The sequence below is a fragment of the Argentina silus genome, assembly GCF_951799395.1.
Source record: "Argentina silus genome assembly, chromosome: 4".
Classification (NCBI taxonomy): domain Eukaryota; kingdom Metazoa; phylum Chordata; class Actinopteri; order Argentiniformes; family Argentinidae; genus Argentina; species Argentina silus.
The window spans coordinates 18,534,172-18,596,748 of NC_139658.1; the positions used below are offsets into that span (position 1 = coordinate 18,534,172).

At 42.7% G+C, this 62,577-nt stretch overlaps 8 protein-coding genes across 11 annotated transcripts in view; 5 read left to right on the forward strand and 3 right to left on the reverse strand.

The window, feature by feature from the left end:
* Positions 1-1,773, forward strand: part of LOC310803098 (growth/differentiation factor 11-like) — a gene marked incomplete at both ends in the record, with an annotated part of 16,297 nt that extends 14,524 nt beyond the window's left edge. Inside the window, one exon of the mRNA XM_083667736.1 lies at positions 1,393-1,773. Coding sequence (XP_083523862.1) covers positions 1,393-1,773 — 381 coding nt within the window. The remainder of the gene's footprint in view (positions 1-1,392) is intronic.
* A 7,166-nt stretch (positions 1,774-8,939) lies between these two features.
* On the reverse strand, positions 8,940-22,398 carry sarnp (SAP domain containing ribonucleoprotein). Its single transcript, XM_083667912.1, has 11 exons — positions 22,341-22,398; positions 21,154-21,253; positions 20,583-20,623; positions 20,387-20,451; positions 19,812-19,863; positions 19,568-19,641; positions 19,142-19,179; positions 18,986-19,011; positions 18,726-18,794; positions 10,109-10,195; positions 8,940-9,168 (listed from the first exon to the last, which is right to left on the reverse strand). Exons 1-11 carry the CDS (start codon positions 22,371-22,373, stop codon positions 9,127-9,129), a joined length of 627 nt encoding a protein of 208 aa, XP_083524038.1. The 5' UTR covers positions 22,374-22,398; the 3' UTR covers positions 8,940-9,126.
* A 368-nt stretch (positions 22,399-22,766) lies between these two features.
* cdk2 (cyclin dependent kinase 2) lies at positions 22,767-27,041 on the reverse strand. Of its 2 annotated transcripts, XM_083667569.1 has the most exons (8): positions 26,926-27,041; positions 26,653-26,829; positions 25,029-25,106; positions 24,803-24,923; positions 24,434-24,604; positions 24,142-24,243; positions 23,842-24,045; positions 22,767-23,503 (listed from the first exon to the last, which is right to left on the reverse strand). In XM_083667569.1, exons 2-8 carry the CDS (start codon positions 26,775-26,777, stop codon positions 23,399-23,401), a joined length of 906 nt encoding a protein of 301 aa, XP_083523695.1. In that variant the 5' UTR covers positions 26,778-26,829; positions 26,926-27,041; the 3' UTR covers positions 22,767-23,398. The 2 variants fall into 2 exon arrangements, with proteins under 2 accessions (XP_083523695.1, XP_083523696.1); XM_083667570.1 differs by having other exon boundaries at positions 26,653-27,011.
* A 3,056-nt stretch (positions 27,042-30,097) lies between these two features.
* On the forward strand, positions 30,098-37,383 carry pmela (premelanosome protein a; the record flags this gene model as incomplete). The annotated part of the gene is made up of 12 exons (XM_083668502.1): positions 30,098-30,152; positions 32,520-32,615; positions 32,773-32,919; positions 33,014-33,154; positions 33,621-33,782; positions 34,240-34,536; positions 34,773-35,648; positions 35,850-36,041; positions 36,204-36,306; positions 36,652-36,857; positions 37,001-37,091; positions 37,230-37,383. 12 exons carry the CDS (start codon positions 30,098-30,100, stop codon positions 37,381-37,383), a joined length of 2,520 nt encoding a protein of 839 aa, XP_083524628.1.
* A 1,620-nt stretch (positions 37,384-39,003) lies between these two features.
* LOC310803119 (tubulin alpha chain-like) lies at positions 39,004-40,514 on the reverse strand. Of its 3 annotated transcripts, none has more exons than XM_083667779.1 (3): positions 40,346-40,514; positions 40,103-40,251; positions 39,004-39,992 (listed from the first exon to the last, which is right to left on the reverse strand). In XM_083667779.1, the coding sequence occupies exons 1-3, from the start codon at positions 40,464-40,466 to the stop codon at positions 39,012-39,014; spliced, it is 1,251 nt and encodes a 416-aa protein (XP_083523905.1). In that variant the 5' UTR covers positions 40,467-40,514; the 3' UTR covers positions 39,004-39,011. The 3 variants fall into 3 exon arrangements, with proteins under 3 accessions (XP_083523905.1, XP_083523904.1, XP_083523903.1); XM_083667778.1 differs by having other exon boundaries at positions 39,004-40,058; XM_083667777.1 differs by having other exon boundaries at positions 39,004-40,058; positions 40,097-40,251.
* A 4,512-nt stretch (positions 40,515-45,026) lies between these two features.
* Positions 45,027-46,705, forward strand: LOC310803997 (tubulin alpha chain-like). Its single transcript, XM_083669038.1, has 3 exons — positions 45,027-45,219; positions 45,314-45,462; positions 45,573-46,705. The coding sequence occupies exons 1-3, from the start codon at positions 45,099-45,101 to the stop codon at positions 46,551-46,553; spliced, it is 1,251 nt and encodes a 416-aa protein (XP_083525164.1). The 5' UTR covers positions 45,027-45,098; the 3' UTR covers positions 46,554-46,705.
* Positions 46,706-48,223: 1,518 nt separating this feature from the next.
* Positions 48,224-51,822, forward strand: LOC310803512 (tubulin alpha-1C chain). Its single transcript, XM_083668320.1, has 4 exons — positions 48,224-48,335; positions 50,125-50,347; positions 50,458-50,606; positions 50,717-51,822. The coding sequence occupies exons 1-4, from the start codon at positions 48,333-48,335 to the stop codon at positions 51,689-51,691; spliced, it is 1,350 nt and encodes a 449-aa protein (XP_083524446.1). The 5' UTR covers positions 48,224-48,332; the 3' UTR covers positions 51,692-51,822.
* A 4,480-nt stretch (positions 51,823-56,302) lies between these two features.
* Positions 56,303-60,711, forward strand: prph (peripherin; the record flags this gene model as incomplete). The annotated part of the gene is made up of 6 exons (XM_083668112.1): positions 56,303-56,853; positions 59,103-59,163; positions 59,548-59,643; positions 59,831-59,995; positions 60,201-60,326; positions 60,487-60,711. The coding sequence occupies 6 exons, from the start codon at positions 56,303-56,305 to the stop codon at positions 60,709-60,711; spliced, it is 1,224 nt and encodes a 407-aa protein (XP_083524238.1).
* Positions 60,712-62,577: the final 1,866 nt, after the last annotated feature.

Here is a 62,577-nt window from a genome sequence, read left to right on the forward strand (position 1 = left end):
AATCCACATTTCCATAAATGTTATGGTTAACTTGAAAACAATAAGGTTAGTCTTGACTACAGCCACGTGAATGAAGGAAAAATACACTACTGTTCTTCCAGAGACTACGTAATGTGCTATCTATCCCGTGAAGTTCAGAACATCTCTCATGCTGACAGTTCACAAGTTATTTTCCGCAAGTTAAAATTGTTTTATGGTTTACTCTTATGAATCCAGCCTGAAAAAAATGCTCTCATAGGGCTTAATACTGATTTCAGTGCATGTTTTATGCAAAATGTGGAATAATTTGCATAGATTATATCTGAAGTCAGGATTTCAGCCATTTCAGTCTGTTTGGCTTTTCACTGTGATAGAACAGCCAGTGCTGTGGTACAGCACACACTCTACTTTAACCATGTAATCTACCACAGTAAACCTGTAAATCAGTAAATCCACTAGCCCATCTCAAACATCCCCCCAAAAAAATGCATGCGTCAGGTTACTTGCATGATGAAATATAAAAACATTTACTTTCATGAATGGGTCTGAAGTCTCAGGAGGTTGTATAACAGATTATGTAGGCCACCGATGCAAGTATTACCAAATGGTAACCCAGTGTCCATTTGGGTCAGTTCCTCACAACACTGCATAGGGGTCGACTCCGGTCTCTCAGCCAACGAATCCCTGCACTGTGCGCACACAGCAGCAAGCTCTGTTTTTCTTAAGGAGAAGATAGAAAAGATCAGAGACACAGAGGCCCGTGTACAAAAATAAAACAAAACACAGAAAGCAAAGAAAGAGGCAAACTCCCCCCTGATCCTCTGGGTCTTTTAGCTTTTTTTTCCCTCAACAAAAGCCCCAAAGCCCAAGCTGACATGGTTTGACCCTTTTGGCCTCTCGGCTTATTTCTTCTCTTGAAAGCGTCACAAAAAACAGTGCTCAAGTCCAGCTGGGTTCTCTGTGGAGAGATGAGGGCTTTGTAAAATAAACACACTGGAGTAAAATATTCGCTGCTCTCGCTCTGCCTAAGGGTCAAGGTTATGGTAACCTGCAGATGACCTCAGAGGTCATAGATCAAGCTAAGCATATAGAATGTTGGCCGTTCCCTTGATGTTTACAGGGCCAGCTTTGCATGAACTAATACTCACATCTTGTCCTCTTTTTTCACTCTGTTTTGAAAAAAAGTAATCATTTGCTGAATTTGGACGGATGGATCAATTAATTAAAAAAAAATGTTTAACCAATGATGTTAATCAGTACAAATGTTGTTTTATTTTTAGTTGCTTTTCTCCTCTCACTTTATGGGTTCTCTCCTAACCACCTCCTCTCTTTCTTCCGCCTCTTCCTCCCCTCCCCTCCCCTCCCCCTCCCCCTGACTCCCCTCCCCTTCCCTCCCCCTCCCCCTGACTCCAGCAGCCGTTCCTGGAGGTGAAGGTTCTGGAGACGAACAAGCGCTCCCGGCGTAATCTGGGCCTGGACTGTGATGAGCACTCAACCGAGTCCCGCTGCTGCCGCTACCCGCTGACTGTGGACTTTGAGGCCTTCGGCTGGGACTGGATCATCGCCCCCAAGCGCTACAAGGCCAACTACTGCTCGGGTCAGTGCGAGTACATGTTCATGCAGAAGTACCCACACACCCACCTGGTGCAGCATGCCAATCCCCGAGGCTCAGCAGGGCCCTGCTGTACCCCCACCAAGATGTCTCCTATCAACATGCTCTACTTCAACGACAAGCAGCAGATCATCCATGGCAAGATCCCGGGCATGGTGGTGGACAGGTGTGGTTGCTCTTAGGCTGTAGGGGATTCATGTGTACTTGTGCACACCCAACACCACTTAATACCACCCAAAACCCTGACGGAGCTCTCCCCTGGCACCAGACTCTATCCCCCCCCCCCTCTTACTCCGCAACAAAACATCCCACTGGACCTCCATTCTCTTAGTTATTCATTTTAGTCAAAATGTAAAAAGGTAAAATTGAAATATGAAATGAAGATTGGACTGAGGCTGAGTGGTAGAAATATATATTGAAGATTTTAAAGGGGGCGTGTCTGTGGAGCAGCTTGAGAAACTGGTAAATAAGACAAAACTCTGTTTTAGGTGTTTGATAGTTTTGTGGTTGTTTTTCTTCAAAAGGTTTTTAAGAAAATGTCTATCAGGTTTTTTTGAAATGATGGTGTCTTTGTGAGATGTCCTGGATAGCGGATCCGGACAGTGGGAGACATGTTCCTAAGCATTTACAGTATATCGTTTTTCACATCTTTACTTTGAAGCAAATTCAGTTCTGAGGTGAGGGGTAAACAGTTTTATATGTTCAAAATGCTTAATTCAGCATGTACTCTTCTTAATGGGATTTGAACCACAACCAAGATGTTCCTAGACAGTGCCAATAGCTCCCAAAAATGATCAGTTAATTTGCAATTAATCTCTTAGCAAATACTTTAATTGTACACAAACAACCTTACTTACTTGACATCTACTTTTAGAATTAAATGAACCCAGAATCTTGTCTGAAGGTTCGATCATGTTCTAGAACGTTGTGTTGAGGAGATCCAAAGCCAAACTCTTGTGGCCTCTCTAGATGTAGCTAGCACCCCAGTGTGAAATTCTTGAGAATCCAAGAACCCTTTCACAGTTACTTTGATCTTCTTTTACCCGTGATCTTGTAAAACACAAAAAGAAAAAGAAGAAAAGAAAGACAAAAAGGAGTTATTTCAATACCTTTAAACGTGAACAGGAAAGGGGTTCGCTAATACACTTTCTCCCTATATTTTACTGCAGTGGCTCATATAACAGATGACCTTAATATCAACTTGCACACTAAATGTTTAGACGAAAAAGTCAAAGCTACACTCTGTAGACATTCAGTGTGAACTAGAATGAGAGCATGACATTCTAGAATTCTTGTTTTGGCTGACAGTTTGAAGCACTCCTAAATGTTATGATGACATTCAGTTTGTTTTAAGGTCATCTCGTGCTTAAACAAGTTCAATATTCTTTTTTAGTCTCTATAACAGACACAAAGTTATCCATTAAAACCCCAGAAACCACCAGCCCTTCACTCAAAGTAGTCCAAATGAAGATCTGTATGTACTGTGTTTCATACAAGAGTCCTAAGTGCACTTTGTATGGAAATTGGTGGGATGACGAAAAATTAAAGGATGACGTAAACTATCCAAAGTTTTCATGAGGTCCTCACCTTCACAATATAGAAGAGTTGTAAATTTGACCTTTGTATAATCACATACATATATGAACTAAATCAAGAGGAAAATCGAAGTACATTACAAAATGAAGAATATCGTAACCATCGTAACCAGCTTACAACAATGTTCAAGAAAAGTCCATTTTCATGAGGGTGCCAGACTGTTGTGTGTTGAGTTCAACGTGGTGATGAACACAAGCACATTGAGAGAAATGTATCTACATGAGTTATAAAGACATTTCTTCAAAAAATGAAATGGCATTCCATTGCTCCCATCCTCCAAGCCCCTTCATTGCTGTATTTGACAGTCTGACCATAGGTAGCCATCATTTCCCCTCTGCACACATACTGTCTATTACAGTAACAACAGTACAATTCCCTCCAGCTCCCCTACATTCACTCATGCAAGGAAAACCAGTGAGTTGAGGACCAAATGTATTTTGCCATGTCGCTTTGGTGAAAATTGTATGTTATGAAAGTTATGGCAAGGACAGGAGGTATGTTGGAAGAAAAAAACTAAAGCTTGATTGACAAAGGCCTTTTTACTAGCAAATAAAGATAAAGAAAGATCCATTATAGATCATATGGAAACACTATGATGGATATAAATAAAAGAATACAGCTGAAATGCCATTTCTAGTTATAGAACATATATTTTGATTGAATTTCCCGTGACCCCACCCCCAACCCCACCTCAACTGCACCCGTAAGATGCAGTATTGAAAGTGCTTGAACATAGAGTAAACACTCACTGAGCACTTTATTAGGAACACTATACTAATACTGGGTAGGGCCTCCCTCTGCTCTCAAAACAGCCTCAATTCTTTCGTGGCATTGATTCCACAAGATGTTGGAAACATTCCTTTGAGATTCTGGTCCACGATGACACGATTGCATCACGCAATTCCTACAGATTTTTCAGGTGCACTTTCAAGCTGTGAATCTCCCGTTCTACCACATCCCAAAGGTGTTCTATTGGATTCAGATCCGGTGACTGGGAAGGCCACTGAAGAACACTGAACTCATTGTCATGTTCATGAAACCAGTTTGAGACGACTTTTGCTTTGTGACATGGTGCATTATCATGCTGGAAGTAGCCATTAGAAGATGGGTAAATTGTGGCCATGAAGGGATACACATGGTCAGCAACAATACTCAAAAAGGCTGTGGCATTCAAGCGATGATTGATTGGTATTAACGGGCCCAAAGTGTGCCAAGAAAACATTCCCCACACCATTACACCGCCTCCACCATGAGAAGGTGCACAGGTGTTCCTAATAAAGTGTTCAGTGAGTGTAGATTAGAAAGCTTGAAGTCTGTCTTGTCTCCTGGATGTCAAAGTGAAGATATCCCTTTGTTGTAAACGAAAGCACTATGCTGTTGGATAAAGGAAGAGCCTTCTGACATTATATATAAATAATATATGTATATAATAAAAAGGGTGAAAAAAATCCTTTCTGGGCACTCTACCTTACCAACAATAAATTTTGCACTATGGGACGTTCATGGCGAGAGGAGTCGTGTTGTTGTTTGTGTTTGTATTTTACCTTATCGAGCACAAGAGAGCTTTTACAATTGAGGAAAAAGAACTATCCAAGCTTCTGGCGAACACCATGTGGATAAACTAGTGAGGCTATCACTTCTTTTGTTACCATCATGCTTTCCTGACTTCCTTTTTGGTCTGAAGCGGAGGCCTGTCCATACACTCACGCTCCTCCTCTACCCATCCTGGAACCTGGACAGACCAGCGGCCTAAAGGCCTCCTCACCCTCCCTGGGTGATATGTCATGTGTATAACAAGTGTCTGGATCAATGAACATAGAACGCTTTAACTGGAAATGCCCCTCCACCAACTTCAATCAATCTGTCATCAACTCTGAGAGACTTTGTCCTTTTGAATTTGAGCGACTTGTTGACTGTCTTACACAGACATGTTTTGCCTTTCTGTGTGTTTTGAGTGAAAGTGCCCATATTAGAATGGGAGGCGTATCCAGGGATCGTTAGCCAAAGTAGAGGATGACATGTGTGCTGTAACTTTTGTAGCTGCAAGAATATGCTAAAACATTTCAAAGGGAGAAAAAATGTGATATGGGCAGTGGTTGGAAACAATTCAACTGGTCAAGTGTTTCTATTTATTAAGATCAAATACAATGAATTTAAAGTATGTCTACCTCACTTTAGCATTCTGAAACCTTGCTTATAAATTTGACATTTAGGTTTTGTCATGAGTTAATCTGTGCAAACATGTAACCCGGAAGAAAACCCAAAAACGTAGACAAAAGCCACAGGGTCGCCTTGCTCTCAGGTTCAGATTGAGTAATTGACAGCTGAGTTCAAAAGAGTGACTGAAGCAAACAGCTAAACGTAATGTATGTTGACAAAAGGAAAAAAATAGCTGTGCCCAGGACCATGGTTTAATGCTGTGGATAAAGTTGCATCTTGAATTTTTGTGTATGTATACAGGTATGTGTGAGAAAGTGTTTTCATATATATAAATATATGAGAGGAAGAAATCTCTATGTAAATAAATACCCAAATGTTGACATTTTATGATGTTTTGGACAGGTTCTCCGCTTCTCATGTTTTGCCCACTTCTTTCCTTTTCACTCCTTGGTTCATCATGTTGTGTAGATAAAATTCACCCCAACTTTGTAGTTTGATGGTTGTGCATATGAGTAACTGTTCCATTGTTATTTTTTCTTTTTTTGTCGTTTGCTCTGTCTTTTTTCTTTTGTACAATAAATCATTTATTTAGCTTACAAAATTAAGCTCCAACTGACTTTATTTACTCTACCTCTCAACCCGCTGTCACACCTTCCGTGAAAAACAATAGTCCAGCGCTACTTCATCCAAATCCAGGCAATGAGTCACATAAAATGAGCTCAGGAGGCCGGTGACTAGTGGCATCCTGATTCTTAGAATGGAGGGGGGACAGGAAACAGATTAATTCGAAGGCTAATTGGTGGAAGAGGGAGACAGGCCCGAAGAGAAAGGTTTAGTGTTGGGCAGCCATTGTTTGGATTTCGTATGGGATGCAGCATGACCCAATTAATATGTCACCTGATAGGAGGGCCTCTCATCAACCTAATTTAGGGAATCAATGGGGGACAAATGAGAGTGAAGATGGAGCTCTTTACTGATGCAAATGCACACAGACCACCCACAACAGAGCAGAGAACACTGACGCCAGCAATGACGTAAACCTTACGACACGCTCGTACAAAAACCTCACTCAGTATCAAACAAGATTCACACACTGCTCTGCCTTTCTCACACGCACACACACACACACACACACACACACACACACACACACACACACCCACACACACCCACACACACACACAGCCTCACCGACAGTACCATCACACACATAAATATTTAGCACTTGTCTTTGGCCCATTAACCACTAAATGCCACAAAGGAACTGACCTGTGTCACTGTCATTTATGTATGAGAAACAGTCAAACTGGCAGTGAACTGACAATTTTAAAAAGGGTGGCAGAGCACTCAACACTTTGTTGTCAAAGGACAATCAGATCTGTTCGATGACAAGCACTGGCAAAATAACACTTCATGTCCAGCTTTCACAACTACCCCTAATGCACCATAACTGGCATCTTCATTGGCGTCCTTCACAGTCCAGCTAAATCTTAAAGGTGTAATTTGTCACTATGCCTATAATTATGGCAAAAAAAACAACATGAAATCAATGACAACACCTGCAAAATTGTTACAGAGACCTGTCAAAACAACAATCAAAATGTTGCAAAAGTCCCAAGGAAGAGAGGTGGGGCTTGGGAGGTATATGATTGCAGCAATAGCCATAAAGTGAAGAAAGGTTCAGAGAAGGTGAATTGGGGGCAGCACTCAAAAGCTTTGATTGCTGGACACAGTAATCAGTAACACCTTTGTGCCCGGCTCAATGCCTGGCCAATGTGCAGAGAGTAGTTAAAAAAAAAGAGAAGGAAAACCACACTTGTCCTTGTGTAAAGTATGAAAGGGTCCAGTTCTGCCTATGCTAGAAGGGATGTGTAAACATGGCGGTAAAAAAATTATGCTGAAATATTGTGATAGTACAGTGGAGCAGAAAGATGCCATCTCCGACAATATACTTAACAATGTGAAACATAAATGTAACCCTAATTGCCTTCAGGGGTGTTTTCAGTGGAACTTCCGCAATTCAAATGATACCTTGTGCTGTGAGGAGATCTGGAGATGACTGAGATCAGAAGTCCAAGCCAAAAACCTTTACCTTAGGGAAAGAATGAACGATGGTGTATAGTATGTGATAAAGACTAATGTTTATTTGCATATTAAAGCCACAGTCTGTAAGACATTTACTATTAAAGAGTGGCCACCAACAAAAAAGCGTAAAATACATAAATTCTGTATATCACTTGATGTCTTTGAAACGTCTGTGGTCATTGGTCAAGGAACATTATAGATGTGACATCAGGATGTCTATTTATTAATTTCATCACTCTCTACTCATTGATGAAACTTTCTATCTGTATGTATTATTTGTTGTGACTTTTTTAGTCATACACCTAATCTAATTGAGTTGTCACTGGGGTCAGCCCTATCAGATGTACAGTATATATATATATATACCTGTGGGTCATGTGGGGTTCACGATTACCTGTTGAAGACCATGTAGGTTGGAACGTTGTTTGATTGTTGATTATTGATTAAATCACTGGAGCAGCGTAACAGTGGGCGGACATTCCTCTTTTTTTCTCAGTTATCTCTTTTTGTCCTGCTCCTGTGACTATTTTGGATGTGTGTACAACCTCTCTTTTCATTGGTCAAGGAATGACATTCCATGAGTGTAGCATTACTTAAATAAAAAAAACAAAAAACATAATTAGAAGCTACACATCATGTCTTTACAAAGTCTCCTGGAGACTCAATGGAGACATACTGTATCTTCCTAGAGTTATGATCAGGTAAGACAGTTGTACTAATCTTACTACGGTATTAATCAGTCATATTCTTCCAAATCAATGGGTGTATTTCATGAGTTGAAATTCCTGTAAATCTTAAGTCTATGGCTTTAATAAGGAGTTGGTGCCCCCACACTTGCCACAGCATGTCTATTGAGGGACAGATGTTGCTAAAATGTTTGGCATTGCTACCACACCACCTGGCAATATTGACAGGTAGCCATAGAAGTTGCTCAGCCATTGTCCGGTGGGGTCGGGTCACATCCAGATCCTTGCCAGGGCATGTTGTCCCTTTGTCTCCCAGAGAAGAACGCATACCTGGGGATACAAGATGACCATCCATCCCCTGGAGGAGTTCCTTTCAACAGGTCCAAGACTCCATCCCTATGGGCAACTGACAAGTCAAGAATTCCTTGTCATGGCCATTGGGATTTTATGAATGAAAAAGCTTGCATAATGACCTGAAATTCTGCGGAACATCAGGACGAATCTTAATTTATGAGGTTTTCAATTGATCAACCGCTTATTGCTGTTTTACTGCCACAGTCTCAATAGGGCCACCTTGGTATTTCACCTCATAGAAACCCACATATCCTGTTAGTCCTGCCCTCCATCTCTGATGCTGTGTCCTACATTCAAATCAAAAAGTTTAAGACAACAGTTCCTATATACTGCTCCTCAACAGATTCATGTGCAGCAAGCTCTTTCTTTCTTTAAGTGGTACTGTACCTCTTCAAGTAGATCATGGATTATCAACACCTTTATTAGTAAAACCACATGACTTGTTTTGATGCACATTTACTCAAGGAACATTATGACATTATTATGAATTTGGAGAAGACCTTTAATATACAAACTGTTACAAACTGAAAATATTCTTCAATGAACAGCGCAGAGTGGTGTTCTAACACTGTGAAACCAGAGTAACAAGTTTACAAAAATGTACAAAAGAAATCCTTCAAAAAAAAGTCCAAAAAAAAGAATTGTCCAAATGAATCAAACATTTCCAAAACGTTCGGCTCGTTTTCGCTTCTTTGCCTGAAATTACAAAATATCAACATGTGAAAAATCCCAATTAGAACCCATTCACTTGGTCACATAACAAAAAAACACAACACATTATATACGTAGGTTATTAAGGAGTATATAGGAGTTATTAGGCCAATGCAGAATTCATGACTCAAGTAGCTGGCATATTCCCTTCTTGCAATTTTTAAAGGCAACCAGGCCTCAAAGTAAACATCATGACATATATCATGTTTATTAATGTGATACTGTTGATCTGTTATACCACTTTCAGACAGGGGGGGACTGCAGTAGCGCATTAGTTGCACAGTTTCAAGGTAGTTGGATCACTCAGCCTAATGCCAGAAAACGTTTGTTGTTGTTTCTGTGAGGGAAATTTGGCGAGTGAGCAAGATCATTTCAGTTACATAATTTTCTACAGTTGTGATCAGAAGTGTCGCTGTATTTTATCACAACGTTCTAAAACGGGGCAGTCTCTCGGCTGTATCACAAACATATTCATTCAAATAATATGGAATTTGTCTCTGTGGTAATAAGTTATTATTTACACATGTGGTAAATGAGTCACTATATAGCTTAACTATATATCTACTCAATATGTTTGGTACTGAAATATCGTATTACACTACTACTGTACTCGTACTACTGTATTCACTAGAATACGTCTCAACAATAACATATGTTCAGCATGAGTCTTTTGGGGAATGACTAATCACTCTTTCTTCAAAACTAGGCTACTCCCTTCTGTTCTTCTTACAAGTTGAAAATTCTAAAAGCGACTTCCAAAACATTGTAATGGCCCCCCAGCCCCAAGCCACCAACATACAACAATCTGAACATTCCATTCACTTATTTTGAATGTTTCTCACAGCAGTGTTTGATTAGTCCGAACATCTCTCTTTTGGCAACAACAGGTCGTAGCCCAGGAACATGAAAACAAAACCTTTTGTACCTCACTATCTTCAGCCCCTGCCGATGCAGCACTGGTGAGAATTCCAAATCTCTCTTTCCTCTTTTTCAGCTTCTCATCATCTTCAACCTGTAACACAACAACAAACACAGATAATCTAGGAAAAGCACAACAAAAGGTAACAGAAATATCAAGATAAGTACAGTAAGGGAAAAAAAACACTGTTTCAAAATGTTGGTGCACATTTTAAGACAAAATGCTGAAAATCAGGTGGCCTGGTGAATAATTTTAAGGTTATACGAGGACACAACAAGCTTTTCCACACACACACTGTGCTCTGGCAAGAGATTGCCAACAAGAACAAACTGACAGATTCCAGGTCACTGGTCAAACCTCCAACAACACAACCCCTGAGGTCAGCTCAATCTCAGTCCACATCCCAGAACCAACCTTAGAAGCGGGAGGGGCACGGAGAGGGAGGGACAGCTGCAACAGCCATGGTCCAGATTTGCCTTTCAATGAAATTAAAGAGCCATTGAGAATGGAAAGTTGAAGGTGAGTGTTTCTCTAAGACATTGATGGAATAGGACCATAGTGTTTCCCAATCCAGTTCTTGGGGACGCCAAGTCTATGGACACTTTTGTTCTTGCCTAATACTGACACACCTGATTCAACTAATCAAGGGCTTGATGAGGACATGAACTGCAAATGAAACACATTAGCTCAAAGCAACTATCGTAGCAACTTGGTGAACACGAGACAGCAGACTATAGGAATTTCAGACATTAAAGCGTCACAATCAAACCGCAAGGTCATACCTCAGCAATAAGCCTACTACTTAATTCAGGTCAAATGCATGCCATTGAAATGTAAACTTACAAAGACAAACATATCAAGTGGTTCTTCTAGCTGAGCAACATCCCCACTGACCTCAAAGCAGTTACTTCCTCTTTTCTGATTAATTAGAAAGACACTTATGGGCATACATGCTATAGCCCTCATACAAGTTTAATAGGTATAAGAATTCACTTTACAGTTGCTTGTTGCACATAGGCTACTATTTTCATAGCTCAGGTTTCATGACATTTTGCAGCTATGACCTGATTGGATATGATAGTCACACAATATACAGAGCTTGGGAAGGGATGCCGTTGGTTAAAGCGTTGGTCTATGAAAAAGGGTTGTGCATTTCTTTAAGGCCTGCACAGTCAGTGAAAGGCACTGTGGGGTCTCCATAGTTCACATGGCAAACTCTCAGAAAAAACACAGGGGGTTGTCCCCCCTGCCCCTGTCATGCCTTAAGCTAAGGCCAGTGTTGACACAGTGCTGGCCAATCTAATTTTGATTGTCAGGAGCAGTGAACGGCGACCCCCCCTCCCCCCCCAACCCCCCCGAGATCATCAAGTTCATTTCTCTGGCTGCAGTGGGGGCATTGTGCCCGCCTCCATCTCCCCATTTCCCCACCCCTAGAACAATATTCAGCCATTCCTGGGCCTCACTGAGTGAGATCACTGGAGTTAATCTCTCAGGCCTCTCTATCCTCCCTCTCTTGCTCCCTCTCTCTCTTTCTTTCTCTATTCACAAAGCCTATTCTAGAACAGCTTGAATTAGTGACAGTTACTATTCAGACTAATGAGTAAAAACTCAGAGGCAACAACGGTGGGCCATGGCATGTGACAGCATTCATAAATCTATCATTCTTGGCTAAACGCAAAGATGAGAAAAAGGAATTAGTAAGATGGAGGTAAGATGACTAGCACTAGATGTATAACACTATTAGCAGAAAGTCACCTTTTCCCATTGGTCACAAAGCTCGTCACAAAAAGAAACACTGTCAAATACTGGATCTTTCATAGGCTACTTATTTTTGATGCAGAGATAAGTTTAATCTCCAAGGGTCCCTTTGTGAGCGATGGGGCTTGACACCAAATATTCTAAGGGACATGTAATCATGTGACATGTCAAGAAGCCTTCATTGTTTTTCCAGATCTGTATGGCCAGAGAGGACAGATGGCCCTCTTCTTTTATACAAAAGTGTGTGTGTGTGTGTGTGTGTGTGTGTGTGTGTGTGTGTGTGTGTTTCCATGCACTCTGCGGGGGAAAAGGCCTACTGCTATCAGTATTTTGGATTCAAATGCACATAGAACAAAGTCAACCAAGCATAATTTTCCCTTAAAAATCACACATGTAAATGATGGTCCTTCAAATGAGTAGACAAATGCCTTGTCTATATGTGGAGAATGATAAATGACCAGCGCTGAGCATTCAGTTATTCACTCATTCATTCTCAGGACCAATAAATTAATTTGGCTCAATGCTTTCCTTCAATTCAAATTTATGTATGCATGATGGGGTAGTGCAAAAAGGGCTCCTTAATTGTCTTTTGTGGAGTGAAGGCTGAGGGGAGCGTAGTGATCAGCCGTCACATTTAAAGTCATCAGTGTCAACCCCCTCAGATTCAAACCGTAGCAGAAAAGAAAATATTCCTCAGTGATTTAGGTGGTGGCGTGAGCCTGTGAGAACACTGAGCAGTGACAGTGAGGTGTAATAAAGGGAAAGGGCTTTATGTGAACTAGATTCACCCGGGCGGCTGGACAGACGGGTCCAGGTGGCTGGACAGACGGCTCACGCGTACCCCAGGAGGCTCACGCGTACCTCAGTAAATGGGTACACAGAGGAGAAATGGAGAGCAGAGGATAAGGGGGTGGGAGGGCAAGACTCAATATCTATGCAAAGTCACAGTTTTGAACTTAAAAAGCTCTGTTGGGTCGGCAAATCCTCAGATTGACCCCATTTCCATAAAATGGAAATAAAATTATTTTAAGTAAGAATTGAATTTCACAATGTTCCATATTTCAATAGGACTAGAAAAGTAACAAAAGCCATGTTCAATGTGTTTGGTAACGTTTAATATTTCAGCCTGTAACTACGAGCTATAAAGGGATACTTTCTGGTACTTAATTAATTTGGCACAATGGTAACTACTACGTACCTAATCAATTATATCAAGGTATCTCAAGTAACCACAAATGTAATTAATATGTAATTATTAGGTAACAGCAGTTTTAGGTAAATACTTGCTGAAATACCAGGTTGTAAAAGCATTAATCATGCTGTGTTACCATGTGTTTTATCCAGCTAAATGTTGTCTTATGGAATCAAATGTATAAATGATAATAATTTGGATATCTGAAGAGCAAATCGTAGGATAAACGCAATGTTGGAAACATTAGCCTTGACACTGCCACTCCCATCCCCATTCCTAAAAGGAGTTACTACAGGCTCCATTGCAAAGGACAGTTTTCACTTGACCTGAAAAAACAACTGCAGATTGTCAAAACTAATCCTGACATTACGGAAAACAAATCAACCCCAAAGATCAAAGGTGAAAGGTCGGGGATATTCTGACAGGGAGGGAGGACTTAAAATCCAGGGGAAAAAAGAACAGAACACATTGCTTCAAAATTGACATTGAAACCGTTATTGTGAAGAACTGCAAATAACTTAAATACATAGACATAAACTATAAACTAACCTAATGATATTAATAAAAATCTGAGGGTGCAAATTGAGAGAGGCGACAGGGTGTCTTGGTGGGTGGAGGTGCATGATTTGCAAGCTGTCAGCCGATTGCCCTACCAATGAAGAGCAGTGGGCCCCATTCTCTGTCCAGTGCCTCCTGCCCCCACCCGCACCCCCACGCCACCCCAATGCCCCCCAGAACCCCATGGGAGGAGGTCTGTTGCGTTGTGGCCTCACTAAATCAACATTGTTCTAATGAGGTGTCACACTTGACCCCCAGCAGCCTCTGCCGCTCACGTGGGTGTCAGCGCCACAATGTGCGGCCCTCCATCTCCAACGCCTGGCTGACACATTTTGATTCATGGGAGTGCCTGGGCCCTGTCAGGCCAAAATTACCCCTATCAAAACGCCAGCATCGACACATTCATCAACTCTATCTCTGCATCCCCCCTTCCTCCCCCAAAACACCCTTCCAGCCTCTCTCCAACACCAACAACTCTCATTCCCTCATTGGTCACATGGCCATCTTAAAAAGTCAAACATCATCCACCCTAACCCTAACCCTAACCCCCCCCCCCCCCCCCCAAATCTATCGAAGGGGATGTATCTGTAAATCTGTGAGAATGAGTCTGACACCAAACCTCTGATGGCTTTCTCCTGACTGGTGTGCTCTGTGTACCTCAAGTGTAAGGGGCCTAGCCTCTGACCTAATTGTCAAACAGGAATGATGTTGGTTTAAAACACTGTTGGGGCTTCTTATTGGCCATTTGCAAATTAGAATGCTATTACTATTCTCGCCATAAGCAGGAGATCGGATAATGTGCTCTAAGCACAATGAGTGGGCTGGGCACTCTTTCTTGATAATCAATAATTCAATGAATGCTGTTAGTTGTAAGAGAGCAAAATGACAAACACATCTTCAGGGAAAAAATAAAATAATAATAACAATAGTAATAATAATAATAATAATAACAACTTTCCTTCACCTCCACAATCCCTCCATCACTTTAAAGCTCCTCAACCTCCACCTTCTCACTTCCCTGCCACCAGCTGCCAGCAGCACTGAACCAATAATGCTTTCTTAATTAGTCATTTAAACAATCACGTCAGCCCATGCAGGCCTCCCCAGACGCTGCCAGGTCCACGGGCGGGTCAGTGGCCCTCGGGTCCCGGGCCCAATCCCCGGGGGCCCCCTCATTAAGCCGGCCCACCTTTCAGGGTTGGACTGAGCCATCCTGCACGGCACCAGACTCTAGGTGGAGTAACGTTAATGAGTTGGACTGCGGCCACAAGGAAATGACATTTGAACATGAAGAAGTAGAAGGGGTGAGAGATCAGTCGTAAAGCCATCCCCCTCCCCACGCATTCCTAACTCAGTGTATTATCTTCTCTGAGCTCTAATTACATAATGCTGGAGCATATCCTACTGTACCAGAGGGAGGGGGGAGTGGTGGGAAGGGTAGTGGGTTCATTTATGGAGCAGAAGTGATTTTTCATGTTGAGACTGAAGTGACAGACCTGGTTGAGGAGTATAATTAGAACTAGGATCAATATTACAAAAACATGAGAAGATAACAGGCAATTTCCTGAAGGCTACCACCCTTCTCCATCTCACATCACACGATTAAAACAGCTTTCAAACAGGTACAAGTGATATTTCAGACGTCAACTTTTCCACGCATTAGTAAATGTGAGATAAAGTAACAAAGAGATGGGGCATACTGGTAGTATAAGACTTATCTAACTGCAGCAAAACAAATCTGACAACTGGCAGAGGTTTCTCAATAGATTATTCAATGCCAACAGCAAATGAACGGCCATTGAGTAATTAAGTATGGCAGCCGTACCAAACAAGCATACTTAAAGGGTTACCCAATTAAAACAAGAATAAACAAACTCTGCAAGGAAAGGCTTCTCTCACATCCATGCATAACTGCAAAGTGGGTTAGCTGGCAGAGGCCTCTACAATGACATCATACAGAGAGGGAGGGAAGAGAAGTGTAAAGAGATAGAAAGGAAAGAGGAGGGGTCGAGAGAGAGAGAGAGAGAGAGAGAGAAAGAGCATAGATGGATAGGTGGGTGAAGGGTGAGAGATGGAGTGTGTGAAAAAATGCGGAGTTGCATCCATGTTGTTAGCACAAGAGGTTTCCCTCCCAGCAGGACTGAGTGAAACCCCAAAGTTTAGGGCAGTTAGGATCCCATCGCTACTCTAAACGTTGTAAACCTTTGTGCAGCCCGTCCATTCCCTTTGAACCCCCAAGTCCACTTCTATGAAAGGACTCTATGACTTGTTTGCTACTTTTCATTTAAGAAACTCATCAACATTGATGCAAAAGCCTACAAGGAAGCATTCACCCAGTCAATAATGAGCCAGTCCAAAAGCCTACAGTATGCTGGGGCCTGATTCACAGCTCTGGTATGATCACCACTGTGAATATACGAGAAAAGGCCTAGACTGGCAAAACACAAAGTGAACGGGAGAAGACTCTGATCATTTGGTTCATTAACTTGACTCTTTTTCTGGAATAGAATTTAAATGATGTCCAACCTTCACTACTGTCTTTCTAGAAGGATTGATTTGGAAACCTTGAGGGGAGGGGGGCAGATCACGGGAGGAATCAGGAGTGGGAGCTAGTGGTTTAAGGTTGTGGGGGTGCTCTCCTAACAATGGGGGAACACAGTTAATACCCCGGCCACTCGAACGGACACAATCTGGAGAAGTGAGGCTGTGCAGGCTTCTTTGTGTAGAAGGAGCTCTTGATTTAGTTACACAGCTGAAACAAGAGCCTTTCACTTCCAAACAATGGACTGCTTTTCTGAGAGCTAGCACTGGACAAGTGAGGAGCAAATTGTGTGTGTGTGTGTGTGTGTGTGTGTGTGTGTGTGTGTGTGTGTGTCTGTGTGTGTGTGTGTGTGTGTGTGTGTGAGAGGGAGTGAGTCTTTGACCCCACGTCCAACCCCTCCCCTCCTCAAATAAAAACGGTGTTAAAAGAAAAGAGAAATCATCTACTGCTGAAGTACTTTACGAGATCCTCCTTTAAACAGAGAGAGGCCTAAGTGCGTAAGTCTCCATGGGAATCTTAGCACGTTAGAGGGGCCTTACTCCCTCCCTCTCGCTCGCTCTCCCCCGCTGTACTCCTGGACCAATTGTTTATTTTCTACTATTGAGGTTGCTCCATTCACTGGCTTTCACATTTAACCAGCTCAATTGGAGTGAGACAGCACTTATTCGGAGGAAAGGAATGTGGCGTTCCATTGACAGAGCGGCAAGGCCACAGCAGCAATAATTAAAATTATTTTAAAAGAGAAAAAAAGACCAACTGAACGTGAGGGAGCACAATCAATCAGAACATTGGGGTTAGCAGCATCGAAACATAAGTAGACCAGAGGACTGACAAGACTCAGCACATCGCCCTGACACACCAGAGCAAAAGCTGTTTAAATAAAGCACAAAGGTCTGGGAAAGTAGAGCAGGGCCCCTCTAAGGAGGTCGTTCATTTTCCCTGCTTTCCCTGAAACTCCTGACAGAACAATGAGGTGTTCTGCTGCCTCTAGAGCCTGCTCCTGTAAAACGTGGCCTACTCTCCAGCCATGCTCTGGCTTGCCTTGCCTGGCCTTGCCTAGCCGCCCAAGCACAATAGCTACGAGGTAGATGAGCGAGCTCATCCCTCCCAGGGGCCGGGGTCTATTCTCTCCACGAGAGGGTGACCAGAGTGACAGTCCCCTTCTCTGTAACAATTACCATGGCTGCCAGAGCCTTTCTCTGTTCTGTCACCAGCCATTATGCCTGACCAGCGAGAGCCTCACAAGGACAATCCACCCGGACGGTGGGTTTGAGCAGGGGACGAGTGGGTATTGACCAAAATCTGATGTACGCCCCTCCCCTCATAGTGTCTGAATGCGTCGGAGAGGTGAGGTAAGGGTTAAGTCAGGTTCATTGATTACCTCACGTCAAGGTCAAAGCGGATGATTCCTCATATGCTCTTGGCAAATTGACAGATTGACTGCCTCACTGAGATGCTGTTTTCCAGAGTATGATACACAACCTAATACTACCAACAACAGCCATAACTTCACCCCCACATTAAGATTAACTGAAAAATCGGTCAAGACTCACTCATTAATAAACTGTCTTTTCAGACTAAAAACTAGGCAGCAAACATCATAGGGACGGGCCTATCTGCTTGGAGCACTAACTTGACAGGCCATGACTCAATAAGAAAGATATATGGCACAGATGTGAAGAGGATTTGAGTACAGTAGTTTGACAGGTAGAAGAAGAGGAGGAGGCACAGTTCCTCAACAGATTCCCTCCTCCTCCTGTCTTGGAAAGAGAGAGGGCACATGCCAAGGACTGGGAGAGATAGAGGAGAGATACGAGAGATAGAGAGATAGAGAAAGATGGAGAGAGAGAGAAAGAGAGAGAGAGAGAGAGAGAGAGAGAAGGGAAGTAGACTTCTGCTAACATTACACAACAGGCATTGTTGCCCATCTCCCCTGGAGCTTTGTGCTGGGCACTTCCGCCTGCACACAAAGGGCTTCCAGTGAAAAGGTCCTGCCGCGATAATTGAATTTGCTCCTCACTCGCTGCACACTCGTAACGCTATTTACCCCCCAACCAGGGGCTATTATATCTGCCCCCCGTGGACAGCCATTTCCGTTGTGTAAAAAAATGAAGTCAAAGAGAGAGAGAGCAAGAGTGAGAGAGCAAGAGAGAAGAGGGGGTTGGAGGAAAGGTGAGGGGTGCAGTAGAGGGTTGAGCAGTATATAATACATTAACCGTTTCTCTGAGCGCAGTACTACCAGGGAGAAAGTTTAAGTGAACTGCTGACTGATCTGGAGGACATGGGCAACACCTGATACAACTTAAGTACAGATGAAACTGCCGTACATGGTAAAAATGTGCAGTCCTACATTCAGGAAAAATTTCAAAGGCACATATGGTTTGAGTTTAATCACGCTCTAAAATGGCAAAAACCTTGTAGTAATAAATTAGGCTCATATGCCTGAGGCTTTTAGTGTAGCAATTAGGTTACACATTTCCGTAACCTAAACACATGAAGAATACGACAAACATATTCATGTTTGATACTGTGCCTACTCTATGTAGGGTTCATGTACTCGCGAGTAGGCTCACCTTTTTGGAGATAGAGGACACATTCCCCCCGAAGCGCTCAGCCCGCTTCTTCAGGACCTCGACATCGACCTGACAACGCAGAGGCGTGTAGTTATGGTCTCCATAAATACTAATTAGGTATTCATAGTCAGACATTAAATAAACCAAAGACCCATGTACAACAAATGTACCATGACAACGTTGTCAAGCTGCCAGCAGTAATTGCATCTGGCTTATTATGTGAGGACATATATTAATCAAATAATGTATTTGATACTCACAGGTGGATTCCTATTTCCAGATGCACCTTGAAGATAAAGAGAGAAAAACCCCCAAAACAAAAACAAAACAAAAACAACAGAAAGAAAGTATTAAAACAAGTACTTCTGACTGGTCATGTAAAGTTGAGGGGCTCAGGGGCTGTAAATCCATCTCACCTTGCGTGGAATCAGGCGTTGTCGTTAGTAACCCAAACCTGCCAATCGACAGATGGATCTGAATTTCCTTTCATATGCAACATATCTTCTATCTAAGTCCTAGATACTAGAGCATGGGGGAAATTCTAGCCACACATACACTGTATCGCTGATGTACTTCCTGATATTGTATTCCATTGTATAATATATAAAGCTGGATTATTATGCATCCAAGTGTATTACAGTTTAAATGAGGAAGTCACAGGAGATATCTTCAAAACACATCTCTGAACTCCTGCTTTGATTATACTGTATGAACGTGGAAAACCTACTCCATCAAAAGGCAATACACGATCTACTGTAATCTGTTCCATAACTACCAGAGGGTCGGAGAGAGGAGTCAAATCTATTTTCTTGTCTAGTTCTGCGTCATCTCCAGGGGCTCACCTGGCCACGCGGGCTTCCTTCTTGCTCTTAGCCGTCGCCGGCAGGTTGAACCGCTCAACCCTCTTCTGCAGTCTCTATGACAGAGGCCAGGTTCAGATTAACACCATCAATGTAGCGCCATAGAGCAGATTCACATTCATGACATACCAAGGCTTCCAACACTGACAAGTGCAGAACAGTAGAGAATACAAAACACTGTAGTTATGTAATTCAGTGCATCCACATAATCTGAATACATACATACCTCATCAACAGATGCAGGGGCAGTGATTTTCACAACTTTCTTCTCTACAACCCTACAAGACAAAATATGAAATTATTTAATAGAATTATAAGGATGCTGAATGTGACTACCAGAAGTAAACCTGACCTGCCCTGCCCTCTACTGGTCAAAACAACCAATTGCATGGCCAGGAAGCAATTAGCCAAGAGTGTTGTTAAAAATGTTTCCAACAGTTCTTAAATGCAAAAAGGAGCATGTCTTTTTTTAAATAAGTACAGTCATCAAGCATTGTGCTTAGCATAAAAAATCTTCAATATGAGAACCAGGCCATACCCTGTGTGACTGGCGAGGTCTGAACCCGAGTCTCCTGCACGCCACAACACCAACTGAACCAGCTAAAATCTAGGTATTACTTCATGGTGCTAACTTTAGTGTTCAGGTCTCAGACAAGGTTTCTCATCACACAATCGTGGTATCTGAAGCACCTCTGTTACACTTGCAAATAAAATATCATGATAATTAAACCAAATAACATCACTGTCATTATGACATGAAGCATCGTAGGTGGAGATGTGATGCACAGTGTGAACACTGACTTTTCAGGTACAGCTGCGTCTTCTCCTTTTGGTGTCTGATTGAGTTCATCTTTAGGAAAAGCCTCCTGTAAATGCAGACAAACCATACACAACATTCTTACCCAATGAATCAAAGAGACACATCTCCTTATGAACATTACGTTTTGCAAAGGCTTATTTTCATTTTGACTAAGGCACAAATGTTTAACATGTTTACCTCTGTAAACTCGGCCAGAACCTCCTCCTCATTCACCTCATCTGCAACATTAAATTCCAAAATAACACACATTACAAGCAATCAAATTTGTCTGCGAAAACAAAGTTTCCCCGCAGCATACTATTCAACACAACACACTCAAATCTTAAATCTGTCACAGTGAATAATGTAACATCCCATTATTGGATAAACATCTCAGAATGACATCAATTATGAGGCTTATGTTGCCATGGCGTTGTTATGGAAAGCTCCAAACAGAGCATGAGAGATGGGTCCGATGGGAAGTTGCTGCGTAATAAAAGGGGTTGACAAGTATAGAGTACAGGCGCCTAAACAAAACAAGCCTTCACGGCGGCTCCTCCTCATGAAGTGGTTTGACCGAAATTAACTCCCCTTCTCAACAGTCTTATACACCACTGTCTTCTTCACACAACAAGAAGGCACCTGCAGATCACACATTGCTCACACTATATTCTCTATGCAGAGAAGAACAGTAGCAGACATATGGGGCTTCTTGTTGGAGGTAAGGATAACAGATGCATTACAGTTTGTTGAAAACAAAAACCCATACCATGCTCATCAAGGTGTGCCTGCAACCGACCAATCAGGTCACCTTTGTTTCCTTTCACGGCCAATCCCCTCACAGCACACTCCTGCTTGAGCTCAGCCAACTGAGAACAGAATTTAAGAAAATAAATCGTTTCGCAACACAGACAAAACAAGGCGATTTTGGTATAACTCGGACTGTTGTCATGACATTGAAATGATAAAATGTAAAAAAAACAAAAAAAAAACACAATGTGACATATGACAAGCACGTAGAGTAATAGTTAAGGATTCTGTGTTTTCATATGCAAAAGTGTTTACTATTGATGAAAACATACAACCATTGACAGATCGCTATGTGCCTTCCACAAGAAAACTAGTGGGGAAATTCTAACATCAATTGTATGGAAAGAACATAATGGATGTTATCATGCTGTTTTTGTTCACGATGTGACCCGCCGGCGTCGATTAACCTTCGATTTGGGCGTGCCGCCCCCGCCCTTCCTGGTTCAGTCCAATCGAGTTAGCCCGCCCGGGTACATTATATTATAAACACCGTTAATATCTCTCGCTGCTCTCCGGCGTGAACCGGGGTGAACCGGGGTGAACCGGGGTGGCCCACCGACTCAAAACAATGTGACGTATAGCAAGCACGTGGAGGTTTGGGTTAGGATTGTTTTCAAATAGTGGATTGTGTATGCCGAAAACCTACGTCTATTGACATATCGCTTTATGTACCTTGAGCTTCAAAACGAAAAATTGCGTGTAGATTCTTACATCCGTTTATGGAAGGATGTTGCTGCATGTTTCTGAACAATACATCATGATTTGTTTAGATAATTGGGACCCGCCGGCGCAGATTTCTCTCGATTTAAGCGGGCTGCACCGCCCTTCCCTGTTTAGCCTAGTCATGACCGACTCAAGTACCGGTTCAAAGTACCGGTTCAGTCTATCAAAGGTCTTGTGGTCTTATCGGACCCACTTGGTGCTGTAACCAGGGGCAACTGGCTGTCTAAAGTTTATTCGCACATACATTCGTTGCGTTGAGGGCCAGTTGCTGCGTGGCTAGCTACCTACCATGACAAAAAGCTACATCTGACATGCTGTAAACCACAATATTCATTGTTTGACTAATTTACTGATTTGCTAGCAATTCCGCATATATACTCTTGTACGGATAATATTTCAGTAATTTTGACACAATTTTCTCACCTTCAGTTTCTTGAGTTCGACAACCTCAGCCATCTTATATGATTCATACGAAGGCGGAAGAATTTTATCCAATGACAAGGTACTTTACTGAAACACATTAATGAAAGTACAAATGATTCGCTGTACAAAACGAAACACGGCCGTTTTCCCCAGACTGTATGAATTGTAGAAAATGATGGGCAGTGCTGCCATCTATCGGAGAAATGTGTCCATTGACTAAGCGAAACCCCAGCGAAACCCCAGCCCTTTAGCGAATACACTTGTGCAGATCTACGGATTGGATATGTAGATTAGAGGCATATTAAATAAACACTATTTTTTTGTAGGGGCCCCCTCCTATGAAGTAGCATCAGCTACCCCAAAGATAGCATTGCCAAAAGGAGACGCATAATTAATTGAAAACATGACATGACATGAGTGAGTGAGTTTATGCTTTTATGTATAATCATACAACATTTATAAAAAATTGGTTTAACAAGTTTTTGATAAAATCTAGAATTAGAAAAAGTATTAATGAAAACACATTCCTCCCCAAAAAACTTGCATTAAAACAAAACCAAAAAAATAAATACTATTTAATCATGTTAACTGTTCTGACCCAGAAGAATAACATACCTGAACAATGGCCCAATACCTCAGGTGAGCAACCCCAGAGAGAGGTGGAAATCCAGATTCTGAATGTTTAGGTGTCATCACATTGATATTAATTCTGGAACACTCTCCTCTCCCCAGTAACAGAATACCAGTCAGACAGAACATGCACATCTCGAGATGAACAACCCACCCGTCCCCATCAACCCCTTCAATACAAATACAATGCTGAAACAATTCTGGAGTGTTCCAATCCAGTCTCTACAAAAAAAAACTGATGTAACATCTATATGCTGGTTTAGGCAGTTGGAATGATACATGGAAAGGCACCTATATTGTCTTGTAATCTCCCCCATCTTCTGGCCAGTTTTATTCATAACAAAAGTGTGGCGCTCGCAAGGTCCTTAAGCTCAGGGGTCTCCCATGGAAACCCTGGGTGATTTATTGTCCCTGTTATTCTGAGAGTCTCAGAGTCGTAGGTGTGGCATTGGCATGGTGACGTCACGAAAGAATCGATGAACAAGGGCATTCTTGGCAGATATCCTCTTGTTTGGGTCATAGTTCAGCATTTGCTGGAGGAATAAGTAAACACAAAAGGCATTAAAATGACAACTAAAAGGATTGATTACACATACACTACCATCAGCCTATGCGAAAGGGAAAGGAAAAATGTGTAAAGCCTCAATTTATCACATTTCATTAACTTTTACTTTAATTAGTTTTTTGGATTTGTATAAAAAGGGAGGTAGTGAGCTACATTGCTGGTCTGTATGTTTGAAAGGGTGCACAGTACGAACAGGCCAGGGATGTAGCAAGGAGTACTTTCATTGAGTGTTGTCTCCACCAACAATATAATCTTTTGTAGGGGTGCTGGGGGCAGTACTAGCTCAATCACAAAACAGGTTCTCACCCCGAGCAGCTCTCTCCCATCCTCATCAAGGGGTGGCACCACTTTAGACAGCTCCTGTCTGGCCCACTTGGGGAAGGAGGGCTTGTAGTCAGGCATGGAGGTGACCCCTGGCCAGGCCGCTTCGTCTGGTGTGCCCAAGGTACGGAAGATGCGGAACAACTGATCAATCTCTGAGTCGCCAGGAAACAATGCCCTCCTGGTGATCTAAAGGCAAAAGGAGGGTGAGGGGATTTCAGTTAGTGTGACATTATTTCATTAACATCACAGCTACTATTGAGTAAAGATGGAAAATAAAAATACCATTTCGGCAAAGATGCATCCCAAACTCCAGATGTCCACAGCTGTGGAGTAGTATTTGCAGCCCAGGAGAATCTCTGGAGCTCGATACCATAGAGTTACCACCTGACAAAATGTTTAGCCATCAGTTTCCCAATAATTGACGATCCAAATAATCGGAGCATAAATATACAGAGTACATTTAAAACATGGAACTATCATTCATCATCAAATGTGTGCATTGCTTAAATGGGCTTCACTAGAGACCATTTAGAACAAACGGTGTACTAGCTGGTGTATAGCTGCTGTACCTCACCTCATGGGTGTAGGTGCGGACAGGCACTCCAAATGCCCTCGCTAGCCCAAAGTCAGCCAGCTTGATCTCACCCTGGGCATTGATGAGGAGGTTCTGGGGCTTCAGGTCCCTGTGGAGAACCCTGTGAGAGTGACAGAAGGCCAGGCCTTGCAGCAGCTGGAACAAGTAACTCTACACATAGATATAAACACAGACACAAAATAAGATACATATATATATATATAGACACACAAAATCACAACATCTGTGTAGACAAACATACACAAAGCACTGGTACACAACAAAAGCAGTTTGTTATGAAAATCTATAGTACTTTCAACTTCATAACAGAGCAACGTAGTAGGACGTAATTCTGTTTATGCCTAGTACCTTGACAAGTGGTAGAGCAATACCAGAGACAGAGCAGGAGTCCATAAACTTCTTGAGGTCCTGATGAAGGAACTCAAAAACCAAGTAGAGCTTGTTCTCTGTGTGGATGACATCACGCAGCCTAAGGGATTATATAAAAGAGAATACAGCATCTAAACCATGTGATCATTATCAAACAGAGAAAAGTGATACCGCTATCTTTCATAAGCTCATTTACTGAACATACTTGACGATATTTGGGTGACTGAGTTCCTTCAGGAGCGAGATTTCTCGGATGGCAGTGCTGGGTACTCCCTCCGTTTCCCTGAGAGAGAGAGAGAGAGAGAAGCATATATAATCCATGGCAAAGAAATTGACCAAAATATCATCAATTTCTCAGAACAAGACAGAAACACAAGTTCATACTGCCTCCTACAAGGATATATATGTATATATATATATATTATATGTATACTAACCATACTATTTAGGCCATACTGTTTAGTAAAACTGTATGCAGTAAGCGACACATTTCAACATACTACTTTCATTCATACTGAGAATTCATCATCTGTGACTCAACCATGTTGTTCATGGTAATTGGTTAAATTTCGTTACTGCCTGCCTCCCTTACCCGCTCCAGAACCGTGGGACCAAAATTGGAAAGGACTTCCTGAATAGTGTGCAGTGAATTCATACTTCAAGGACCGTTGCTCATACTGTCCGATTGCTCATACTGCGACCTATTGAGTAGGCAAGATTAGACAGTTTTGCAGAATGCAAACTGAGTATGTATAAAATGCCAGGATGCCATACTAGATTTGCCTTTCCATGTAGTATGAATTCACAATTCAGTGGAGCCGGTAGGGAGGCGGGCAGTAGCGAAATTGAACCAATGACTATGAACAACAGGTTGAGCTACAGATGATTGTTTCTCAGTATGAATGAGGTGTAGTATGCTGAAATGTGTCGCTTAATGCATACATTTCACTAAACAGTAGACTCTAAATAGTATGCAGTATGGTTAGTATGTAGTAGACACTTTTAGTAAACAGTAGGCAGTATGAGCTTTCGGTCATGGCCATGGAAAGGCAAATCTAGTACGACATCCTGGCATTTTATACATACTAAATTTCGGTAAATTCCGTTTAATGCAAAACTTTCTAATCTTGCATCCTGAACACACCTACTAAATAAATCGCAGTATCAGCATTCAGACACGGCCACAAAGACAAATATAGCAATGTAATCCATCTGAATATCCTGAGTAGGTGTACTATGTAGGTGTACTTTACGATGAATACGGACACCGTTGATTGACTGGGGATGAGTGTATGAGCCATGAGGTAAACCCGTGGTGTGAGCCACAGGTGAGGTGGTACACAAGTAAAACACCTCATTGCTTGTCTTGACAGATCAGGACTTCTGTAGCTAGCTAGTTTTGGGTCAGTCTAACTGCTGGAATATAATTACACGTTACTGTTAAATGGGGTAGTTATCCAAACAGCTACAAAATAAAGTTTGACGTGAATGAATGATTATTGTTTTCTTTCTATTGAGAGCAAAGTTGTTTCGTCGTAGAACGTTTCATTTTCGTTCCAGGTACTAGACATACCCTTGCTAACCTAGCTAGTTTCAGCTAAGAACTGTCATATTAGCTAGCTAGCTTAAAAGCTATCATAACATGACCTATTTTGAAGACTTGACTGTGTAACTAGCAAGTACACATTTATTTTGACTGTACATCTGTGGAGTCTGTAATATTGAGTTAGTACGAGTTGATGTTGTATCATATAGTATGCATCCTGAATGACAACTCGCCAAATCAGTTATAGCTAGCTTAGCTGTCAGATACCGGGAGGCTCACTTACGTGTCTAATCTGATTTTCTTGAGGGCAACAGTTTCTCCCGTGACTTTATTCTTTGCCTTGTACACCACCCCGTACGTCCCTTCTCCAATCTTTTCCACTTTCTGAAACGATTCCATGTCACACATATGTTCTGCCACCCTGGTTGGGCTAGTGTTTTAGCACCCTACAAAAAGCCCGCTGTATATTTGAAAACAAAGAAGAATGTTAGCAACTGAACTTTCAAGCTAACGTTAGCGTGCGAACTAACTGAACATTTCTGTATAAAATCGCAACCTTGTAACGTTGCCTCTAACGTGTCCCGCCAGAAACAACTTGGGGCGGGAGTACATCAGGATTACAGCTACCACAATAAAACAAAAAGATATCAATTGAGCAGGTAACACTTGCCACTCTGAAACAAAAGTAAGTGAACCCGCCAATTCCCGCGTTGTACGCCACGCCCCGGAGGAAGGGAAAAGATCCTCCTCCTATGCAATACAGGGCCAATCACTGACGACCAAACGGTCAAAAACATTGGACTGATACGCCCATTGACACAGAAACGAGTCCCTTCTCCTGAAGTAGTTAATGCACCTTCCCCACAGGATTTAAAACGCATAGGATCAGTGTAAGCATGGGCTCTTACACCAATCCATTTTAATTTAGATCTATATGGGGAGTGTCCAAGTGCATACTTCAGGAAAAGGGTGAAGAAATGGGAGGAGGCCGCACACTTTTATGTCTGCTCAATAAAGGAACCCTTTGAAATATGTGACGTCTCAGTAAATGGTCCGTTATAAGTAGGCTTAGTTAGCCCCTCCTCTTGCTCAATAATGTCCTGTCCATATTTATCACCACCATGATGACTAAACTAAATGATAGGCTATATGTTTCAGGGAAAGGTTACGTTTTGGAGGTTCACAAGAGTTTTCCTTTTGCTCTCATATAGGTTGATCTGATTAAGTTCACATTCTTGACATTCCTGAGGGGTCCTTGATCCTTGGTATGTCTCTTCCCCTCTGCTCTCTGATCTCAGAGGAGACATATTGTAAGGCCAGGGGTCTTATGTGTAACATGGTGTATAAGAGTCTTTCTACTACACTTAGCAAGGGCCCAGGTTTTTGGTCTAGGTGGTAGAGCATTTGTCTTTGCACAATCAGGGACCTTATTTCGAACCCCACTTATAGCTACTCCCTTTCTCCCACTACATTGATGGCTGCCGTGAGACCATTCCATGGTCATGGTTTGTTTGGGATTCCTACCATCTATGTATTTAATGACGCTCGAGGATGATAAGATGAGAGAAGACTGTAATATGGTGGACATGTGCGTTCCTACTACTATGTAGAGAGCACTCGCCTCTGCACCATAGGCGCCTCTGTTCAACCCCCACTTACGGCTCCTCTCTCTCCTGATTCCTGCTACGTTAGTGTTTGTTTCACGTGCAGACACAAGTTAATAGTAAGACGTGAATGGTTTCACAAGCATCACAATGGCATAGCGTTTAAGGACGCCTGGTTGATTGCATTTCACGTTTTCTGAACGATTCATTTTCACCTCCCCCTCAATAGCATCAACGTAAGTGATAGTTCACCTCACATGAGTTGATTATGGACGTCTGTGAATGCCTGTGGAGATGTTGGTTGTGTGTGTCTGTTTGTGTGGGATTCAGCGAGAGCTCGTGCTGTAGGGTGTCGCTGCATTGCAGTGTGGTGTGGTGGGTCAGGTGCTCTGTAGGAAGGATTTACTGGGCCGTTAGCACTGTTGTGAGCACATGAGGGGTCACATGTAGTGCAGCTCGAACAATCTCACCAACGTAATGCAAGTGGAATGTCAAGACCATAAGACATTCACAGAAGTCCTTTGAAATGTATTTTTTTTAAGGAAAAAGATGCTTGTGTTTGTGGCTTTCCTTCTACTCACTTTCCCTTTAAAATTGCATCACTTTCAAGTATCAATGTTTCATTACACTAGCCTCCACTTAATTAACTCTGTTGTTTCATAACCAACTTACTAATTATAAATTATATACATTCATATTCCAAACAAATGTCTGTATTCTCTGAGTTGTGTATCAAAACATTTCTTACTTTTTGACTTTCCCACACAATCCATAATCCTGGACACGGTTTATAGTATTTTCACTCTCATGTACTTAGCCATTTGGACTCTCATGAAACTGACTGACTGAAACTCTGTGGAATGTGGAAGAGAGACAATGAGTTCCCACAGCCCTAAAGAACAAACACGAGTGTATCTCAGTGAGTGGACTGCTAGGAGCATGGATACTTAGACGTGGTATGTAGCCTAGGGGAGAGGGAAGGATGTGGAGAAAGAGATAAAATATAAAAGGATGCTATTGATTTACCATCCTCACACACTCATCTTGTGACCCCCATGCACACAAAGCTGTAAGGTTGGACGTCAAGGCAGGCGTGACTGTAGCTCAGCCCACTGTACCAGCTCACCCCATATCAGGAGCAGTCATTACACACAGTATAATACATTCTCTGTAAGGAAATGACAGATAGCATCCTTATCTTAAAGGTAGACTCATTGATATTATTATTGGAGCATATGGAATCATGTCACTGCAGAAGCTGGGTCTAGCTGAAACAAATGTCATAGTGGTTTATTTTTAAAGACAATGAAGCAAATAATCAAAGTGACTGAATTAGGTGCACTCTAAGCAAGCAGTGACATGAAAAGGATAGTTCACTGTAAAATCTAATTTCTGTTATTAACCAGATAACTTCCCTCCAGTCGATACACTAAGACACTTATTATTGTTATTTAGCAACTTGCAGCAGACACATTTTTCATTAAAATGGATGCTATTGGTGGCTTAATGTGCCACTCACATGACCAGTGCATCTGGTACCCAAGTTGCTCTGTGTCCTATGATAGAAGTCCAACAAACTCACCATCCCTACTTGCCAATACATTTCCTTGCCACCACCATATTCACCAGTTTCGTTCCCACTGATAAGTATGGAAAAAATCGTACATTCTGTACATGCAAGAGAAAATCCTTATCTGCCCTTATACCAAGATATCGTTTAAGACCAACTGTGTCACTGAATGCTCAGTGTTCAATGTGTGAAATGTAAAACCTATGTAAGAGCTGTAAGAGTAAGAGCTGTTAAATGCAAAAATTGTTATCTTTTTTTTAATTTATTTTTTCAAATATCAACGGTGATCAACTTTGACTGTGTGCCATTACATTTTTCATAATGCAATAACTGATCGTGAGTATTTCTGTCTGAACACACCATTGACTTGAATGGGAGGTGCCTCACCCCTATGATGTCAGAGATTAGAGGCATGTTTATGGTAATTAAGGGTCCAATACTCTTTTAAAGAGGTTCAGAAAACCTTCCACAAGTCTCTGGGAGTTGTGTTAGGTTTATAGGACTGAGGGGAAAGAACTGGACTTAGAAAAAGGACACATACCCAAACACGTACAATGAGGACCTTACTAGTGGTGCTGGTGTTAGCTCTCTCATCAGCAGCTACAGCGAGTGAGTATATGCATTAATACACGACTAAATTATTAATAACTTAATCAAACACATGTGGCTCCATTTCCTCTCTTTCTTAATGTCTACTATTGGAGGGGAGATGTGGCTGATTTTTTACTAACAAAAAAGAATGGGGGCACTTAATTAAACAAGGCCATTAGTGCTGGAAATAACTTTAAGGGCTAGATTTAGTACAACAAGAATTGTGCACTTATTACAATTATTTGACAGATTTTCACATAACTATGTAAACTTATACATTTAGTAAAGACAGTTCACAAAAATAATATATAACTTAACTTATAAGTTATACAAATATCTGTACTTTGCATTTCTCTAAAGAATAAAGAAAAAGTTGGCAAGAATAGTTAAAAATATTTTTACAATTGACTATCATTATGTCTACATGCATAGTCTGGTCCATCAATCACTTAGTGTTGTAATTTAGCAATAATAATTAATTATATGGTTGTTTCTGCACTAATTGAACAGCTTGGAAAAGCCCTACAAATTTAGCCACAGTAATAGTGAGTGATATTTGTCTTCCTCATATCATGCAGTTACAGGATCTCCAAGTTAGTTTTAAATGGTCTCTTTATTCTCGGGTCTGTGTGGATGCCGAATTATGAAGCCTGCACTTTGGACTTTGCCGTAATGTATTTTGCCATTGGGCGGCCATTGCTGTTGAGCATTGTAGGATTAACGATAATCTACATGTTACCACCCACTCCATAGGCTGCAAAATGTAACTTTACAAATGTATGTGTGTAGGGAAATTCTTATATTTTTAATAAGGCTGAACTAGAATTTTAGAGACAAAACCTTGTGTGTGTGTGTGTGTGTGTGTGATATGTTATCAAATAATTGTGTGATCAATCAGATGTTCAGTAGAAGTTCAGTAGATCAAAAATCTTGAATTTGATCACTCCAGTCCACTGACTGCAACACTGTGGAAGTCAGTAGAATAGCATGCCTAATAAAAACTGATAAGGTGTACCACAGATTACATGCTTGTAATCAAGCATAGTGCAATTACATGCCAATTTGTCTGAATTCCTCACCCCTACAATTCTGCCTAGCACACTGGAGAAGATGAACACAAATTATTTACTTTGTCTCATCTTACTGGATAACCAAAGTGCATAACATTGTTGAAGTGTTAATGGTCTTCCAAGTGGTAACCAACTTGAAGTGTGAATGTCATATCAATGATTTAGGATGATTATGAATTATGATGTACCAGGTTTAATGTTTGATTGTTTGCATTCTTTTATTTTTATTTTGGAGGATGATTGGGTTAATGATCCTGAGAACCAAACTATGCGCACACGCACACACACACACACACACAGACACACACACACACACACACACACACACACACACACAGACACACACAGACACACACACACACACACACACACACACACACACACACACACACACACACACACACACACACCGATTGGCGAGTGAGGCCGCCCTGAAGTCTGAGCTCCACAGAGGCTACCCTCATTCCAACAGTTGGGATTACGCTTGCTGGCGCTCATCTGATAGTCACATGAAAGGGATTGAGGGGGATTGCAGGGGCCGTGTGACTCCCCCTGCCTGGAACCCCCACCTTGCCCCTCCCTCCCCTTCCATGGCAGAAACACCTGAACTCCTGGATACTCACCACCGTCTACCCCCCTAAAACAACTCCTCTTGATCGTTTTTACAGTAATATTTTTGGTTATGCCTTTGTTCTCAGCACAACTTGCCCCTTAGATCAAAAAGTAAGGTTGAGTTGGGTGTGCCTCCCTTCCTTGCATAAGCAACAAGACATATTGTACTCCATGTAATCTAGAGTCATGGAATGGAGTTGCTAAACTCTTCCTCAGTGTGGAATGATCATATAAACTTCACAAAAAAAAAAAAAAAAAAAAAGGTTTAAGTATTTCATTTAGAAAAATGCTAGGTTTGAGCAGATTAATCTGTCTGGTATGTTATGAGTTTTAAATGCCAGCATCCAGATTCTGACCAAAGTCTAGTGTAGGCAACAGTTAAATCCTATTAAATGGCCTGATAAAGAATGTACAAATCTAAGATTTACAGTTACATATAGTGACGTTATGTGGTTGTTCACAAAGAGGCTTGAAAGAACTGTTTTTTACTTTATGACAATTCCTCTTAATTTGAAAGACCGGGCATGTTTTGCATTACACTGATAGCCTCAGTTATATGAATCGATATAATGAATGGTTATATGCAAATCCACTTAACAAAAACATTTGATCTATAGCATTCATTACTGTGCTTCAATCTGGAGAATGAACTGTGTGAGGTCTTTCACAAGTGTTTTCAATGCTCTGACCGTGTCTTTTTCAGAGCCTAAAACACGTTTCACACGTTACCGCTCATGGAACTCACGGATGTATCCTGTGTGGAAAGATGGAGACTCCCGATACAGAGACTGTTGGACTGGTGAGTTTTCACTATTCTCACTTCATTAAGACTTATTTAAAAAGAATGCTAAACCGAACTCAGATCAGCACCAAGGTGTAACTTCATCCCGAAGCGTGAAAAGTTAATCTTCAGAATATTTTTGATCACTACAGTGTGTGTGTAATTTTCCTCCCAGGTGGAGAAGTTACATTTGATGTGAGAAATGATGCACCCACTCTAACTGGAGCCAAGGCAACCTTTGGCATTGACCTTCGCTTCCCACAAAACCAGACTGTGCTTCCTGACGGACAGGTGGTATGGGCACGTAACTGCACCATCAATGGTAAGTTCACCGTTGAAATGCAGCCACTGTACTGTATTATGTACTCCACTGTCTGTCGCTGTTGTTGAGTCTGGTCTTGTCCTTCTCTCTCCAGGAACACAGTACCGTGAGGGTCAGGCTGTGTACCAGAGCCAGAACTCCTCAGGAGAGTGGAGCGGAGTCTTCCCCGATGGCACCCCCTTCACCAGGGTCTCAGACAGGAAACCCAGCTATGTGTTTGTGTGGAAGACATGGGGTAAAGTCCAGTCTTTAATTTACAGCAATTCAGTTAGTTAGGTAACACTTTATATTGAGTTTCTCTCTACCTGTCATTACTGTTGTAACAACACTATGTTACTTGAGTAATTACCATGTTACTACACAGATATCAGGAAAATCTAATGTACAGTGTTACCACATTGATTGCTATAAAGAGACATGTGAACAATGCCAATACACTGAGTATAGGAACAGAGGTGGAGGAACACTGAAAGTGCTAAAAAACGAACCCAACATTTTATCGCTCTATTTGTGTTTGGTTTCAGTTGGAATAAAACTAACTGTGAATGGACAAAGCCATGTGCTATGGGACTTATTCCCTTGGTATTGGTTTAAGGAGCCATTAAGTATTTTCCTATGAACCTTTTGATTTGGAACCTTTTTGGTTTTGGTTTTTGGTTTTATCAGTTAAGACTTTTCTAACCACTTCTTCTCTATCAAAGGACGTTACTGGCAGGTTACAGATGGACCCTCCTCCACCCTCACCATTGGCACTGACAACATCCCCCTGGGCTCTTACAACATGGAGGTTGTCATCTACCACTGTCGTGGCAAAGACAAGTTCATCCCCCTGGGCTATGCCTCCACAATGTTCTCCATCACAGGTAGGCAGGTAGAACTAGGTTTTATGTGAAAAAATTATATTGATCCAATATCAAAGTGTACAAATACTGTTCTTTAAACAATAACTTTGTCCCCAGGCTATTGTGCACAGTGCCTGGAATAACAATGACTCAAACCTGGCCTTAGTGGGAGTGAATTTACTGAATGTTTTTGTTATTATTTCATTTCAGTGAAACACACGGTTGAAACACAGGCATAGCTCCAAATCAGAAATGTGTGGTGTCTATTGACTTAATGAAGGCCAATTTTGACACGTTGGTCCACCAGACCTTTCACACATTTGGACGGAAATGTCTGGGAATGAGACTATTTAAACAGTAACTCATCAACCCTGGTTTGACTTCAAGGGATTGATTCAAATTGAATTAGAAACATGTTAATATCAATGTATTTTATATCCTTCATAACATCTTTTGCCTTTGCCCTATGCCTCCGCAGACCAGATCCCCTTTGCAGTAACGCTCAGCCAAGTGAATGACGTAAACCAAGCTGACCAGAGATTCATCCAGAACCGAGCCATTGCCTTCAGTGTCAACCTCCACGACCCCAGCCTGTACCTCGGTGACTCAGACGTCACCTTTAACTGGGACTTTGGTGACAACAGCGGGACGCTCATCTCCAGAGAGTTCAGCGTCACACACACGTACCTCTCAACTGGGTCCTTCAAGCCTAAGGTGGTCCTGATGGCCAGCATTCCCAACAGCTGTGCAGACCCCACTGCTGCCAACCCCACTGGTGAGAGACATAGATATTCTACAGCATGTCATGTAACAGGGAACGACCATGTGATGTGTTGTTTTCTTTTTGCCTCCTGTATTTTCTATATGATTTTTATGAAACATTGAAACAGCTCAGACATATGGATCAAATGTACAGTACATTCGCAAGACAAAAGAAAAAAAGACTATGCATTGAGATTAAATTTAAAAAGATTAAAAAAAATAGTTTTATGCTCTTGTTTTTCCATCTAGTGATCCCTATGGATCCCTCTGTCATACCAGCAGTGGTTGTGATGGCCTCCACCCCAGGAGCTGGCCAGATCGTGAACCCCACAGACCCAGCACCAAGCCAGGGGGCAGCTGACATTGCCCTGGATATCGCTGCCTCTGAGGCCGCCCTTGCTGATGACCTCTCGCTCGACGCCTCCGTGCAGCCTGCTGAAGCTGCAGACGCAGACACAGCCCTAGACACAGAAGCAGATGCAGAGGCAGCCGCAGCCGCGGAGGGAGTTGAAGTTGCCTCAGTGGCCCCTGCAGGAGCCGATGCCACCGTTGCCCCTGCTGCAGAAGATCCTGCCATCGTTCCCGCAATAGAGGACCCAGCCGCTGTCCCTGTAGCCGAATTAGATGCCACTGCAGAAGACGTGGCAGCGGAGGCCGCTGAAGACCCCGCCGCAGTGCCCGTCGAGGGGGCCACTGCTGCCCCCGTCGCCCCAGCAACTGAAGATCCTGCTGCGGTTGTTGCCGATACGGCTGCAGCTGAAGAAACCGCCGTGGTCGAGGTAGCAGCTGATACAGATGTGCCTGCCATCGACGCTGCTGCTTCAGACGCTCCTGTTGCAGAGGGAGAGGAGGCCATAGTAGACCTGGCAGCCACAGTCCTCCCAGAGATGCCCGCTGTAGACACAGTTGCTCCCGTGGCAGAGGTAGCTGTAGTGGCTGATGCTGAGGTGGAGGTTGTAGTTGCTACAGAGGTCGCCCTGGCTGAGACAGTGGCTCCTGCTGACAATGTCATAGTTCCTGCTGCCACTGTGCCCACAGCTGTGGAGGGGGCGGTGCCAGCTGAACCTGCCGCTGATGCTGAGGCTGAGATTGTAGAGACAGTGAATGAGATCGCAGCTACTGCAGGTGATCAATATTATCAAAAGCATTAAAGTGAATACTTCACTTTCATTAGTCATTTGTTATAAATATATGTGTTATCGATATATAGGGCCATATGTACTGATACTGTACACCTACCACATTGGTTAAAACATTAACTATATTGTCTCAGTGGTAAGCACAATCAACGCTAAAATAGATAAACAAATGTTTATTTCCCCCCAGTGCCAGCGGCTGTGGCTGAAGTGACTGCTCCAATTGAGGGTGAGGTCGCAGCAGAGGCGGAGGTAGAGATGGGCACAGAGGCAGCACAGGTGGCTCTTGTTGTGGCTAAACGGCAGGCTCCGGAACTGACGGGGAACGGTGGCTGCATGGTCTATCGCTACGGCTCATTCGCCACCTCTTTGGACATCATCCGTGAGTCAATAAGTCAATACAGTTTGCCACCAATACATCATACTAGGGTATACTAGGCTGTTGAGACACTGCAGACGTACCATATTTTCGTAATAGTAACAGCTGATGAGATGTTCAATGGTGATTGAACTCCCTCTAATCTTTGTTGACGTTGTTATTCAGAGGGCATTGAGAGTGTGGAGATAGTCCAGGTGGCTAACGTGGTGTCCCTGACCACTGAGGTGGAGCAGAATGCAGTGGACCTGACCATCACCTGCCAGGGGAGGTGAGGCGGCGTTGAGAGGATTAAAAGAGGCTCTCACATTCCTATTGATATGTTTTCGGAATACCTTATGTATTTACAATGTAACAAGACTGTATTATAACTAAGTACTATACAGGCATAATTCTTAGGCTTTCATTGTTAATTCTGTTTTTTAAGAAAATATTTTTTTTTAAAAAGCTATAGAGACAAGGAGGCAAGTGCTACCTTTTTACAGTTATTGCATACGTCAGTCACACAGGTTATTCCATTGAAACTGTTATAAGGCCTCTGTAATTCTTCAGTCTTCAAGTCTGGTCATCATACTGGACACCTGCTCATTCACTCCCAATCCCATCTTTTGTTTAGCTTACCAAATGAGGTTTGCACTGTGATTTCGGAAGCAGACTGTATCACACCCATGCAGACCATCTGTAATGATGTAACACCCTCTACTGAGTGTCAGATGATCCTTCGCCAGTTTTTCAACGACTCAGGAGTGTTCTGCATCAACGTGTCCTTGACCAATGATGTCAGCCTGGCTGTGGCCAGTGCTAGAGTCAGTGTGACCGTCGGTGAGTAAAACAGTATATATGTAATGTGCTACAAATGAGTTTAATTGATTGATTGATTGACTGTCCATACATTTATTACCATTTCACTGATGAGTGGACTGTTCTTCCTCATACTTTGTATGTTCTTGTATGTTTGGTTGCAGGCTCCAACGCCTCCACAGCAGGCACTGTGGCTACCGTTATAGGTATTATGGTTCTTGTCTGTGCTATTGGCACCATTGCTTTGACCTACAGGTGAGTGAAAGAATATCAACACAGCACACATTTCCCTTTTGCCCCAAGTTAGTATGATTTTATGAGATGCAAACGCAAAGGCAGCTGATTAGTATGTACTGTAGAGTAAATGACACAACACTTGTGTTTTCCAATCAGGCGGTTCAAGCAGTACCATCCCCTAAGAGAAGACTCTGCAGGCAGTAGCATGGGCAGCTCTTCAATAACATCAGTGCCTCTGCTGCTGTGGAACCTGCTCAGCCGACAGTCACCCGGAGAAAGCCGCCCATTGCTTCAGGGCAGGGTGGTGTAAACCATTACCATCTGCACTCTTACAGTGCAGACCTGCAAGCAGGTCAAAACCTAACCTCTGTACTTACTGTAAACTTGTCTTGCAGACTTGAAAACACACAAAAACACCTTAATTTCAGAGACAAACTGTAAAGAAATGTAAAACAGTTGTAGATGTACTATTGTCACACTGAAAGCAACTGTAATAAAAACAAAAAAGTGAAAACATTTTCAAAAAAGAGCAACGAAGAAACCCCGTGAGCCAGAATTATTATTTTTTTGTTTCTGGCAGTGCATTACTTGTGACAAAATAGTATATTTATTTTGACCCAGTCTTTTTTATCTGAAGAAAAAAACTGAAAGTCTAGTAATTTATTATGTGTCTCCTGTAGCCTATTTGTAACTCATTATAAAGTAACCAAAATAAAATGAATGCCTTAAAATCAATTAAATCATAACACATTAACTTGCTTTTCTGGTGTGATTTGAAATCACTATCACATCACAGCTCTTAGTTTTTAAAACATATTTACTATCATTCTCCAAAGCAAAGCATTTGAATTTCACTGTTATAAAAATAAAAATATCTACACCTCCCAAATAAAGCTTTCCTAATCCTAATCACGCTTGCATCTGTCCTCCCTACTGTGCATGACTTGTGCTAATTCCTACCGGAAGATCAAGAGACTTAAGCGCCTTACTTATGCTACATGAAAAGATTTGTGTGTTATTACCATACATTCATGTTTATTAGCTTGGCACAAATTAGAAGAGCTACCAATCTTAAAACGAAGCAGTACAGAGATTCAACCACAGGGTGGCGTAGAAGGTAGAAATTATATCAGAGTTCAATATTCAGTACATCGTCATATACAATACACAACTTATATAGCTTTACTCATACTGTCGCTTGGAAAGCAGTTTGAAATGTGACAGGGGTTGACCTTAAATTTGGATATCAAGTATGACCATGCACAAGTGAAATTGAAAGTCCATATTACTCATTGCTCATTGTAAATGAGTTGCTGACAGAGGTAGCAAGGATCATATCAAATACTTAATGCATGCTGATTAAACAATCAGAACAATGTCACTCTTCTTTGTTCTGTAGTAACTACTGTACAAGAAAAATGAGTAGTGCCACAGTCCCAAACTACAATGACTCATTTTGCGATACCATTCTGTTGGATGATAATGCAAATGCAATCAAATGTTTATTTAATAATCTTTCAGTCCATGGACCTTTCAGTCCATGGAAAATGAAATATTTTTCAAGGATGCAAGAAAACTTTGGGATTTGTCAGCCTGTGAATTGAATCTGCATCATAATGTAGTTTCTCAATTAAACAAGAAACACAAGAAACAATTCTCCTTCAATAATTTATTGCATATCACAGTCAGAAGATGACGGACGGAAGAAATGAGTGAAAAATAACAGAACTGTAGAAAATAAAATCATTTTAACACCAATACATTCCCTGAACCCAACCACAGTATAATTCATTCACCAGATTTTTGTTACCAACAGACAACGTGTATCTATCATGTGTGACAATGCTTGCTAGACATTTTTTAAGATGATCAAAGCTGAGCCATGTAAACTTCTTAACATTGATAAGCATGCTAGTGACTAGGGGGAATCAATTCACTTTAATATTCCTCTCCCTCTTCCTCTCCCTCTCCTTCAATTGAATCAACTCCCACCTCCTCATAATCTTTCTCCAGGGCAGCCATGTCCTCCCTGGCCTCAGAGAACTCTCCCTCCTCCATACCCTCACCTACGTACCAGTGCACAAAGGCACGCTTGGCGTACATCAGGTCAAACTTGTGGTCAAGACGGGCCCAGGCCTCTGCAATAGCAGTAGTGTTGCTAAGCATACACACAGCCCTCTGGACCTTGGCCAGATCTCCACCAGGCACCGCAGTGGGGGGCTGGTAGTTGATACCAACCTTGAAACCAGTGGGGCACCAGTCAACAAACTGGATGGAGCGTTTTGTTTTAATGGTGGCAATGGCCGCATTGACGTCTTTGGGTACAACATCCCCACGATACAGCAGACAGCACGCCATGTACTTGCCGTGACGAGGGTCACATTTCACCATCTGGTTGGCTGGTTCAAAGCAGGCGTTTGTGATTTCAGACACTGAGAGCTGCTCATGGTAAGCCTTCTCTGCAGAGATCACTGGGGCATAGGTGGCCAGGGGGAAGTGGATACGGGGGTAGGGCACCAAGTTGGTCTGGAACTCTGTCAGGTCAACATTGAGGGCACCATCGAATCTAAGGGATGCGGTGATGGAGGAGACAATTTGACTAATAAGCCTGTTAAGGTTGGTGTAGGAGGGACGCTCGATATCTAGATTCCTACGGCAGATGTCATAGATGGCCTCATTGTCCACCATGAAAGCACAGTCAGAGTGCTCCAGGGTGGTGTGGGTGGTCAGGATGGCGTTGTAAGGCTCTACCACAGCAGTGGACACCTGGGGAGCTGGGTAGATGGAGAACTCAAGCTTGGACTTCTTGCCATAGTCAACAGACAGGCGCTCCATCAGTAAGGAGGTGAAACCAGAACCGGTACCACCTCCAAAGCTGTGGAAGACCAGGAAGCCCTGGAGGCCAGTGCACTGGTCAGCCTGGAGAAAGAGAGGAAAGAAACATAATGATATTATTGTTAAATGAGGACAAGAGTGAGACTGAGTCTATGTTGAGGAGACATCACTTATGGTTCTTAGGCGACGCTCACCAGTTTGCGAACTCTGTCCAGAACCAAGTCGATGATCTCTTTGCCGATGGTGTAATGCCCACGGGCGTAGTTGTTGGCTGCATCCTCCTTCCCAGTGATCAGCTGCTCAGGGTGGAATAGCTGGCGGTAAGTTCCAGTGCGCACCTCATCTAGACAAAGTAAGAGCTGTTAACGAAATAACTCAGGACCAATCAGATAGTACAGTGCTAGCAGTATCAGTGTTTCTACACCAACTGATCTTACCAATGACAGTGGGCTCCAGATCCACAAACACAGCTCTGGGGACGTGCTTGCCAGCTCCAGTCTCACTGAAGAAGGTGTTGAAGGAGTCGTCTCCTCCTCCGGTGGTCTTGTCACTGGGCATCTGTCCATCAGGCTGGATCCCATGCTCCAAGCAGTAGAGCTCCCAGCAGGCATTTCCAATCTGGACACCAGCCTGGCCCACGTGGATGGAGATACACTCACGCTGGTAGAAAAGAGACAATGATATAATCAATTCATGTAGCACGTCACAAATTACATTTCATGCTGGTTGAAAAGGGAAAACGGGCAATTAAATTGAATTCAGTCCCACTGCACAATTGATGTGTGTGTGTGTGTGTGTGGGGGGGGGGTGGGGGGGGGGGTGGATACTGTAAGGCTGAAATACTATGTGATGGTATTTTTCCCACACAGCACTGCAGCCATTCCTCACAATCGTTCCCTCTGTTCTGAGTGAATGAATGTAATTGAGAGAGTGAGAAAAGTGGGAATTGTGCCATGTAGAGGCATCGCCCTGAACTGCAGTCTGCACAGTGAGGAGGGAGAGATAGAGAGAGGGAGGGGGAGAGAGAGAGAGAGAGAGAGAGAGAGAGAGAGAGAGAGAGAGATGATAGCTGCAGCATACAGTAAGCTAAAGCATGACGAATCACGCCACCATCCCCCACCTCTTCCCCATCTCCCCTCCTCCCGCCAACTCCACCCTGCTGTTACCAAGGGATTTGCCCACATATGCCGGCGAAGCAATGTCAGTTGCTAAGCAACTAGGCACTAGTTAGAAACCGTTTGATTTTTGGCACCAGAGGGGCTTGTGCTCACTTCATGTAAAAATAATAAACTAGCTTTGCCTGTATCGGTTAATGTGCACCCTACAACACAATGTCCCAGTTATCTATAGTTCATTGTATTCTGATACTCGCATGCAAGTGCTACATTCTGTTATTGTGAAGCAGCTGGGGGGCTTAACAGGAACACCCAGGATATACAAGGGTGCAGCTTTATTTAAGGCTTTAAGACAAGTTCATCTGCAGGAGACCACTTCAGACAAATGCATAACCCTCAACCCACCTTTCTAGGTCTATGCGCAAATGACTGCACCAAAGATGGAGTAATTTCGCACAGTGTGAAATATACATGTTTACTGGATGAACAAAAAAAAGCTGAAGCCTGGTTTACCGACTTCAACGTGCTATCTTAAGAGTGACAGTATATGCTGTCTCCGATTCGCACAACATTTCATTTTAGGCGCGCGTCACACAACTCTAAGTATATTGAATTGCATCAGGGTTTACAGTAGGCACTAATCAGCGGAAGGGGTTGGGGTGAAGGACATCTCGATAGAATGTTCTATCCCACGTCATGCTTGTCTAACAACTTGACCAACTGAAAGCATCTTATCCAATAATGCTACATAAGCCTTCACAAAGTAAACCTTAAAAGAATAAAACCCACCAAACATAAGGTCGGGATCAGTTTACCTGTGGTGACATTTTTATCCTATATAGACCTGTAGCTATAATGTAACGAATTATTCTGAATCGAATAATACAAATACAAAATTACAAATAACATTCACTAAAATGTTTTCCCCCGTATATGAATAGGCTAGATTTCCTCGAAATCTTGGAATCATGTCCTGGCTTCTTAACCACATCGGCAATTTATACCATAAAATGTAACCATGGAATTATTTAGAAAAAAAAATGCTATTGTAATGTTATTTAATAGGCTACCTGATTTATTATACATCATATCGATTGGATGGTTGAGTATCGCCTAAATCAATAACACAAACACATAAAATATTAATTATGCACGCCTTCAATTTCTAGATGTAGGCTACTCACCATTGTTATTTTTAGAGAGGAGTTTTGGAGAAATATGTAGAAAGATTGGAGATCTTTTTATCTCTTCGGTGGAAATAGAAGTTACTTTATCCGACAGCTAAGAGTCGATGTAGTAACTGTTCTCTAACACCGTGGCGCGGTAGTATTTGTAGTGTTACAAGGAGGGTTGAGCCAGCATACATGAATAAATTAATACATTAGCGCCACGGCAGTGTGTGAAACCTGTATGTGAAGAGCGGTGCAATTGGCCTGCCCTACCATATTAGCAAAGGACGTTATCAATGTGTCTCTAAACATTTCCGGTCTGGTGAAAGTGCTTTGTGCGTAAAGTAAGGACAGGCTCGTGAGAAGTGTTCCATTTGGATAGGCCCATGATGTGGCAGTGTGCTTACACATCTCTTTGCCTACATATTTAGTATGCAAGGTTGGGCTAAAGAACATCCCCCTTAGCTGGGAAATCAATACTAGGCATTTGTCAAACAGATGGGGTAGGGGACAGGGGTTTGACAATGATTTTGATAGGCAGAGGGATAGGCAGAGGGATCTGTTCACATACTAGTTTCTAACACACTGAACACATACTATATGTAATTCACAAACAGAGGGAATGTTAATTAGAATGTAGCTCTCACTCATGAAACAGAACTGTATTTTATTCTCCCTCATTGACTGTAAGCAAAGTCAATTTAACATCTTTGATATTTTCAAGGTGTTTCATCCCTGCTTTAGCTGACCATTTGCTATTGCTAAATGTAGGAAATTGTTAGTCATCCATCAGTCTGTGATTGCTGTGCAGTAGTCTGACAGACAGGGAGGGGCTAGCAAAATAATTAGATGCAGCTGTCTCTTTGAAACATTGCCCCCATCTCCTCCTTAATCCCCTCTCCCTCAGCCTTTGGCATTACTGTTGGCCTAAATGGTGTGTGTGTGTGTGTGTGTGTGTGTGTGTGTGCGTGTGTGTGTGTGTGTGTGTGTGTGTGTGCGTGTGTGTGTGCGTGTATGTGTGTGTGTGTGTGTGTGTGTGTGTGTGTGTGTGTGTGTGTGTGTGTGACTGGTATTCCAGACATAGGGCGAGGAGGAGTGGTGGAAGGACAGCTGAGGGTCCATGTGTTTGCCACAGTGACATACCAGTCACATGACCCACTGCAGAGGAGTGGCGTCACTGCAGCAAAATCTTGAACAAAGAGGGGCGGAGGCCTGCCATACCCGATGCAGCAAAAACCATGCCCTTTGATTCTCTGCTATGATATATGAATGGACTTTATAAATATATTAATTAGCTTTATAAATGTTGAATTGATGTTTAAGGTCTATAACGTTTCATTTGTTTGGTCTTAATTTCACTGTTTTTGTTGGAAATTGATAATGCAGCCTACATCTATTATTTTGCGGTCTATGATAGGAAGATTAAGCATACTGAAGTAGTAATGATTGAATAATCCTTTCATAATGGACAGAAGCATCTGTGTATTGTTTGTGATACAGTACATGCAACTTTTCCATGATTAACAATCTATTTGAAAGGCATCTAATATCAGATTGGTACACAGTAGATATTTTAGCACAGAGCTGTTCTGCACATTCTGCATCCACAGATCAAGGAGATTTTTCTGCTAATTAAGTAATAGAGAATAAATGTTACGGCCTACTGTATGTGTGTGTGTGTGTGTGTGTGTGTGTGTGTGTGTGTGTGTGTGTGTGTGCGCGTGTGTGTGTGTGTGTGCGCGTGCGTTTGCGTGTGTGTATTATTCGTCAAGCATTTATTTAACCATATGACCCTCTATAAAGGGTGTTCAGTTCAAAATCAAAGTAATATCTCGAATATATCAGGGAATTAGGGAATAAACAGCATGCTTTGTCTTTTATTCGGATGTCCAGGCAGCGCAGCTGATTTGAATGAGGAAGCGCCGCCCTGCTCTTCCTTCTCCCTCCCCCCGCAGTGGTCCACCCTCTCTGGTGCTGTCTAGAGGAGAAGAGTGCATTCACTGTTCATCTTTTCGGCATCTCCATCGTCTCTTTCCTCAAAAAATAATCACAATGGTGAGCCCATCGTATGAAATAATATTTTCGTTTTTCTCTTACTTTTACTTCGTTGCGTTAATACATTAGATAATATATTCCATATAACACCTTGGTTTCAGTTGCAATGGGATATTCGATGTTTTTGTGAGGGGCGAGAAACTTCTTTCACTAAACGTAGCGTCTTCAGACAGCTGTATTCTGAAGATCTACATTCTGAAGATAGACCAAATTTATGAGTTGCTGATGTTCTTGTTTCATTACCGTAGCTCTTGGTAACAATTTATTTCAAACGTTTTTTTCATAGCTACATCCACTGTCACAAGTGTTCTATTAGTAACCAGCTAACACGCAATTGTAAAAGAAGGCCGAGGCTCATTCTGCTGCGCAAGACGCTCATCAAAGGACTTTGGAGAGGGTGTGAAATCATGCCGTAGCATGTGGCGCTAATTCCATTTGTGTCGTAGTTAATAAGTTTAATGGAATAGAATGAAATAGCATGGAATTTAGAAGATGTGTCTTATTCTACGATCGCAGTACAGTCAAATTAATTGCTACGCATCTCTTTTTTCTAGAATTGAAGCTAACACGACTATCGGCAGTTATTGGCCTTACTGTAGTCATTATCGGCATGTACTGTAGGCTACAGACTGACAGATATTTAAATGTTGACTTGTTTGAAAAATATTTACTTAAATGGAACTAATTTCTGATTATATGCAGCTGATTTTCTATGATGAAATTAATGATGCATATTTTTTTTCAAACAGCGTGAGTGCATTTCTGTTCACGTAGGCCAGGCTGGCGTACAGATTGGAAATGCCTGCTGGGAGCTCTACTGCTTGGAGCATGGGATCCAGCCTGATGGAAAAATGCCCAGTGACAAGACCATCGGAGGAGGAGACGACTCCTTCAACACCTTCTTCAGTGAGACTGGAGCTGGCAAGCACGTCCCCAGAGCTGTGTTTGTGGATCTGGAGCCCACTGTCATTGGTAAGATCAGTTGGTGTAGAAACACTGATACTGCTAGCACTGTACTATCTGATTGGTCCTGAATTATTTTGCTAACAGTTCTTACTTTGACTAGATGAGGTGCGCTCTGGAACTTACCGCCAGCTATTCCACCCTGAGCAGCTGATCACTGGGAAGGAGGATGCAGCCAACAACTACGCCCGTGGGCATTACACCATCGGCAAAGAGATCATCGACTTGGTTCTGGACAGAGTTCGCAAACTGGTGAGCGTCGCCTAAGAACCATAAGTGATGTCTCCTCAACATAGACTCTGCCTCACTCTTGTCCTCATTTAACAATAATATTGTTACGTTTCTTCCCTCTCTTTCTCCAGGCTGACCAGTGCACTGGCCTCCAGGGCTTCCTGGTATTCCACAGCTTTGGAGGTGGTACCGGTTCTGGTTTCACCTCCCTGCTGATGGAGCGCCTGTCTGTTGACTATGGCAAGAAGTCCAAGCTTGAGTTCTCCATCTACCCAGCTCCCCAGGTGTCCACTGCTGTGGTAGAGCCTTACAACGCCATCCTGACCACCCACACCACCCTGGAGCACTCTGACTGCGCTTTCATGGTGGACAATGAGGCCATCTATGACATCTGCCGTAGGAACCTAGATATCGAGCGTCCCTCCTACACCAACCTTAACAGGTTGATTGGTCAAATTGTCTCCTCCATCACTGCTTCCCTTAGATTCGATGGTGCCCTCAATGTTGACCTGACAGAGTTTCAGACAAACTTGGTGCCCTACCCCCGTATCCATTTCCCCCTGGCCACCTATGCCCCAGTGATCTCTGCAGAGAAGGCTTACCACGAGCAGTTGACTGTTTCAGAGATCACAAACTCCTGCTTTGAACCAGCCAACCAGATGGTGAAATGTGACCCTCGTCACGGCAAGTACATGGCGTGCTGTCTGCTGTATCGTGGTGATGTTGTACCCAAAGACGTCAATGCGGCCATTGCTACCATTAAAACAAAACGCTCCATCCAGTTTGTAGACTGGTGCCCCACTGGTTTCAAGGTTGGTATCAACTACCAGCCCCCCACTGCGGTGCCTGGTGGAGATCTGGCCAAGGTCCAGAGGGCTGTGTGTATGCTTAGCAACACTACTGCTATTGCAGAGGCCTGGGCCCGTCTTGACCACAAGTTTGACCTGATGTACGCCAAGCGTGCCTTTGTGCACTGGTACGTAGGTGAGGGTATGGAGGAGGGAGAGTTCTCTGAGGCCAGGGAGGACATGGCTGCCCTGGAGAAAGATTATGAGGAGGTGGGCGTTGATTCCGTTGAAGGAGAGGGAGAGGAAGAGGGAGAGGAGTATTAAAGTTTCTTAATTCCTATGCAAATTCTCACATTCCTAGGTGACCCAGGGCTGAGAATTATTGATCTATTCCCTTATGATTCTGCCTTAAACCAGTATTGTGAAGTAGTAGGATAACAATCTAAAATCAGGATGGAGTTAGGCAAGTGTCCACAAGTCTTTAAAATGTGTTCATGAAGATGCTTTGCTGTTTCTCTGTCATTTGTGGCGAGAGCCCAAAAAAAATCTTATCCATAAAGATGTTTCCTGCCTGTCTCTGTCCTTGCTCTTTACTTAAAACACATGCAACGTTATTTCACTTCAAGGGGCTGAACAGGGGACACATTTACATTGTAAAAAGATGGACAAATAAAGTGGTATTGTATTACAATGTTCAGATTTTTTGAAGAAAATATAACACTATTTGAAGATTTTGAACAAAAGAACATCTGTGTTCATATTTTGAACGACTGTAAACAGTTCCATCCTCTTAACATATATCCCTTTGTCCCCACATGTTAGACCAATGTGTTATTTTACAGACAAATTATGGACACTTACAATCCAATACTCTGGCTCCCTCTTGTGGTTTTAACGTCTGCAATCTCATGCTAAATACAATATATTGTTACACATATACTGTACTTCCACTGTCTTTTCCTTTGAGACATTTATTTAACATAAAGTATAATTTCAAAAGTCTATCAATGCATCATGCAATGTATCAGGTCAGTGCTACATCATTCTATGGCAATGGATGAGGTCTATCTTTTTTTCCAAGCAAGTGCAGCACATACAAACATTTTAATGTTAATCATGCCTACCACAAAGTGTGCAAGATAAATATTTTATCATGGAAAGGCATATCTCCTCATGAATCACTTGGCAATGGCACAGATAAAAACCCAGCAGAGTCAGCAAAGTGTGTGTGTGTGTGTGTCAGGGGCTAATGGACATAGCCATCCATCTTTGGACAAAGAGACTGGTGTCATGAATCCGTTGACAATCGATAAACCTGTGGTAAGATACACATGGTATCTTAATTGTGTGCACTACAGTGTATACACCGGGCATCCAAACAACTACATTGACTGCTGTAATTAAATATTTCAAGTGAAGTTAATTCTTTACATTTAGAAATGTTTCTGAAACTGCTTAAAACACTATATTCCAAAGGTTACTACGCACGTGTATGGGGATAATGCTCGACTTATTAAATGACAGCGTTTCCTACAAAGTCACTTGTTTTTCAGCTGCAGACCTACATTTTATCACTCCAATGCCTCTCAAAGATGTAATTATTTGAAATATATCATCAAATCGCATTTTTGAGAAAGATTGGTTTTCATGGTGACATAAACATGATATTATTCATCATATTTATAGATTTTACCGTAATTTGAGACAACGTTTCAGAGTTTCACTGACTGTGGACTAATATGCCGTCAAGGTCTACTTGGTCATGCTATAAGAATTTGCTTATCACCACAATGATGCAGGCTACATTCTCAATCTAACCGTTTCCTTCTTCCGTGCCTAACGGCATCCATGTAGATGTTTAAATAGTCCAATAGAACGAGCAACAAACGCCTCTTTTCCTCTGAATGGGCGGTATGTTTCTGGCCAAAGCCCGCCCAAATGTGGCGGACCGTCATAGGCTATATAAAAAGCCCCACCCCGCCAGCCTCGGTATTGAAACTTCTCACAATAGACTCATAAAGGTCTCTGTGTGAGAGTTAATTCTAAATCTACGGTTTCTTCTTTTTAACTTTACTCTACATTTCTAAACTCCTCATCTTAGACATGGTAAGTGTGAATATAAGAATACCTGTAATTGTAATGTAGTCTACTTTGTGATGGTGTCATGATATCCTAACATAATTAGGTTATTCGTTATCAATCGAACATGACACCGTTATACCTGTTGCCTTAACTGTCTAATGTATGAACAACTCTTTGTAAAAGTGATGTTTGGTTAAAAAAAAAAAAAAAAGAAGAAGAAAAAACACATACAGTGACAGTCCATCATAATCCGGCATAAATCCGATGCGACAAATTCCTTCATTTCAAAAAGGCACAATTCTTTCTGTTACATGAAGCGCCCTTTGAACACAGTGTTGGATGAGTTGTCGGAGATTTTCTACTACTGCGCCACAGAATCGGAGGCCTATACGGGGCGGCGCTAATTCTTCCTTCCTCATCCCCTCTATTCGTCACTAACGAACACTTACTTTGTTACGTTGATGCACTGCGGAGAAGTGGCACGCGGTCATTCTAAGTATGCCTGTGAAATCTAGGTAGTTCGGCTACATGTTCTTTGCCTCAATGCTTGTGGTCATGATTCATCACCTACGGTGTAAATGCAGTAAAACCTAAAATGTTGAATCATACCATCGATATGATGTAATCATGTGGTTTACAGACTCACAATAGACATGTTGCCTGGATGTGAAAAAAATAGGCCTATCCAAAATCACTATAAATGGCAGAAATCACGGAGTCGAATGTCAGGGCAAGTATCAGAAATTGTTAAAATGAATCAGGGGGCCCACCTCAATAAGCCGGTGACACGACCATCGAATGTCAAGAACCACGTGGGTCCGTGTTTCATTAGCCTACATTACAACAGCAATTTATGTAGGCTGGTTTATGGATTTATAACCGATTATAAAATAAATCCCCTATAGTCCAAAGACCTGTATTACACATTTTATTTCACTCGACGCCATTTCGATGAGAAAAGGGAGTAGCCCATTTCATTCGATGGAAATGTTGGAGGCTCTTCATCTATGGCGTTTCAAATGGGAATTATTTTTTCCTCGACGGAAACTAATGAACTCTCAGCTACAGTGTCACAATGTTGCCTTATCTGGGCTTTTGTACCTCCCACTGTCCATGCCTAATCTTTGCCATGCTGACTTTCAGTTGCTTTACAACAGGGATTACTGCACACCACAGCTATAATCACTCCCATTGTCGTGAGCACCCAATAGTGTGACCGCATGGTAATTAGACCGACGTGACTCAGAGGATTGTGCTATTTAGGCCATGTTTTAAAATGTATTTATCTTCACATTTTCATTAGAGAACACATTTCAATTTTCAAATCGTTATTGTTAACAGGAGGCACAATTAATTGACATTAACTCAGTCATTGACCAATAAAAGTATTAGATGGGCTACGCCCTTAATTGGCACATTAAGCCCTTTGTGTTCTTGGGTGCTTCCCAAATTATTTTCTAACCCAAAAAAAGAAAAACCTCAGCTCTGGTTTAACATTTCTAAACTGCTTGTGAATGTATTTGCTCATGAAAATAATAGCAGTTAACCCCTCAATGAAGCAAACGCATGCTTTTTCTGCTGCAGTGAAACAGAGCAGGTCTGTCTCCCTCATAGCTGCATATTATCACTGACACACTGAGTCAGGTGACCTGTGTGCTGCTATTAGTGCCACACAGCCACACACAGAGAGACAAAATGGCTCCCTGATGAGAAACTGTAATCTCCTTTTGATATCTGAAACTGTAACAAGCACTACCAGAAAACATGCAGTGTCAGAGTGATCAATAACACACAATTGTTCTCCCTCCCATAGCGTGAGTGTATCTCCGTCCACGTGGGCCAGGCTGGTGTCCAGATTGGCAATGCCTGCTGGGAGCTCTACTGCTTGGAGCATGGAATCCAGCCTGATGGAAAAATGCCCAGTGACAAGACCATCGGAGGAGGAGACGACTCCTTCAACACCTTCTTCAGTGAGACTGGAGCTGGCAAGCACGTCCCCAGAGCTGTGTTTGTGGATCTGGAGCCCACTGTCATTGGTAAGATCAGTTTGTCCTAAAACACTGGGGGTGGAGTCTCAGACACACATTAAGTCCTGGGCTAGATTTCACTTTTAGGTTGTTTAATTAACAGCTTTTTCTTTGTCTAGATGAGGTGCGTTCTGGAACTTACCGCCAGCTATTCCACCCTGAGCAGCTGATCACTGGGAAGGAGGATGCAGCCAACAACTACGCCCGTGGGCATTACACCATTGGCAAAGAGATCATCGACTTGGTTCTGGACAGGATCCGCAAACTGGTGAGCATCGTCTAAGAACCATAAGTGATGTCTCCTCAACATAGACTCTGCTTCACTCTTGTCCTCATCTAACAATAATATCATTATGTTTCTTTCCTCTCTTTCTCCAGGCTGACCAGTGCACTGGCCTCCAGGGCTTCCTGGTCTTCCACAGCTTTGGAGGTGGTACCGGTTCTGGTTTCACCTCCCTGCTGATGGAGCGCCTGTCTGTTGACTATGGCAAGAAGTCCAAGCTTGAGTTCTCCATCTACCCAGCTCCCCAGGTGTCCACTGCTGTGGTAGAGCCTTACAACGCCATCCTGACCACCCACACCACCCTGGAGCACTCTGACTGTGCTTTCATGGTGGACAATGAGGCCATCTATGACATCTGCCGTAGGAACCTAGATATCGAGCGTCCCTCCTACACCAACCTTAACAGGCTTATTAGTCAAATTGTCTCCTCCATCACCGCATCCCTTAGATTCGATGGTGCCCTCAATGTTGACCTGACAGAGTTTCAGACAAACTTGGTGCCCTACCCCCGTATCCATTTCCCCCTGGCCACCTATGCCCCAGTGATCTCTGCAGAGAAGGCTTACCACGAGCAGTTGACTGTTTCAGAGATCACAAACGCCTGCTTTGAACCAGCCAACCAGATGGTGAAATGTGACCCTCGTCACGGCAAGTACATGGCGTGCTGTCTGCTGTATCGTGGTGATGTTGTACCCAAAGACGTCAATGCGGCCATTGCCACCATTAAAACAAAACGCTCCATCCAGTTTGTAGACTGGTGCCCCACTGGATTCAAGGTTGGTATCAACTACCAGCCCCCCACCGTGGTGCCTGGTGGAGATCTGGCCAAGGTCCAGAGGGCTGTGTGTATGCTTAGCAACACTACTGCAGTGGCAGAGGCCTGGGCCCGTCTTGACCACAAGTTTGACCTGATGTACGCCAAGCGTGCCTTTGTGCACTGGTACGTAGGTGAGGGTATGGAGGAGGGAGAGTTCTCTGAGGCCAGGGAGGACATGGCTGCCCTGGAGAAAGATTATGAGGAGGTGGGGGCAGATAGTCTGGAGGGAGAGGATGAGGGAGAAGAATATTAAGAATGAGTTTCAGCTTTTCTCAACAACCATTTTCCTTAACATTCCTCTGAAACAATTTTTTGCTGTCCCTTTGTAACCTTGACTTAAGTCTTTCTTTTATTGCAATAAAAGTACATTTTAATGTTTCGAAACTTGTATGTGTATTTTATTTATGCAGCCTGTAATATGAATTGTATACATTAAAAGCTATCACACAGACTTTATGTAACATCAAGTTAGTATTTTTCACTTCCAAGCTTTCAACTCTTATATTTACAACAAGACATGACAGTAATATATCCACAGAAAGAAGTCCTGTGAAAGTTTTGACATTCATCACTACCACCGATCTTAAAAATCTGCTCACTAGCTATGACACATCTGCTTTGTTGGATATTACAGCTTGCCCTGGGGGAGAATGAAGTGAACTGGTGGAATTTTCCTGATCTCAGCAGAATAAACTTAAAATAAATTTAAAAAGTGTATGAAAATGAAGTAGTGACATGTCAGTCAAGTTTCTCAATGCAGCTACTGCTGTCAACTTTGCTGGTTACCTCAGCCACACAGTTCATGAATGAATATCACTTAGTTGAATAAAATGAATATCACTTGGCCTGGTTTGATTCAAAGGGTTGGATATCGTGGACTGAAACGTATCCGCATAGCCATTCAGGACTGTAAGACAATTGTTTTTTGCAAAGTATACCCTCAACCTATGTACTAGTGGAATGTTATGTGATACAAAGCAACGTCAGGGAGACATGTGCAGTGCAGTGCAGTTTTACAATGGTTTACAATTATCTTTATATATTGACCGTGTCATGCTCAGGAAGGAACCAGAGCCCGTAATAATAAATAATGAGCGTCCCTCCTACGTTCATTAATAATGAATGAGACTATGTGCTGGACCTTTGAATTACTGTTAGTGTTGTTAGCATTAGAGACCTCTGGGCTTCTGCATGGCTATAAAAGAGAAGTGCAGCCTTTGTGTGTGCATGCCTGTGCAATCTGTGTGGGTGAGTGTTTCAAGAAAACAGCTGAGGGGGAAAAATAAGGAAGTTAGCCTGAACTTTGCACAGTCTTAAGTGGAGATCAGGGTTAACAGTGTCCACTGTAATCTAACTTAGAAGGATTCATAAGCTTCTGGGCTTTTTTATTTTTTTGGAACTCCCTGAGAACAATTACGTGGGACTGTTTTGAGTTCTCTTGTGTGATCTGAGTGGAGTCAGATTAGATAACACTAGACAATACCATATTAGTGTCAGCCATTCTTTCAGCAGAGATAAAGGGCCTGATTCTACTGACCTTTGTTTAGCTTGGCTGCAATGCAGAGTTGAGGACAGAGATGTTGAACTGCAGTGTGAGATGCCCCACAAAGGAGTAGCAGAATATGGGTGAAATTAAAGGTACAAAACCGCAAACAAGTCAAACTCTTCCAGACTATTCACATCCCTATGAAAAGGTATAGTTCAGCGCCAAGAAGTCACAATGTTGCCATGAGCTGTATAATTTATTTGTGCCAAAGTAATTACTGATAAATTACAGATTTTCATGTGCAAAAAATGTATAAGGCAAAAACAACCTTGGCCAACTTTACGCATGGATAAATATTTTTCAGCTACATGTGACATGCTGCCTACATGCAGTTATGTATTATTCCTACATTGCGTAGACACCATGGAGCTAATTTAATCATTAAATGTGTAGTCTACAGTTGAAAGCAACACAATAATACACGGCTGGACAGAAATTGAGTTTTACCCCTCTTATTTTCCCCTAAGGGCTTGGTGGACACCACCCATGGGACCCAGGGTCATATTATTTCAACCCTTTTCACAGTCCAGAGACTAACGTTTGCTCAGAGAGGGTTTGAAGTCCCTGTGGTGGTTGTAAATTATTTAACTTTGGCCACTGAACTGTACCCATTGTATTGATTAGACATTCAATGTCTGAGACTCTACTGTATTTTCAACATTCCAGACAAAAGTGTCCTTATTTTTAATATTATTCTGTTATAACACATTATACATGCTATGTGAAGGGTTATAGAATCCCGTTGTTCTAACAATCAAATATCAAATGTGTAGCTTGACTTCCTGCAAGCATTTTGCTACAATATGCAAAATATCTTCCCGCCACAATTCACTGTCTTTACCTGCCTGGTTGGACCAGTGTTTCCAGTGCTAGAAGGTAAAGCTGGTGCGGCATAGAGTGAAGAATTATGCAACATGTCTTTGAAATGGCCGTTGCTTGTCTGCTGGGAGGCAGCACTAATCACATGAGAGGAAACATGAGGAGCGTAGAGATATATACATGAGAAGGTGAATTGTGTCCTAGATTTTACAGTGTGAGTGTGTGTGGTGCGTGTGTGTGTGTGTGTGTGTGTGTGTGTGTGTGTGTGTGTGTGTGTGTGTGTGTGTGTGTGTGTACATTTGTCATATGTGAGAAGGGGTGGGGATGCAGGGCATAGGAAACCTGATCAGTGGCCATATGGGAATAGCAGTCTTTACCGGAAAAAGGAGCAGTGAAGAATTGTTGTTGCAGTGTATAATTTTCCATTAAGAAGGAGAGAGAGGGAGAGAGAGGGAGAGAGAGAGAGAGAGAGAATACTAATTTACTATGAAGCAGGTTGATTAGATTACAGTGCTAGGACTAACACACAGGAAATTAATTACTGAGAAAGCCATGCATGGGCAGCAGCTGGCCAAATGCTGTAGTCAGGCAGCCTTACATAGAGCAAGAGAGAGAGAGAGAGAGAAAGAAAGAGAGAGAGTGAGAGAAAGAGAGAGAGAGAGTGAGTGAGAGAGAGAGAGAGAGAGAGAGAGAGAGAGAGAGAGAGAGAGAGAGAGAGAGAGAATAGCAGTTTAGAACAGAAATGCACTATTATTGCATGTTCCACAATTTTTGGCTGAACTTTGACTTTGAATTTCAAGATTTAAGATGGTTTGGTGTGAGAGCACATGCGCAGAAAGAAAGAAAGAAAAAATAGTAGAGAGAAGGGCAGATCATGAGAGGGAGAGAGAGGAGGGAGACAGGGAGGTATGGAAAGAGAGAGAGGAGGGAGACAGGGAGGTATGGAAAGAGAGAGAGGAGGGAGACAGGGAGGTATGGAAAGAGAGAGAACCTCCCACAGTTGACAAGGTGCATGCTCAGCATTGCGTCAACATTACATTGGATCGGTAGCATGTCTTTGCAGACATCAACTAAAACAACTGCAGACAAGCACATACACACGTACTGTACACTCACGCACGCCCACAAGCACAAGCACACACACTCACACACACACATACACACACACACACACACACACAGACACACACACACACAACCTAGCACACACAGTTACCGCAGACTGCAGGAGTCGCCTTGAACTTCACAGAATGTACTTTTCTGTAATTTCTACGCCAATCTCTTGTATGCAGTTCAACAACATACAGCAACAACAGAGGACAGTGCAGTATATTATTCAATGACAACACAATACAGTATGAATTAAAGAAATGTGATACTACTTTTTCCTTCCTTTATTACAATGATTTGTCACATCACCCTGGACAACTCCTCATAACTGAAATTCCAAAGTAAATTGTTTCACACAATGCAGCTACGCCCCTGCTGAAGTTAACCTTTAATACAAGAATGGAGCAAAGTGTCTCTGTGAAAATGTTTTGATGAAAAGTTGCCCATCCCTAATCTTGAAAATCCATCCTCCTATCCTTTTTTGAATCTGTATTCAAAAAAGAATTTGAATACAGATCAGTTGATCCCAGGCAGTGCAGAATAGAATTTCACAGTCATTGCTCTTCCCTAGCCACCCAGAACATCAATACAATCATCCATTACTGTGAAGAGAAAGCAAAGAGAGAGGTGGAAGGAAAATATATAATTAAATGAATAAAGCCCTGCAGTTACAATTAAATTAGCTACAGACATACAGACTGTACATTTAAATCATAGCATTTTCAGTTTGGGGATTATCACTCGAAGAAACAGCAGCCGCAAAGGTTAGAATCCTATCAAGGGTTGACCAGTAGAGGATAGAGTAGAACACAAACAGGGGAGGTGGATTGAAAGAGAGAAGAGTTCTAGAATGGAATGGAAAAAGAGCAAGGAAGCGAACACAGCATCCTGGAGGATCAACTGTCAAGGTGAGGAGAGGGGGGAGCTGGGAGTTGGGTTTGGCAATGGAGACATCTTTAGCGGCAGAAGCATTCGCGAGGGAGACAGTTTGGCCTCTTGCCATGTGCTTCAGATAAAAGGGAGGGGCAGGTGGGAGAGAGAGAAAACTAGAGGGAGAGAGAAGGAGGAGGATCTACTGAAGGCAAGGGAGTGGCCTTAGACTGTATGTTGAAGTGATGGATAGAGGGAGGAGGCAGGGGCTCTGGAGGGTGGGAGGTGAGGAGGAGGGGGGAGGTTTGCAGAAAGGCGGGGGGTGGAGGGGGTAAAGCGGATGGGATGTCCAGCTCGCATGTATAAAAGCCCAGATGCTCCTCAGTCTGACGTCCTGTTGCTTCACCCTGCTTCCAGGCTCCTCCAGCTCCTCCAAACCCCTGAACGAAAAAGGGACAGAGACAGACAGAAAAAGAGATAGAAAGAAAGATATAAAAAGAAAGAAAGACAAGAACAACCATGAGCCACCCTTCAATCCGCACCTCCACCTCCACCTCCTACCGCCGCACTTTTGGGGCACCCAACCCCATCTCCATGTCCTCCTACTCCCCTGTCTCCTCCCGCATGCCCGGGGGGCGGTACCTGCACTCCATGCCCCCCATGGTGCCCTCTCGCTCTACTAACTACCACCAACAGCAGCGCGTGCGTTCCAGCGCCCAGCCCCCTCGTCTCAGCTACGACAAGGTGGACTTCGCCCTGGCTGACGCCGTCAACGCAGAGTTCCTGACCACCCGCAGCAACGAGAAGGTCGAGCTACAGGAGCTCAACGACCGCTTCGCCAGCTTCATCGAGAAGGTGCGTTACCTAGAGAACCAGAACAGCGGGCTCCAGCAGGAGCTGAGCCAGTATAAAGGCGAGCATGAGAAGGGACAGCCCAACCGGGCCACCGAGCTCTTCCAGGACGAGCTGAGGGAGCTGCGGCGCCAGCTGGACACCATGGGCAAGGAGAGGGACCACATCGAGGTGGAGAGGGACAACATGGCCGAAGACATAGCCCAGCTGAAGCAGAGGTGAGTGACACCATGGAGGGGAAGGTGAGAGACATAGAGGGGTGGAGTAACGGGGGGTGAGAAGGTTTGTGCAGTGAACAGGTGTGGTAGAAAGTTTATGGGAGCAAGGGGTGGGATGGGAAAGGGATGGGGGGGCGGGGGGGTTGGGTTTTGCATGAGTGTGTGGCTAATGTATAAATATTTGGGGAGGAAGGCGTGGGTTAAGGGGTGGTTGTTTGGGTAGTGCATAGGTGACATAGAAATATTTTGGGGAGCGACAGAGCAGGGTAAGAGGAGGGGATGTTGGAGGAAATGGGGGGTAGTGTATGAGTGATGTACTGTAGAAAGATTGGGAGGTGCTGATTATTGGCTGGGGGCTTCAATGATTGGGAGTGTGTTCAGGAGACTGGCAAAGGGCGTAGGGGGCTGACTGACCTTTTTGGGCTTTGCTGTTGATTGGCAAGTTATAAAGATATGGGCAGAGTTGAGTAGGAGGGAAGGGAGTGGCCATGGGTGTGGACAGTGTGGACAATTACATGGGCTGCGTTTTAAACACTGATAAGGTACAGGGGGTCCTTGGGCCTCTGCCAAACTCAGTCCGGCAGCAGTGGTGGGATGGGGTGTGGCACTTGGGAGGGATGGACACAAAAGAGCCGCAGCATATTACCTCACTCACTGTGCTCTACTGCAGTATGTGTGTGTATAACGTGTGTGTGTGTGTGTGTTGAATGTCATGGCCATGGACAGGATCCAACATAAAACAAGACAAAGTACTTCAGCACATCATAACCAAGCAACACATTGAATGCATTAGCAGAATTCCTATCTATGTATACAAACAAGGACATCTAAACATCAACAGATTTTAATTTGAACAATTAACAGTCAACTTCAAATCAAACAGATATCACTAAGGAAATAGATGAGTATATAAGAATTATTACAGACATAGCAAATACTTAATACTTAACAGATATAACACATTGAAATTACAAGCATTTCTTTTCATTTGGGTCATTTTGAATAATAATCGGATACACACACACACACACACACACACACACACACACACACACACACACACACACACACACACACACACACACACACACACACATACACACACACACACACACACACACACACACACACACACACACACACACACACACACACACATTATGCCCTGCCCTAGACAGATAGACAGGAGGACAGGAGGAGAGAGAAAGAGAGAGAGAGAGAGAGACATGACAGGATAGGAGGATGGATAGACTGCGCACAGGGTGGAGCCAGGAGAGGAGTGGGAGGGGGGAGAGAGAGGAGGAGGGTAGGGAGATGGGGAGTAGAGAAAAATAGCATCTGGAAAAATCAATGTCTCAATGAGAGTGGTTCCATTAGGGGGGTGTTCAGTGTCCCCCTGTGCTGATGGGACGTTGCCAGAGATCCCATTATGAAAAAACGACCCCTGCGACAAAACATGAATTAAAGATAAGGCAGCAGGTCCACCCCCGCACCCGCCCCCGCCCCCCTCCCTCTATGTCCAGTCTGGAGACAGGAGACAGGGGAAATACATGAGGACCTTTAGAGAACATGGTGTGCTGTGACATCACAGTTATGATGTCATTTATGATGACTCATCACAACGGTGGGAGAAGACACGCCCTGGTTTATTACCATGCGTATAAATCTAAAAGCTTGATAGAGCTGTTTCTATTCAACCAGGTTTTATGAGGTTTAAAGATTTAAAAGCTACTAATGAAACAAACAATTTAATTTGGGAAATGGTAGGCTTAGCTGCTGTTGGCTTACATTAGTCTTTGCCCAGAGAATATCCCTAACTGGCAGGCTTAAGAAAGGGAGCATGTGATGATGTCCCCCAAGGATGGGTGATTGGTATAAGGGAGCAGCTGCTGACCCCATTGGATATGCTCCCAAATCCTTTTACAGGAGAGTGAATTACAAAATTGATCCAGAGGCTTTTTGCCAGATGATGCCTCCTCCTGGGGAGACCTATGACACCAAGCCAGATAGCACTTCTGCAATTACCACTCAATCCTGACCTTCTGCCTTAGCTTACTTTACCTCTACAAAGACCACAAACTATCTATTCCGATGTTAAGCTCTGAAGTGACAATGAATAGATATGCCAGTTAACATTGTGTTTTGAAAGATATACCCTGTATGTGCATGAATTTGGTTTTCTGATGCAACAAACATTTTTTTATTTGTGAGTGTGTGGCCAACCCTCAACCTCCACTCTCTTTGCACAGGCTGGAAGAAGAGGGTCAGAAGAGGGCTGAGGCTGAGAAAGACCTGGTCCTCTTCCGCAAGGTAAGCACAGCCTCCACTCAACTGACAATTCGGAAAAATCAATGTTGAGTATTGATTCCCGACTGCAAAGTTCTGATTGAATCGCTCAGCATTATAATCACATTGCCATTTCTGTCTGGAGCAAAGCTTGTCTCAAATCCATCATACCCTTATGTAACAGTGACATCTTGAGGTCAGTTGTGATAGAGCAGACCTCATGATAATAGAACTCTGAAAACAAGGCATACCATATCATGCCACTGACATGACACAATACTAATACAACCTCATTGTCATGATATCAGTAAATGCCTTCTTTCAACTATTGAGTGTTATCTGAATGTTTTGTTGACCTATATAAGGGTTGATGAAATTCTAACAGCTCTTTAACCACACCATGACTAGGATGTGGACGATGCCACACTGTCCCGCCTGGACCTGGAGAGGAAGATAGAGTCTCTGATGGATGAGATTGAGTTCCTCAAGAAGCTGCATGATGAGGTAGGTGCTGATGCTCCTGCGACTACTATATGCCATACACAGTGGTCCTGATGTTTGACCACACATTACAGTCATGACCATGAAAATACACTATTGCCTTTCTTTATCAAAACATATTATGGTCATGTTGATCACTATGGTTATGACGTCATGGTTTGACCATGGTTGTGCTCTGATGTACTCCCAGGAGATCCAAGATGTGCAAGTGAGTGTCCAGACCCAGCAGCTGAAGATGGAGGTGGACCACAGCGTTAAGCCTGACCTGACTTCTGCTCTTAGGGACATCAGGGCCCAATATGAGAACATCGCCTCCAAGAACATGCGCGAGTCTGAGGAGTGGTACAAGTCTAAGGTGAAGGGGAATAGCAGAGAGAGGCACAAATGCTACTCATTCACATAGAAAACATACATACGTACAAAAGACAAACATACCCAAATACACAAGCTCAAACACACACTAACATACACACACGCACACACACACACACACACACACACACACACACACACACACACTGTGATTTCATCATTTGTGTGCTTGTTCTGTCACCCTCCAGTTTACTGACCTGACAGACTCTGCCAAGCGTAACACTGACGCTTTGAGGCAGGCCAAGCAGGATGCCGGCGAGTCCCGGAGGCAGATCCAGTCCCTCAACTGTGAGATTGATGCACTTAAGAGCACGGTGAGACCTCCTGCCTAAACAATTCTAAATAATCGTATGCGTAGCCTAAAGTAGCTGCCTGCCACCAACCACTCAAGTGGTTCATGCAGCATGTATGTGGAGGATGACATGAGCCACCATGGTACAGGATTTTTTATGACTATGTGCCTGTGTTTCTAAGAACGAGGCCCTGATGAGGCAGATGCGTGAGATGGAGGACCAATTTGGCGTGGAGGCCAATAACTACCAGGACAACGTGGGCCGACTCGAGGAGGAGATCCACCACCTGAAGGATGAGATGTCTCGCCATCTTAGGGAGTATCAGGACCTCCTCAACGTGAAGATGGCCCTGGACATCGAGATTGCCACTTACCGCAAGCTTCTGGAAGGGGAAGAGAGCAGGTAAGGGCTGAGAGATTGTGACGTGATCATTATTTGGGTTAGACCACTGAAAGTTAATGTTGACAGTGTTTATTAGTTGTCCAGTTCCAAGCCATACATTATCAACACTTAGAATTCATTCTATAAGCAAATATTGGGGACCCAATCTGAGAAACTGGGACATCCCAGGATATCTGCAGACTTCCTTGATGATTGAGATTGACAACATTTGTCACCAAGTGCTATTCTAGGGTGAACTTACTCAGTCCTAAGGGGTTGTGTCTTGTGTATTTCATGTATTTCATTATGATCAAGTTTATTATGACCTAACATCCTAATGTTTGACTCCTCCTCAGGATAACTGTCCCCATCTTCAATGTTGGCAATATGAGTTTGCGCAGTGGTGAGAGGGGTAAGCTCATCATGTTGCCTATCATTCTACTGTATAATCTCTCAAATATAGGTGTCAAATCTAACCAGTAAAACCACATATCAATAATGAAGTCCTAGAGATCAATAATTATCAATGATCATGCAGTGTCAATATGCTACTCAATTTTTCCTTTACAGACTACGATCATACTCCAGACACCCCTAGCAAGAAGACTGTGGTGATTAAGACAGTTGAGACTCGTGATGGAGAGGTAAATACATATTGAGAAATTGTCCATAATGTCCCTGTTCAACTTGATATTACAATTCAGTGTAATTGTGCTCATAGGATGTGATGTTATCTGACTGACGGCTGTCTCCTCCTCTAGGTGGTAAAGGAGTCCAAGAAGGAGAAGGAGCGGGACTCAAGCAGGAATGACATGACTGACAGGAACGACAGGCATGACAGGGATGACTAAAAATAGTTTACCAATACCAATAGCTTGTTCCACGTTAAGATATAACAATGATAATTAAAAAAAAGAAAAAAGAACTGAAAAGCAAGAATTAGAAGAAAAATTGTGCAAAGCTGCAAACTCCTCAAATGTTGCTCACTGTTTACCATTTAATAACAGGTTATTTGTTTGATTGTCAAGCAGAGAGCCTGTGGATATTTGTGCAATGTAAAAACTAGAAAGAAACTTGGGATAAAATGTGACAATGGTGCTACTAATAACAGCTGGTCCTTGCTGATGATAAGAGAAGACTTGAGTAGCTCCTGGGGCAAACCAAATCCTTTATTGATATACCACTTAAGGCCTTGATTTACAGGGGAATTCCTCAAAATCCTTACATAACCTCATATTTTGTAGTTAAGCTTATCACTTACTGAATTGTCCTTATGAATGGAAAAATAGAAAGTAGCAGTTCAAAGCAACAGGGTTTTTAGTGATTTCAGAAAGTGTTTTCAATCATACTCTCCAGTTGCAGGAAATGATCTGATGTAGCTTTGAAAGACAGTGGACACTGATCAGTACAGTTGGAAAGAGAGTATGAATTGTGAATACATTCAGGTGCTGTGTCTGGCGGCTTCATGGAACTCTCAATGTCATATACGAGAGAGGAAACACCAGTGTGATTGAACAGTAAAAGACAACAGTAGCAACACCACATGAACACACACCACTAACACAAAATAGGACAGGGAAATGTGCAATTCTGTGAGGATGTTTGTTTCTGGCAGCCATAGAAGAACATGCAAATAAAGTAAGCTGGAACAAAAATAATCTGTGGTGTTTGTTTGTCATTGTTACTCCACTTCCACATTCTGTGTAAAACTAAAATATTATACGAATTGCTTTACATGTATTTATTTTACAACATTACAACTCTATTACAGCTGTATGCAATAAGTGACTAATACAATTTGATTTGATTGATTTGATTATAGATAAAAACATACAGTATCAATAAGTAGGCTATTCTTATTAGACCTATGATAAACATGAAATTCATACAT

Coding starts and splice junctions, on each gene's coding strand:
- sarnp (XM_083667912.1), bottom strand. CDS start 22,373: ATGGCTGAGGTTGTCGAACTCAAGAAACTGAAG. Junction 19,864..20,386: donor GACGCAGCTGTACCTGAAAA/GTCAGTGTTCAC, acceptor TTTGTCTTGTAG/GGTTGTAGAGAAGAAAGTTG. Junction 19,180..19,567: donor AAGGAAGCCCGCGTGGCCAG/GTGAGCCCCTGG, acceptor GTCGATTGGCAG/GTTTGGGTTACTAACGACAA.
- LOC310803997 (XM_083669038.1), top strand. CDS start 45,099: ATGCCCAGTGACAAGACCATCGGAGGAGGAGACGACTCCTTCAACACC. Junction 45,220..45,313: donor TCTGGAGCCCACTGTCATTG/GTAAGATCAGTT, acceptor TACTTTGACTAG/ATGAGGTGCGCTCTGGAACT. Junction 45,463..45,572: donor TGGACAGAGTTCGCAAACTG/GTGAGCGTCGCC, acceptor CTCTTTCTCCAG/GCTGACCAGTGCACTGGCCT.
- LOC310803119 (XM_083667777.1), bottom strand. CDS start 40,466: ATGCCCAGTGACAAGACCACCGGAGGAGGAGACGACTCCTTCAACACC. Junction 40,252..40,345: donor TCTGGAGCCCACTGTCATTG/GTAAGATCAGTT, acceptor TACTTTGTCTAG/ATGAGGTGCGCACTGGAACT. Junction 40,059..40,096: donor GAGTTCGCAAACTGGTGAGC/GTCGCCTAAGAA, acceptor TCCTCAACATAG/ACTCAGTCTCACTCTTGTCC.
- cdk2 (XM_083667569.1), bottom strand. CDS start 26,777: ATGTGTGACATGGAATCGTTTCAGAAAGTGGAAAAGATTGGAGAAGGG. Junction 24,924..25,028: donor AGTCACCCAAATATCGTCAA/GTATGTTCAGTA, acceptor ATAATCCCTTAG/GCTGCGTGATGTCATCCACA. Junction 24,244..24,433: donor TCCGCACCTACACCCATGAG/GTGAGGTACAGC, acceptor ACATTTTGTCAG/GTGGTAACTCTATGGTATCG.
- LOC310803512 (XM_083668320.1), top strand. Junction 50,348..50,457: donor TCTGGAGCCCACTGTCATTG/GTAAGATCAGTT, acceptor TTCTTTGTCTAG/ATGAGGTGCGTTCTGGAACT. Junction 50,607..50,716: donor TGGACAGGATCCGCAAACTG/GTGAGCATCGTC, acceptor CTCTTTCTCCAG/GCTGACCAGTGCACTGGCCT.